At 43.7% G+C, this 71,783-nt stretch overlaps 3 protein-coding genes, 1 long non-coding RNA gene and 1 pseudogene across 5 annotated transcripts; 3 read left to right on the top strand and 2 right to left on the bottom strand.

The window, feature by feature from the left end:
• Window positions 1-11,755: 11,755 nt before the first annotated feature.
• On the bottom strand, window positions 11,756-24,509 carry LOC127316144 (uncharacterized; annotated as a pseudogene).
• A 5,200-nt stretch (window positions 24,510-29,709) lies between these two features.
• Window positions 29,710-39,413, top strand: LOC127317865 (uncharacterized). 2 transcript variants are annotated; one of them, XM_051348466.2, is made up of 10 exons: window positions 29,710-29,913; window positions 31,491-31,535; window positions 31,612-32,368; window positions 32,458-32,550; window positions 32,672-32,767; window positions 32,862-33,029; window positions 33,165-33,230; window positions 38,163-38,228; window positions 38,332-38,400; window positions 38,878-39,413. In XM_051348466.2, exons 3-10 carry the CDS (start codon window positions 31,721-31,723, stop codon window positions 39,079-39,081), a joined length of 1,410 nt encoding a protein of 469 aa, XP_051204426.1. In that variant the 5' UTR covers window positions 29,710-29,913; window positions 31,491-31,535; window positions 31,612-31,720; the 3' UTR covers window positions 39,082-39,413. The 2 variants fall into 2 exon arrangements, with proteins under 2 accessions (XP_051204426.1, XP_051204425.1); XM_051348465.2 differs by having other exon boundaries at window positions 31,491-32,368.
• Window positions 39,414-43,334: 3,921 nt separating this feature from the next.
• LOC127317868 (uncharacterized) lies at window positions 43,335-44,363 on the top strand. The gene is made up of 3 exons (XM_051348468.2): window positions 43,335-43,614; window positions 43,735-43,859; window positions 44,010-44,363. Exons 1-3 carry the CDS (start codon window positions 43,438-43,440, stop codon window positions 44,122-44,124), a joined length of 417 nt encoding a protein of 138 aa, XP_051204428.1. The 5' UTR covers window positions 43,335-43,437; the 3' UTR covers window positions 44,125-44,363.
• Window positions 44,364-44,884: 521 nt separating this feature from the next.
• On the bottom strand, window positions 44,885-48,961 carry LOC127317866 (pectinesterase). The gene is made up of 2 exons (XM_051348467.1): window positions 47,871-48,961; window positions 44,885-45,724 (listed from the first exon to the last, which is right to left on the bottom strand). Exons 1-2 carry the CDS (start codon window positions 48,922-48,924, stop codon window positions 45,030-45,032), a joined length of 1,749 nt encoding a protein of 582 aa, XP_051204427.1. The 5' UTR covers window positions 48,925-48,961; the 3' UTR covers window positions 44,885-45,029.
• Window positions 48,962-50,410: 1,449 nt separating this feature from the next.
• LOC127313487 (uncharacterized) lies at window positions 50,411-51,452 on the top strand. Its single transcript, XR_007859026.2, has 3 exons — window positions 50,411-51,000; window positions 51,096-51,179; window positions 51,338-51,452. It is a non-coding gene; the product is annotated as an uncharacterized lncRNA (long non-coding RNA).
• Window positions 51,453-71,783: the final 20,331 nt, after the last annotated feature.

The following is a 71,783-nucleotide window of genomic DNA, read 5'->3' as shown; positions in this document are numbered from 1 at the left end:
CTTGGAACAAACCAAGGGGATGCCAATACCGATGATGAATTACTCCTGCGGAGATGGTGGTGATGAACTCCCGTCATCAGACTTCCAAGGAAGAGGCTCTCCATCAAGAAACGACATCTTGGTCTCTGGAATCCTGAAACTAGCAGCACGGCTTATGTATTTAAACCTGTTTTCATACTCACAGTTCTGATTCTGAACGTCATAGAGTTGTGCTTGGAGCTTGTTGGTGGTGTCATGAAGTGAGAGGATGTCGCTCCAAAGCTTTCCAGTTTCCTTCTCATGTTCAGCAATAAGTTCGGACACAATCCTGTGGAAGATATCCACCTCACGCTCAGCCATCTTCTTGTATTTGAAAACCTCTTGTTCTAGCTTCTCCATCCTGTCTTCCAAGCTCCCTTCTCCTTTAGGACCCTGGACATCCTTGACCTGCAGTTCTCCTTCAACGAGCAGCAACTCCTTGGGGTGCATCCTCAGCTCCTCCATGTACAGGTTACCAACATCCTTGCTGGAGTTGTCCTTCGGAGTTTCCGACGAAGACATGATGGCTTTAGATCCGAAACAAATCCTGGCAGAAACAGCTCGAAACAAAACACGTCGAGAAAACGATATACGGACCTCCAGGGGTCCGGGGGATTATATAGCAAAATTTTTCACGCCAAACGGAAAGTACCAGATTGAACCAGAGTCGGAAAGGGGCGACGGGGCGGCCAAACCATAGGTCGGCGCGGGCCCAGGCTTGGCCGCGCCGGCCTATGGTGCCACGCCCTCGTGCGTCCTTTCCACTCCGTTTCGAACTCGTAATTTTTCATATTTTCCAAAAACAGCAAAAATATTGTTCGGAAAGTAAATTGCGTACTTTTCATTACCAGTACTGTTACCTATTCAAAGTCGAGTTCTGGCGGACTGTCAATTTGCCCTTTGATGAAAGCTTCCGGTGTTTCCACTTGAATAATATCAATATCAACATTATAGGAATCACCTGAGATATAATGCTTGAGTCTTTGTCCATTCACCACTTGCGTAGCATTGCCTTGGAGAGAGCTAATTTTGATTGCTCCTGAACGGTACACCTCCTCGACAACATACGGTCCTTCCCATTTTGAGAGTAATTTCCCTGCAAAGAATCTGAGACGAGACCGATACAATAGGACTTTATCCCCAATATTAAATTCTCTTTTGATAATCCTTTTATCATGCCATTTTTTAACTTTCTCTTTAAAGAGTTTAGCATTTTCATAAGCTTCACTTCTCCATTCATCTAGAGAACTTAATTGCAACAACCTCTTATCACCGGCAAGTTTAGGATCTTTATTTAATTCTCTAACAGCCCAATAAGCTTTGTGCTCTAGTTCTAAAGGTAAATGACAAGCTTTCCCATAAACCATTTTATAAGGTGACATTCCCATGGGATTTTTATAAGCAGTTCTATAAGCCCAAAGTGCATCCTTCAATTTACTAGCCCAATTCTTTCTAGTTTTATTAACGGTCTTTCCCAAAATAGATTTAATCTCTCTATTTGATAATTCTACTTGACCACTAGTTTGAGGATGATAAGCGGAAGCAATTCTATGATTAATACCATACTTAGCAAGAGTTTTTCTAAAACCTCCATGAATAAAATGAGAACCTCCATCAGTCATAATATATCTAGGTACTCCAAATCTAGGAAAAATAAAATCTAAAAGCATTCTTAAAGAGGTCTCACCATCAGCACTTTTTGTAGGTATAGCTTCCACCCATTTAGTAACATAATCAACAGCAACAAGTATGTGAGTGTTACCTTCTGAAGACGGAAAAGGTCCCATGAAGTCAAATCCCCAACAATCAAACGGTTCAATAACAAGAGTATAATTCATGGGCATTTCATTGCGTCTGGAGATATTACCAACCCTTTGGCATTCATCACAAGATAAAATAAACTTTCTCGCATCCTTGAAGAGAGTTGGCCAATAAAAACCTGATTGTAGAACCTTTTGCGCGGTTCTTTCTCCGGCGTGATGTCCTCCATAAGCACTACCATGACATTTACTCAATATCTCCTGTTGTTCATATTCGGGAACACATCTTCGCATAATACCATCCACTCCTTCTTTATATAAGTGTGGGTCATCCCAGAAATAATGCCTCAAATCATAAAAGAATTTCCTCCTTTGCTGAGCTGAAAAGGTCGGAGGCAAGTACTTGGAAACAATAAAGTTAGCATAATCAGCATACCAAGGACTGTCTCGCGAGTTCACCTTTATTACAGCCAATTGTTCATTTGGAAAACTATCATTAACAGGAACAGGATCATAAGCAATATTTTCCAATCTAGACAAATTATCAGCAACAGGATTATCAGCACCTTTCCTATCTACAATATGTAAATCAAATTCTTGCAAAAGAAGTACCCATCTAATAAGCCTTGGCTTAGCATCTTTCTTTGTCATAAGGTATCTAATTGCAGCATGATCAGTATGAATAGTAACTTTTGAATCAACAATATAAGATCTAAATTTATCGCAAGCAAAGACTACAGCTAATAATTCTTTTTCAGTTGTAGCATAATTTCTTTGAGCAGCATCAAGAGTTTTACTAGCATAATGAATAACATTCAGTTTTTTATCTACTGTTTGTCCAAGAACAGCGCCTACAGCAAAATCACTAGCATCACACATAATTTCAAATGGTAAGTTCCAATCAGGAGGTTCAACTATAGGAGCAGTTGTTAAGGCTTTCTTAAGAGTTTCAAAAGCTTCCTTACAATCATCATCAAAAACAAATGGCACATCTTTTTGAAGAAGATTAGTAAGAGGCTTTGAAATCTTGGAGAAATCTTTAATAAATCTCCTATAAAACCCAGCATGACCAAGAACACTACGAATACCTTTAACGTCCCTCGGATAGGGCATCTTCTCAATTGCTTCAACTTTAGCTCTATCAACTTCAATACCTCTCTCAGAAATTTTATGTCCCAACACAATTCCTTCATTAACCATAAAGTGGCATTTCTCCCAATTAAGAACGAGGTTAGTTTCTTCACATCTCTGCAAAACTTTATCAAGGTTTCGCAAGCAACTATCAAAAGAATTCCCATAGACGGAAAAATCATCCATGAATACCTCTACAATACTTTCACAAAAACCATGAAAAATAGCAGACATGCATCTTTGAAAAGTAGCAGGAGCATTACATAAACCAAAAGGCATACGCCTATAAGCATAAGTTCCATAGGGACAGGTAAAGGTGGTTTTCTCTTGATCTTTAGCTTTAACAGCAATTTGTGAAAACCCAGAATAACCATCAAGAAAGCAAAAATGAGTATTTTTAGACAATCTTTCTAGCATTTGATCAATAAATGGTAAAGGGTAATGATCTTTCTTAGTAACTTTATTAACTTTTCAAAAATCAATGCACATTCTATACCCTACAACTACTCTTTGAGGAATGAGCTCATCATTATCATTAGGCACAACAGTCATTCCTCCTTTCTTGGGAACGCAATGCACAGGACTAACCCATCTACTATCAGCAATATGATATATAATACCAGCTTCAAGAAGTCGTAATACCTCATTCCTTACCACTTCCTTCATCTTCGGAATTAGACGACGCTGATGTTCAACAACAGGCTTTGCATCATCTTCCATATTAATAGCATGTTGGCAAATAGAAGGAGAAATCCCTTTCAAATCATCAAGAGTATAGCCAATAGCTCCTCGGTGCTTCTTCAATATTTCCAATAACCTTTCTTCCTCAATCTCTGAAAGCTTAGAACTAATAATAACAGGATATATTTTCTTATCATCAATATGAGCATATTTAAGATTATCAGGCAAAGGCTTTAAATCAAAAATAGGATCTTCCTTAGGTGGCGGTGTTGTACCCAAATCTTCCACCGGTAAATCATGCTTGAGAATAGGTTGGCGAAGAAAAATTTCCTCAAGCTCATCTCTTTCTTTCCTAAAAACTTCACTCTCGCTATCCTCCAAATGTTGCTGCAAAGGATTGTTAGGAACAAGAACAATAGATGCACACTGCTCCATTTTAAAATCATTACTAGGCAAATCAGCTTTATAAGGAGTTTTGGTAAATTTAGAGAAGTTAAACTCATAAGATTCACCAGCAAATTTAGTCAAAATTTTCTCTTTCTTGCAATCTATAATAGCTCCACAAGTATTTAGAAAAGGTCTACCAAAAATAATAGGACAATAATCGCTAGCAGCAGAACCAAGTACCAAAAAGTCAGCAGGATATTTAATCTTACCGCATAAAACTTCCACATCTCGAACAATACCAATTGGAGAAATAGTTTCTCTATTAGCCAGCTGAATAACCACATCAATATCTTCAAGTTCACAAGAATCAATTTCGTGCATAATCTCCGTGTAAAGCTCATATGGAATAGCACTAACGCTTGCACCAATATCACATAATCCATAATAGCAATGATCACCAATTCTAACAGATAGCATAGGAACACTAGCTTGTTTGGGTTTATTAGGATGTGAAACAATATTAGAAGCATCTTCACAGAAAATAATATGACCATCCTCCACATTTTCAGTCACAAGATCTTTAATTATTGCAACAGCAGGTTCAACTTTTATTTGTTCTTCAGGTTCTACAGGTTTCTTTTCACTTTTATGAACCGCACTATTTATAACAGAGTACTCCTTCATTTTAGCAGGGAAAGGAGTTCTTTCAATATAAGCTTCAGGAATAATATGATCAGCAGTTTCAACTACAACGCATTTATTAATAGATGAATCAATTTTATCTTTATACGGTTCATGATACTTATCAAAATTCTTCTTTGGCAATTCATAATGAGAGGCAAAAGCTTTATAAAGATTTACAGCAACTTGAGAATCAAGACCATATGTAGCACTCATATTACGAAATTTATCAGTATCCATAAAAGCTTCAATGCATTTATAATCATAAATTATACCTGATTCTCTATCCTTGTCGTTCTCCCAACCTTCAGTATTTTCTTGGATCCGATCAAGAAGGTCCCTTTTAAACTCTTCTTTGTTGCGTGTAAATGATCCAGAACAAGAAGTATCCAGCAAAGTCTTGTCTTGAAAAGAAAGTCTTGCATAGAAATTATCAATAATAACATTACCAGGAAGCTCATGAATGGGGCATTTGAGCATTAAAGACTTCAATCTCCCCCAAGCTTGGGCAATACTCTCTCCATCATGAGGCCAAAAATTATATATGCGATTCCGATCCTTATGAATTTCACTTGGAGGATAGAACTTAGAATAAAACCGGGGCACAATATCATTCCATTCAAGAGAATCCCCATTATCCAGTAATTTATACCAATGCGCCGCCTTACCGGACAGCGATAAAGAGAATAGTTTCTTCCTCACTTCATCCATAGCAATACCTGCACACTTGAATAAACCGCATAATTCATGCAAAAACAGTAAATGATCACCGGGATGGACAGTTCCATCCCCTTCATAGCGGTTATCCATAACACGTTCAATAATTTTCATAGGTATTTTATATGGTATTACTTCCTCACCTGGCGCCTCATCCACTACCGTTGCAGTAGTAGTAGATTTCCCAAATAAAAATTGAAGAGAAGATCTCTCCATAATGACTTATAGCAGCAGTGTAAATAAAATCAGCACAAACAGTAAAGGTTTTCCTTACCAATTCCACTTACCAATAGCGCTTCACTCCCCGGCAACGGCGCCAGAAAATAGTCTTGATGACCCACAAGTATAGGGGGTGTATCGTAGTATCTTCGATAAGTAAGAATGTCGATCCCAACGAGGAGCAGAAGGTGTTGACAAGCAGTTTCGATGAAGGATTCACTGTAAATGCTCACAGACAAGTATTCAGGGGGTTTTGATGTAACAGTTGAATAAAGTACGAGTAAGTAAAATGCGAGAATAACAATTGCAGCGAGTGGCCCAATCCTTTTTAGCACAAAGGACAAGCCGGTTTGTTTACTTATAATTACCAAACGTTCTCGAGGACACACGGGATTTTAGTCTAGTGCTTTCGCTACATACGGCTAAATAATCTTCATTGTTATGATAAGTGTTGTGTGGGTGAACCTATGCTAATGTACCGCCCTTCCTAGGACTAATACATACTTGTGATTATACCCCTTGCAAGCATCCGCAACTACAAGAAAGTAATTAAGAATAAATCTAACCACAGCCTTAAACTACGAGATCCTGCGATCCCTCCTGCATCGATATACCAACGGGGGTTTAGGTTTCTGTCACTCCGGCAAACCCGCAATTGGCAAACGAATACAAGATGCATTCCCCTAGGCCCATAAATGGTGAAGTGTCATGTAGTCGACGTTCACATGACACCACTAGAAGAATAACACCACAACTTAAATATCACACCATTGAATATTACTCAACCATAGTTCACTACTAACATTTAGACTTCACCCATGTCCTCAAGAACTAAACGAACTACTCACGAGACATCATATGGAACATGATCAGAGGTGATATGATGATGAATAACAATCTGAACATAAACTTGGTTCAATGGTTTCACTCAAAAGCATCAACAACAAGTAGAGATCGATACCGGGAGAGTTTCCCCTATCAAACAATCAAGATCAAACCCAAATTGCTACGGCGATGACGATGTCCAGCGGTGGAGACGGCGGTGATGATGGTGGAGATGATGATGATGGTGATGGAGATGATGTCCAGCTCGATGACGGTGACGATGGCGTCGATTTCCCCCTCCCGGAGGGGATTTCCCCGGCGGATTCCTGCCCGCTGGAGAGCTCGTTTCTCTCTGGTGTTCTCCGCCCCGCAGAGGCGGCTGTAACTCTTCGCCAGGTACCCCCTGTGGCTTAGGTTTTCGGGACGAAGGATTTCGTGAAGAAAAGGAGGCGAAAGGGGTCGTGGGCCCCCCAGACCACATGGCGGCGCGGCCAGGGCATGGGCCGCGCCGCCCTAGGGTGTGGGCCCACCCTGGGTCCTCCCGGCCCCTCCTTCTGGCTTCCTTCGTCATCTTGAAAAATAGGATTTTTGGTATAATTTTCTCCCACAGTTGATCTTCCGAAATATTGCGTTCTGACGGTGCTTTTTCCAGCAGAATCCTGGCTCCGGTGCTTGATCCTCCAATAATGATGAAACATGCAAAATAGATGAAATAACATAAGTATTGTGTCCCAATATGAAATATATCAATGAATAACAGCAAATTATGATATAAAATAGTGATGCAAATTGGACGTATCAATAGCATAAGAAGAAATAAACCTCAAATCAATCATGTTACCTTGTATTGTATTGATATGGATCCAATCACAAGAGTTTGATATTCTTCTTTAGGCTCATATATAGGACAATCAATAGTTCCCACTTTGATAGTTCTCACATTAGAAATTGTATTAACTCCACATGCTTTCTCAATCCTCTTGGGAAAATAAACGGTATGCTCATTGTCATCAACATTGAAAGTAATTTTTCCTTTATTGCAATCAATAACAGCCCCTGCGGTGTTAAGAAAAGGTCTCCCAAGAATAATAGACATATTATCATCTTCAGGCATTTCCAAGACAACAAAATCAGTTAATATCAAGCAGTTATTAGTAACTTGAATTGGAACATCCTCACATATACCAACAGGAATAGCAGTAGATTTATCAGCCATTTGCAAAGATATATCAGTTGGTATCAAATTATCTAAATAGAGTCTCTTATAAAGAGAAAAAGGCATAACACTAACACCCGCTCCCAAATCACATAGAGCAGTTCTAACATAATTATTCTTAATAGAACAAGGAATAGTCGGTATACCTGGGTCGCCAAGCTTCTTTGGAACCTTACCATTGAAAGAATAATTAGCAAGCATAGTGGAAATCTCCTCATTAGGAATTTTCCTTTTGTTAGAGACAATATCTTTCATATACTTTGAATAAGGAGGCAATTTAATAGCATCAGTCAAAGGTATTTGCAGGAATAAAGGTTTCATCCAATCACAGAATTTGTTATAGTGTTCTTCTTCCTTTGATTTTAGTTTCTTAGCAGGAAAAGGCATTTGCTTTTGAACCCAAGGTTCCCTTTCACTACCATGTTTCTTAGCAATAAAATCTTCTTTAGTGTACTTTTTATTTTTAGCATGCTTTTCAGGTTCTTCTTCAACCTCTTCTTTATCAGAAGCATCATTCTTATCGTTATCTTTATCATGTTCATTACCACTTTCAGTTTCAGCATCAGAAATAGAAATACTATTAGGATCATTAACAGGCTCAGAGGATTCTACAATAGTTTTATGTTTCTTTTTCTTATTCTTAGAAGGAGCACTAGTTTCAGTTCGTTGAGAATCTTGTTCAACTCTTTTGGGATGCCCTTCAGTATATAGAGGATCCTGGGTAGAAACACCGCCTCTAGTTGTTACTTCATAAGCATGCTTTTCTTTAGAATTATCTTTTAACAAGTCATTTTGCACATAAGTGAGTTGATCAATTTGAGTTTGAACCATTTGAAAATGTTTAACAAGCATCTTAACATCGTTGGAGGTTCTCTCCACAGTACCATGCAATTCACCAATAGCTCGAGAATTTTCCATTAAATGATTCTCTACTCTCATATTGAAATTATTTTGCTTAACAATATAATTATCAAACTCATCTAAGCATTGAGCAGGAGGTTTTGAATACGGAATATCTTCTCTAGTAAAGCGTTCAAGAGAGTGTACCTCAATCATGGATGAAGGGGGAGTGATCTTACATGAATCTTCTATGGGAGGTAAATTCTTCACGTCTTCGGATTTAATACCTTTCTCTTTAAGAGATTTCTTGGCTTCCCTCATATCTTCATCATTTAATTTAATCATACCCCTCTTCTTCAATATCGGTGTCGGGGTTGGTTCAGGTGTAGACCAATCATCATGATTCCGGCCTATTCTAGCCAATAATTCTTCAGCGTCGTCTGGAGTTCTTTTCCTGAAAACACAACCAGCACAACTATCCAGGTATGCCCTAGACTCAATGGTTAGTCCACTATAAAATATATCAAGTAAATCATGCTTTTCCAAATCATGGTCAGGCCGAGCTCTAATAAGAGAGCAAAATCTAGCCCAAGCCTCAGGCAATTTCTCTCCATCTTCCTTATCAAAATTATAAATTTTCTACAAAGCAATATGTTGAGCACTAGCAGGAAAGTATTTCCGGAAGAAAACATCAAGCAATTCTTTTGGACTATTAATAGAATCAGGTGGCAAACTATTATACCAAGTTTTAGCGTCATCCTTTAATGAGAATGGAAAAAAATTAGCAACAAAGTAAGTACGCTTCTTAACATCATCAGAAAACAAGCTACTCAAAGTAGATAGCTCAATCATGTGTTCTACAGCACTTTCTTTTTCAGTACCACAAAAAGGTGTTTTCTCAACGATAGATATATGAGATAGATCAAGAGAAAAATCATAATCCTTGTCCTTAATATTTATAGGAGATGTGGCAAATTTAGGATCAGGAGACAGTTTATATCTAACAGTATGTTGTGCAAGCAACTTTTTAATTTTTCTTGCATCAGTAGTAGCATTGCATTTATCAATAAAATCATCATCAAGTTCCACATAATCTTCATCAGGATCATCACTAGAGTATTCAACAGACTCAGGTGAATTAACAGGTGTAGCAGCATTTTCATTAGGAGTTTCAGTATTTTCAATTTGTCTAGACCTAGCAATTGTAGCATCTAGAAAAGATCCTAACGAACCATCATTATCAAGTACAGCAGAAGCATCATCAAAATTATAAGAGGAACTTTCAGATCTAGCAGAAGTACCAGCATGTGAAGCTTGTGGTGGTGAAATAAGTTTATCTATCACAGATGGTGAATCAAGAGCAGCAGAGGTACTCAGAGCTGTACCTTTTCTTGTAGTGGATGGTAATATGGCGACCTTAGTATCGCGAGGTTTACCCATGATGGAGAATTTGCAACGAATAATATCAATCCAAGTGAACTTCCAAATAAAGCTATGCTCCCCGACAACGGCGCCAGAAAATAGTCTTGATAACCCACAAGTATAGGGGATCGCAACAGTCTTCACGGGAAGTAAAACCCAATTTATTGATTCGACACAAGGGGAGACAAAGAATACTTGAAAGCCTTAACAGCGGAGTTGTCAATTCAGTTGCACCTGGAAACAGACTTGCTCGCAAGAGTTTATCAGTAGTAACAGTTTTATAGCAGTAGCAGTAGTGAAATAACGACGACGAGTAACAAAGACAGCAGTAGTGATTTTAGTAAACAGCAGGATTAAAATACTGTAGGCACAGGGATGGATGAACGGGCGTTGCATGGATGAGAGAAACTCATGTAACAATCAAGGCAGGGCATTTGCAGATAATAATAAAACGGTATCCAAGTACTAATCAATCAATAGGCATGTGTTCCATATATAGTCGTACGTGCTCGCAATGAGAAACTTGCACAACATCTTTTGTCCTACCAGCCGGTGGCAGCCGGGCCTCTAGGGAAACTACTGGAAATTAAGGTACTCCTTTTAATAGAGTACCGGAGCAAAGCATTAACACTCCGTGAACACATGTGATCCTCACATCACCGCCTTCCCCTCCGGTTGTCCCAATTTCTGTCACTTTGGGGCCTCGGGTTCCGGACAGCAACATGTGTATACAACTTGCAGGTAAGATCATAAACAACGAATATCTTCATGAATCAATAACATGTTCAGATCTGAGATCATGGCACTCGGGCCCTAGTGACAAACATTAAGCATAACAAGTTGCAACAATATCATAAAAGCATCTTCAACGGATACTAGGCACTATGTCCTAACAATCTTATGACTATTACATGACCAATCTCATCCAATCCCTACCATCCCCTTCAGCCTACAGCGGGGGAATTACTCACACATGGATGGGGGAAACATGGCTGGTCGATGGAGAGGCATCGGTGATGATGATGGCGATGATCTCCTCCAATTCCCCGTCCCGACGAGGTGCCAGAACGGAGTTTCTGGTCCCGAGACGGAGTTTCGCGATGGTGGCGGCGTACTGGATGGTTTCTGGCGATTTCGACTAACTCCCGTGCGTTTTTAGGTCGAAGGCAATAAGTAGTCCGAAGGAGGGCGTCGGGGGCCAGCCGAGGCCGCCACACACTAGGGCCGCACGCCCCCCTCCTGGGCCGCGCCAGCCTAGTGTGTGGGGCCCTCGGGCCCCCACCTAGCTTGCCCTTCTGGCTCCGTCAGTATTCTGGGAAAATAGGACCTTTCGCATAAATTCCGAGGATTTTCCTGAAAGTTGGATTTCTGCACAAAAACGAGACACCAGAGCAGTTCTGCTGAAAACAGCGTTAGTCCGTGTTAGTTGCATCCAAAATACACAAATTAGAGGCAAAACAATAGCAAAAGTGTTCGGGAAAGTAGATACGTTTTGGACGTATCAGTTCTCCATGGAGTAATCCAATTCAAAGTTTCAAACCCAAGCAACGGGAAAGTCTAAAAGTGAAATGCAACAACCAACTTTTGTCCTCAAACACAAGAAAGCAAATTATGCTTCTTATTCAAGTTGAAACATATTACATGTAAAACAAGAGCTATCGCAAAAAATGCAGGAACAAACCAAGGTTGCATATGTAAGCCAACAACTTAAGTGAACGGTCAAGACAACAAGTAAAAGTAGAGCTTATTGTTTTAAATAGCCTATACTAAACAATTATAGTTCACATTGAAGATATGCCGTACTATCCTACAGAACCCAATATAATTTCTCCCTTAATGATCTTAGAAACTCCCAGTTTTAACAAGTCTAGATAATACCACAACAGTCAGTACAACGCTATAACTTATAAGTAATAGTTCCATTAACATACCTGCATGTTGCTAATAGTGAACAACTCCTCATTTTGATTCATCACAACATGATCGACTGTGCCGTACTTCACCCCAGTTTCTTGGTCATGTAGAACCAAATGTCATTGGCTAAACATCGTGTCCACTCAGCCTAGCATGGTTGCCTTCAACTATGGGTGTTGTGAATGCAACGGCTTCAGCCACAGCCCAATCAATACCTTCACCACTTTCACTCATTGCAGTGTGTGTATTCACTGCTATGTGGGGCTTGAAGCCTCCACGTAGAGCTGTAATTGCTTGACCAGCTAGCACCTTTCAGTATCTCAAGCTTAAACCTGCAAAGCAAGCATTTCAATGATGATGGATGATATATTTGTTGAAGACATAAGTTAAAACATAATCAACACAGCTGATGTCGTTACCTGGTGTTGCGGACAGGTGAAATTTTCTTAGGTGACTTAAAGGTAGTACAGCCGTCAGCCAATCCTTCATGTTGCGAACATAATTTGCGCTTTTAGTGAGTTCTTCATTGAGGATTTGGTTCACTTTGTCGTGGATCCTTTGAACATCTTCTCCATTGACTTTGCATGTTCCAAGCATTTTCTCATCATAAAGCTTCAATAAATTGGGATTGATCTTAGTGACCTGCCAAAGAATAATTTTCATTAGAAATACACACCAGGCCAGAATTGCAAAGCATAAATATCAGCAAAAAAACACAAGTATGATACAAAAAAGAATTGAACACAAAACATGAACACAGTAGAAAGGGTAATTAGGAGCAGCTAAAAAAGACATGAGCGTCAAGCTGTATACCACACTGGGTACCAAACTTTGCAAGCATGATCTATAATGTGTGTAGAGTAATCAGAATCTGTAGCATGGGGATTATTACTTGGTACATCTTTAACCGTGTGAAGAATGGCTCATCAATTTCATTGTGTGACTTGTGTGATGAATCGGCGGTAGAAGATCAGATGGGCCACCCCATCAGAATGGAAAGTCTGGCGCCACTCAGCTGCAAGTTCACATACACGTACAACTGCCTTCAGGTCGTCACCATTAACATGGAATATAAGGACGTTTACACCTTTCGCAACATAAGTACTGTGCTGTGAAGACCTGCCGGCTCTTGGATCGGTTGTGAATGCAACTTGATTGTTGACAAACAATGTTAATGGTTACTCCTGGTATCTAGTTTGGGAGGCCACCTAGATGGAGCATCTCGTAGACAATGCCCTTCCCAGCAAAGCTACCATCTCCATGGATCAGAATGCCCAAATTTTGTTCTATAATCATCGGAGTGAAACTGCTTTTGCCCATGTCTCGCGCATGACAACAGGATCGACAACCTCGAGATGACTGGGATTGGCGACCAAAGTCAAGTGGATCCTCTTGCCAGCTCGTATAAGGTACCCACATGGTACTTAAGATAGCCATATCCGTTGTAGAGTTCATCTTCACCTTCGACAGGCCTTGTCCCATCAGCAAACTTGATGCATATCTGAGAAAGGGGCTTGCGGACAACACTGAGCATCCCCCTGTGTGGCATCCCACTGACAAGTTTCTCATCTTTGAGGTCAGCAAACTATCAAAACGCAGAGGTATGGAACCCCCAGATCGGGTGGCGGCGGTGTCTGCCGTGCCGCGGGCAATAAGGGTCCACATCAAGCTCCCTCGTCGCCTTCGTCTTCTGTTTCCTCCCCACCATCCATTATTCCAAATCCACCGATGTGATCGAATCTAATCGGATTCGTGTTCCAAAAATGGAGGCTTATTGAACGATTTGAAAGGGAGAGTCACCAATTGGACAACCAAATAAAAATAATCTGGCTGGGCTAGGGTTTATACCTTAGATTTTGAAGAAGGCCACCAAAACTTCGGCCCTGAACGTGTTGTTCAGTGGCCCAGCATTCTTGCCCCTGATATCAGACGCAGGAGAGCATTTGGGATTGGGGATTCATTGCATCTGTGCTTGGGGATTCATTGCACCATCTGAAGGTGGGTGGAGGCTCTGGTGGCCGGAGATCGAGGGTGGCGGCGTATCCAACTGGCAGTGTTCTATTCGGGAGGAGGGTTGTGGTTCGATCCTCGTCGCTTCAGAATGAAGGGGTACGCAGGACGACCCGAAGTGTACATAGTGGAAGAAAATGGAACGAGGTGTTATTTGTTGTGCAGTGTCATTTTGTGTAAAATACTATGAAGTGTGACATCATGTAAAGTGTGACATCACAGATTTCACTTTAATAGTAAAGATATACTGAACAATTATAGTCCACATTGAAGATAGGCCGAACTATCCTACATAACCCAATATAATTTCTCCCTTAATGATCTTAGAAACTCCCAGTTTTAACAAGTCTAGATATATAATACCAAAGCAGTCAGTACAATGCATGATATAACTTATAAGTAATAGTTCCATTAACATACTTGCCTGTTGCTAATAGTGAACAACTCCTCATTTTGATTTATCACAACATGATCGACTGGGCCGTACTTCACCCCAGTTTCTTAGTCATTTAGAACCAAATGTCATTGGCTAAAAGATCCCTTTTCCACATCCTATCCACTCAGCCTAACATGGTTGCCTTCAACTATGGGTGCTGCGAAGGCAAGGGCTTCATCCACATGCCAATCAATACCTTCACCACTTTCACTCATTGCAGTGTGTTGCTCAAAAATCTTATTCACTGTTATGTGTGGCTTGAAGCCTCCACGTAGAGCTGTAATTGCTTGACCAGCTAGCACCTTTCAGAATCACAAGCTTAAACATGCAAACCAAGCATTTCAATGATGATGGATGGTATATTTCTTGAAGACGTAAGTTAAAGCATAATCAACACAGCTGATTTCGTTACCCGGTGTTGCGGACATGTGAAATTTTCTTAGGTGACTTAAAGGTAGTACAGTAAGCTGTGAGCCAATCTTTCATGTTGCGAACATAATTTGCGCTTTTAGTGAGTTCTTCATTGAGGATTTGGTTCACTTTGTCGTGGATCCTGTGAACATCTTCTCTGTTGACTTCGCATGTTCCAAGCATTTTCTCCTCATAAAGAATAATTTTCATTATAAGTACACACTAGGACAGAATTGCAAAGCATAAATATCAGCAAAAAAACACAAGTATGATACAAAAAGGAATTGAACACAAAACATAAACACAATAGAAAGAGTAATTATAAGCAGCTAAAAAAGACATGAGCGTCAAGCTGTATACCACACTGGGTACCAAACTTTGCAGACATGATCTGTAATGTGTGTAGAGTAATCAGAATCTGTAGCATGGGGATTATTGCTTGCTACATCTTTAAATGTGTGAAGGACGGCTCATCAATTTCATTGTATGACTTGTGTCCGAATCGGCGGTAGCAGATCAGATGGACCACCCCATCAGAATGGAAAGTCGGGCTCCACTCAGCAGCAAGTTCACATACACGTTCAACCGCCTTCAGGTCTTCACCATTAACATGGAATATAAGGACGTTTACACCTTTGGCAACATGAATACAGTGATGTGAAGACCTGTTGGCTCCTGGATCGGTTGTGAATGCAACTTGATTGTTGACAAACAATGTTAATGGTTACTCCTGGTATCTAGTTTGGGAGGGCACCTAGATGGAGTGTCTCGTAGACAAGGCCCTGCCCAGCAAAGCTACCATCTCCATGGATCAGAATTCCCAGACTTTGTTCTATAATCATCGGAGTGAAACTGGTTTTGCCCATGTCTCGCGCACGAAAACAGGATCGACAACCTTGAGATGACTGGGATTGGCGACCAAAGACAAGTGGATCCTCTTGCCAGCTCGTATAAGGTACCCACATGGTACTTAAGATAGCCAGAACCGGTGTAGAGTTCACCTTCACCTTCGATAGGCCTTGTCCCATCAGCAAACTTGCTGCATATCTGAGACAGGGGCTTGCGGACAACACTGAGCATCCCCCTGTGTGGCATCCCACTGACAAGTTTCTCAACTCCAAGGTCAGCAGACTATCAAAATGTTGGAGATATGCCCAAGAGGCAATAATAAATTAGTTATTGTTATATCTTAGTGTTCATGATAAATGTTTACATCCCATGCTATAATTGTATTAACCGAAACATTGATACATGTGTGTTATGTAAACAACAAGGAGTCCCTAGTAAGCCTCTTGTATAACTAGCTTGTTGATTAATGGATGATCATGGTTTCGTGATCATGAACATTGGATGTTATTAATAACAAGGTTATGACATTAGGTGAATGATATAATGGACATACACCCAAATGAGCGTAGCATACGATCAAGTCATTAAGTTCAATTTGCTATAAGCTTTCGATACATAGTTGCCTAAGTCCTTCGACCATGAGATCATGTAAATCACTTACACCGGAAGGGTACTTTGATTACATCAAATGTCATTGCGTAAATGGGTAGTAATAAAGATGGGATTAAGTATTCGGAAAGTGTGAGTTGAGGCATATGGATCAATAGTGGGATTTGTCCATCCTAATGACGGATAGATATACTCTGGGCCCTCTTGGTGGAATGTCATCTGATTAGCTTGCAAGCATATGATTGGATCATAAGAGATGACATAGCACGGTACGAGTAAAGAGTACTTGTCGGTAACGAGGTTGAACAAGGTATGGAGATACCGATGATCGAACCTCGGACAAGTAAAATATCGTGTGACAAAGGGAATTGGCATCGTATGTAAATGGTTCAATCGATCACTAAAGTCATCGTTGAATATGTGGGAGCCATTATGGATCTCCAGATCCCGCTATTGGTTATTGCTCGGAGAGGAGTCTCGACCATGTCTCCATAGTTCGCGAACCGTAGGGTGATGCGCTTAAGGTTCGATGTCGCATAAGTAGATTCGGAATATGAGATGGAGTCCGAAGTTTTTGTTCGGAGTCTCGGATGGGATCCAGGACATCACGAGGAGGTCCGGAATGGTCCGGAGAATAAGATTCATATAAGGGAAGTCATTTTCCGGGGTTCGGGAAAAAGTCCGGTGTTTTGACTGGAGCTTCTAGAAGGTTCTAGAGGGCCACCAGTGGGCCCACCACCCCGGGAGAGGCCACATAGGTGCCACATGGCATGGTGGGGCCTGCCCACCATGACATGTGGGCCCTGGCCGGCCTACCCCTTAGAGATAAGGTCTATCTCTTAATTTAAATGGTTTAAATCTAGAGATAAGATCTATCTCTAAAGGAAAGTGTTTAAACGAAGAGATAAGGGGAAGGCTTGAGGGGGAAGAAAAGTCTCCCCCCCCCCCGATGCGCCGGCCAAGGGGTAGGTAGGGCCCAAGGGGAACCCTAGGCCGACCCCTCCCTCTATATAAAGAGGGGAGCGGGTGGCCGGCCACTACCCCAATCCAGAAACCCTGGCCGCCCCCCTCTCTTCCTCCTCCATATGTTGCGCAGGCTTAGGCGAAGCCCTGCAGCAATTCTTCTCCACCACCACCACCACGCCATCGTGCTGCTGGGATTCCGTGGAGATCTACCACACCTCCGCTGCCCGCTGGAACGGGGAGAGGAAGGGGCTTCATCGACACGTTACGCGCGACCGAGTACGGAAGTGCTGCCGGATTGCAGCATTGGGGATGATCGTCTACACCAACAACGAGATCTAATCTCGTAGGTTTTGGAAATCTTTGAGGGTTAGTCTCATATCAATCTCGTTGCTCCGATCTTGTAGATTAGATCTTGGGTGTTCCATAGATTAGATCTTGGATTTATTCGTCTTTGCGGTAGGAAATTTTTTTGTTTTCTATGCAACGAACCCCATTAGTGGTATCAGAGCCATGTCTATGCATAGATCTGTTGCACGAGTAGAACACAATGGTTTTGTGGGCGTTGACGCTTTCGTTGCTTTAGTTTGTGTACTTTGCATCTTGCGGGATGGTGGGATGAAGCGGCCCGGGCTAACTTTACATGACCGCGTCTCATGAGACTTGCTCCACGCTTGACATGCAACTTGTATTGCATAAGTGGCTTTGCGGGTGTCTGTCTCCCCCACCATAGTGAAGATTCCAATTTGCACTTTCTATTGTCAACACTAGTATCACCGTTGTGGTTCATGTTCGTAGGTAGATTGGATCTTACTCGAAAACCCTAAACCACGTAAAATATGCAAACCAAATTAGAGGCGTCTAACTTGTTTTTGCAGGGTTTGGTGATGTGATATGGCCATGATGTGATGATGATTATATTTGATGTATGAGATGTTCATTATTGTATTATGGCAACCGGCAGGAGCCTAATGGTTGTCTTTAAATTTGTTAAGACCTGCGTGTCTATTCATCATGTAATAGCTTTATTTCAAGTAGTTGTTATAGTAGCTATAAGTGATGGACAACCATGAAGCGGCGCCATGGACCTTGGTGCAATGCTGGTGATGATGGAGATCATGCTCATGTGCTTTGGAGATGGAGATCAAAAGCACAAGAAGAAATGTCATATCATATCACATATTATGAATTGCATGTGATGTTAATCCTTTATGCATCTTATCTTGCTTAGATCGCGACGGTAGCATTATAATATGATCCCTCACATTAATATCAAGATAATAAAGTGTTCTCCCCTTGTATGCACCGTTGCTATAGTTCGTCGTCTCGAAGCATCTCGTGATGATCGGATGTGATAGATTCTACGTCCACATACAACGGGTGTAAGCCATGTTGCACACGCGGAATACTTGGGTTTGCTTGGCGAGCCTAGCATGTACAGACATGGCCTCGGGACACAGGAAACCGAAAGGTTGAACACGAGTCATATGGATGATATGATCAACATGTTGATGTTCACCATTGAAGCTACATCATCTCACGTGATGATCGGTTTTGGTGTAGTGGATTTGGATCGTGTACCACTTAACAACTATGAGGGATGTTGTATTAAGTGGGAGTTCATTAGTAATTAGATTAAAACATGAACTAATTATCATGAACATAGTCTAAATAGTATTTTGGATTAAGTTTGTAGAATTGGCATCCGTTTTTCTACCATGTGCTAGTCTTGTAATTGAGATAGAAATACTGTTAAGTCTGACAAGAAACTTTACGGTTTGGTACCGTATTGTTAAAGAATCAAGAAATGATTAAGTCCTATTGCAAACTTTTAGTAAACCTCACATCGCTGATTCAAAGAACAATGGTTTCAATTAGTACCTAGAATCATCTTGTCTCCGTGAAACTTGAAGTTCAAATCTGTTTGAAAAGTAAGGAGCTGAAAATTTTGTTTTTAGAAATAAGCGAGGTATGAGATATATGTGATATCTAAAACCTTATTGCAAGATGATAGAATATAATCTAGTGAGACTACATAAACTCATAAGTTTTATGGGAATGTACGAAGGTTGAAGACGCCAGGCGTCCCAATCCTCCAACTAAGTTGGGCACTAACGATATTCGCATATCCATGAAGTGATCGTCCTTAGTATGCAACGTTGCTAAGACTCGTCGTTTCGAAGCATCACGTGATGATCGGGTGTGATAGATTCTACGTGTGCATACAACGGGTGCAAGTCAGATTTGCACATGCGAATACTGAGGTTAAACTTTACGAGCCTAGCATGTACAGACATGGTCTCGGAAAGTCGTCATGATATGATGGATAAAATTATGAGTGAAATTGTTCATCATATTACAAAAATTACTAATAGTGAAATCTGGAACACTTGTCATATGATGATCAACTTTAAAATAAGAACCTCAAGGTTATTGGTATTTGACCAATGTACCTAGAAGTTATTAAAGGTGAAGTGTTTTCTGAGAATGAGGAAAGCTAAAAGAGAGACTACAAAAGATATTTTGGCCGAAAGAAAGAAAAGACTAGAAAGTCTAGCTCAGGTGTATATAAATGATATACATGTTATGGATGTATTCCTTGTTTGGTCACATAATGAAATTCTTGGGTATTTGTACCAGATTGGTTGGTATGAGATGTCATACAGTACAACGCAATATAAGAATACGATGGCCTAAGTGACTGATAAGGAATATGGTAATAATGCACGTCTGAAACATAATAAAGTGTTATTATGTTTGTTGTTGGCATTCTACCTAGCCCTTAGAATTTATAATAAAGAACTTAATAATTATTATTTTGCTCTGGTCAAATGAAAATAATGAGTTGTTCAAATTATGACATTAATCCATGTACGATGGATAAGTTATTATAAATCTTAATGGTGAAATACACATACATAACACTGACGCTAAAATGCCATAAGGCAAATGATTTGAATTCCACTTATTTGTGGAACCGCCATTTAGGTCATGTTAGAAAGGAACGCATGAAGGAACTCCATGCAAATGAATTTTTGGAGTCATTTGATTTTTGAATCGTTTGGCACTTGCAAATCTTTTCTAAAGAGAATGACTGGAATACCGTTCATAGGCCAAGAGTTGAACGGGCAACTAACTTAGTGGAAACATACATGATGATGTATGTGGTTCACTGGGCATAGTTGTGTGCGGGAGATTCTTCTACTTCATGAAAACTTCCAACAATGAATTGAGTATATGTATGTGGATATATTCGATAAGGAAGAAGTTTGAAACATATGAATGGATTCAAATAAATTTCTGCATGAAGTGGAAATCATTGTAATAGAAAAGTCAAATATCTATGATTGGATCATGGTGGAAATATTTGAATTACGAGTTTTAGCAAACATCTAAGAGAGTTATGAAATTGTTCTACAACTCACGTGTCATGGAGTATCATAGTGATGATGGAGTATCCGAGAGACGTATCCAAACCTTGTTGGATTAATGATGAGATAAAATAAAATGAAGCCATTGTATTTTTGTGTATTATGCTTTAGAGACCACCGCTTTTACACTGAATAGAGCATCATCATGATCCGTTGAAATGACATCATACGAGTTGTGGCATGGGTATAAACCCTAATAGTCCTTTCTTGAAAATTTGGTATAAGTAAATAAGTTTACAACCAAAATCGGATGAATGTCTTTGTTGTTATCCCAGAATTGGGAATTCTTTCCACTATGAAGTAAAAGACAAAAGTGTTTGTTAATGTTACTTGCTTATTTCCAATAAATTGTTTTCTAGCGAACTATTTGAGTGGGAGGACAATGGAACTTTATAAGGTTCATGAACCTGAGCATGATGATCAGAGTAGCACAGCATCGGAAATGGTTCCGGAAGCAGCTACGAAGATCATGGCTCCCATGTCTACAAAGTGTTATAGTTATGGAGATCAAAGTACTTATTGAACCTTGTAGATGTGGTTTATTTTGTGATCAAATAAATGATTTATGGACAAAGGATTGTTTTTGAACAATGATAAACCAACTACATACAAAGAAGTTATGATGGGCCCTGACTCCGTAAAAATGGTTGTGCGCCATGAAATCCAAGATAGGTGAATATTTTTTGAAAGTAAATGGATCTATAAAATAGATGGACTTGGATGGAATATCCTTAAAGAAGCTTGACTTATCGAAAAGTTGTTTACGACAAAGTTCAAAGAGTTGACTACGATAAGATTAGATCTTCCGTGGCAATGCTTATAGTCTATGTGGATTATTCTAGTAATTGCTACATATTTCTTTTATGAGATATGCTAGTAGGATTGCAAAATACATTACTTAACAGAAGTGTGTATTAAAGGTGTATACAAGATACAACCAAGAGTTTTGCTAGTCCGTGGAATACTAGATAGGTATACGAACTTCAAATGAATGAAGTAAGTATCACAGAGTTGGAATCTTCACCGGATGAAATAGTCAAAGAGTTTTTGATTTCATCAGAAACGATGAAGATGCTTGCATTTGCAAGAAATTAAGTGGGAGCGCTGAGACATATTTATAATACTTTATGTAGATGACATATAGTTGGTTATAAATGATGTAATTATATACTTGATTAAAATGTTTCATTGAGAATTAACTTCAATGAAAGGATATGGACTGAAACATATTTAGTGTCAAGATCTATGAAGATAGATTGAAACACATAATAAGTTTAAGTCAAAGTACATAGAATGAATATTGAAGTAGTTCAATATAAATATATTAAGAAGTGTTCTTTTCCATGTGAAGGTTTAACAAGACTTGAGTGTATTTGACACTCGATGAGTAAAAACACATGAGTGATTTTAGATCACGAATAATATGTACAAAGTCAGATGTCCTGTGCTCTAAAGTGTTACGAGCATAAACCAGAATGATTCATGTAATGATCATTGGACAACAGTAAGAATATCCCTGAGTGCTTTAGAAGAACCAAGGATATATATATAGTTTTATATGGGCAATGATAAACAAATCGTTGTAAAGTGTTGCACCGATATTAGTTTGATCACATATAAAAATAAAATTTCAATCTCAATTAGGCTAAGTGTTGTTTAAAAGGTAGCACAATGAGCTAGAAGAAATCTATGCTAGATTTAGATCAGTTCTAAATATTGTGACGGATTCTACAAACAAAGGCAGAGTATGTCATTGTTTTGACAATGACTGAGGATGTTAAGTCGAGGAGTTCTTTGAGAACTTGGTGTAGTTCTGATAGTGTCAGAACTTTGAAGCTATATTGTGTGTGACAATATTAGTGACTTATTTCAGACCGCGGAATTAAGGTTCCACCAGAGGACTAAGCATATATAATTAATGCTGACTCATTTGGAAAATGAGTGATGCGTTGAGACGCAAATGAATTGTAAAATACATACGTTTCTGAGCGTGTCAGATCCGTTGACTAAAACCTCTCCCGTGAGCAAAACATGATAAGCACCAAAAGGCCAAGGTGTTATATCTTTACAAATGTAAATTAGATTATTGACTCTACTGCAAGTGGGAGACTGTTGGAGATATGCCCAAGAGGCAATAATAAATTAGTTATTGTTATATCTTAGTGTTCATGATAAATGTTTACATCCCATGCTATAATTGTATTAACCGAAACATTGATACATGTGTGTTATGTCAACAACAAGGAGTCCCTAGTAAGCCTCTTGTATAACTAGCTTGTTGATTAATGGATGATCATGGTTTCGTGATCATGAACATTGGATGTTATTAATAACAAGGTTATGTCATTAGGTGAATGATATAATGGACATACACCCAAATGAGCGTAGCATAAGATCAAGTCATTAAGTTCAATTTGCTATAAGCTTTCGATACATAGTTGTCTAAGTCCTTCGACCATGAGATCATGTAAATCACTTACACCGGAAGGGTACTTTGATTACATCAAACGCCATTGCGTAAATGGGTGGTTATAAAGATGGGATTAAGTATTCGGAAAGTGTGAGTTGGGGCATATGGATCAATAGTGGGATTTGTCCATCCTAATGACGGATAGATATACTCTGGGCCCTCTCTGTGGAATGTCGTCTGATTAGCTTGCAAGCATATGATTGGATCATAAGAGATGACATACCACGGTACGAGTAAAGAGTACTTGTCGGTAACGAGGTTGAACAAGGTATGGAGATACCGATGATCGAACCTCGGATAAGTAAAATATCGTGTGACAAAGGGAATTGGCATCGTATGTAAATGGTTCAATCGATCACTAAAGTCATCGTTGAATATGTGGGAGCCATTATGGATCTCCAGATCCCGCTATTGGTTATTGCTCGAGGAGTCTCGACCATGTCTGCATAGTTCGCGAATCGTAGGGTGACGCGCTTAAGGTTCGATGTCGCATAAGTAGATTCGGAATATGAGATGGAGTCCGAAGTTTTTGTTCGGAGTCTCGGATGGGATCCAGGACATCACGAGGAGGTCCGGAGAATAAGATTCATATAAGGGAAGTCATTTTCCGGGGTTCGGGAAAAAGTCCGGTGTTTTGACTAGAGCTTCTAGAAGGTTCTAGAGGGCCACCAGTGGGCCCACCACCCCGGGAGAGGCCACGTAGGCGCCACATGGCATGGTGGGGCCTGCCCACCATGACATGTGGGCCCTGGCCGGCCTACCTCTTAGAGATAAGGTCTATCTCTTAATTTAAATGGTTTAAATCTAGAGATAAGATCTATCTCTAAAGGAAAGTGTTTAAACGAAGAGATAAGGGGAAGGCTTGAGGGGGAAGAAAAGTCTCCCCCCATGCGCTGGCCAAGGGGTAGGTGGGGCCTAAGGGGAACCCTAGGCCGACCCCTCCCTCTATATAAAGAGGGGAGGGGGTGGCCGGCCACTACCCCAATCCAGAAACCCTGGCCGCCCCCCTCTCTTCCTCCTCCATATGCTGCGCAGGCTTAGGCGAAGCCCTGCAGCAATTCTTCTCCACCACCACCACCACGCCGTCGTGCTGCTGGGATTCCGTGGAGATCTACCACACCTCCGCTGCCCGCTGGAACGGGGAGAGGAAGGGGCTTCATCGACACCGTACGCGCGACCGAGTACGGAAGTGCTGCCGGATTGCAGCACTGGGGATGATCGTCTACACCAACAACGAGATCTAATCTCGTAGGCTTTGGAAATCTTCGAGGGTTAGTCTCATATCAATCTCGTTGCTCCGATCTTGTAGATTAGATCTTGGGTGTTCCATAGATTAGATCTTGGATTTATTCGTCTTTGCGGTAGGAAATTTTTTGTTTTCTATGCAACGAACCCCATCACAAAACGCAGAGGTATGGAACCCCCAGATCGGGTGGCGGCGGTGTCTACCGTGCCGCGGGCAATAAGGGTCCGCATACAGCTCCCCTGTCGCCTCCATCTTCTGTTTCCTCCCCACCATCCCCTGTTCCAAATCCACCGATGTGATCGAATCTAGTCGGATTCATGTTCCTAAAATGGAGGCTTATTGAACGATTTGAAAGGGAGAATCACCAATTGGACAACCAAATAAAAATAATCTGGCTGGGCTAGGGTTTATACCTCGGATTTTGAAGAAGACCACCAAAACTTCGGCCGTGAACGTCATATTCAGTGGCCCAACATCCTTGCCCCTGAGATCAGACGCAGGAGGGCATTTGGGATTGGGGATTCATTGCATCTGGGATTGGGGATTCATTGCATCTGGGATTGGGGATTCATTGCACCATCTGAAGGTGGCCGGAGATCAAGGGGTGGCTGCGTGTCCAATTGGCAGTGTTCTGTTCGGGAGGAGGGTTGTGGTTCGATCCTCCTCGCTTCAGAACGAAGGGGTACGCAGGACGACCCGAAGTGTAAATAGTGGAAGAAAACGGAACGAGGTGTTATTTGATGTTCGGTGGCATTTTGTGTAAATACTATGAAGTGTGACATCATGTAAAGTGTAACATCACAGGTTTCACTTTAATAATAAAGATGTATATTTTTTCTTTGTCAAAAAAGAGTATTTGTAAGGTGTGATATGGTAGGGGAGTTCTTATCCCTGCCATGTTTTATCATGGCACCAAGCCACTACATGATAGATAAACTACATCACGACGGGCATTGTAAACTTAGGTACCATTCTGAGTCAATGTTCATTTTCCCCCGTATTTAATTTCATGGTAGTTGCAACACATCAAAGAAACACACTTGGGCTGCTCTCCATATAAACCAAGGAGAGGCAGAGAGAGAATGCCATGTTAGCTGCCTTATGGTAGTACATTGACGATCCAAATATGTGTGAATGAAAAATGGTTTATTTTACACTGCCACAAACCTTGGAGCCATTATCTTCTAGATCACGTAGTGGGACTAAGAGTAGGAGGCATCGGAGAGTACAAGACTACATTTGTGGAGGGGGGATCCTCTAAAATTTCCATGTGGCAAAGTCGGCCAAAACATCAACAGAATCAATATCAGGGGAGATCCGGTGGTCAAAAGCAATGGCATAGATACAAGGCTGTACATGCTCATGATGTTGGGATGGCTCGTGCTGCAGTGGATCATTTCACTATTCCTAATGGGTTCCTCATCTCGTTAGCACATCATATAATCTGTGTGGCTGCTTCATTCTGTATCAATGCTTATACCATCGGGCCGACGTCAGATGACTAAGCAGCGCAACTCTTTCTTTTATCAATCCATATGTGCTTATACCATCGGACCAATGGAAGATGTAAGTTAATGTTATTGAGAGTAGCATGTTGGAAGATGTTGTGAACATCACGTGTTCGCTTTTCTAGTTTCTTACTTCAAATATGCGTGTACCACACTATATACTGCATGGCCAATTGTAGTATGTACACAGTAAATGAAGTGAAGGACGTAGCTAATTTCTGGTCGATCTAGAATTAAGTTAATTTTGGAGATACCATCATTCAATTTCATGTGTAATGTTTGTGCAACTTGAAAATTTTGCATGGCCAATGGTTTTAGCACGATGACTTTTCGTCTGTCTACTACAACAAGCTCTACTACTACAAGATTTGCCCATCTTCGGCGATGGAGGGGCAGTGCGCCTTCGGCTCACGCTAGTGTTTGTAGTCGCGCTAGATGGTTCAATAACCTATTTGTAATTTTTACTTTTAGACCTCTTTGTACTACTGTTGATTATTATTAATCGATCGGTGGAATTTTGGCTAAAAAAAGATAATGTGTTTTACATCATCTAAGTTTTGAGAACAAACAAATAAAAAAAAAATATGGAAAGAATAAAAAATAGGTGATCTATAATACGTCATATGATGTAAATTATAAATCATCCGCTAGACATGCTCTAAGCCAAACACACTGATGAATGCTCGGATGAAAAGAGTATGCTTTGCGTATAACTGTAAGCGTCGTGACTGAATGCTTATTTTTTGTTGGAAATCGCGGCTGACTACTCGAAATCCCCTGCATGATTTGTTGAGCTACTCCAATAAAACGATCACAATGGAGCATGTCAGGTTTGGTGACGAAGAGTGAGTCGACCAAACCACGATAACCATTTTTTGCGCAACGCATTGCGGACTCGCGGATGATTAGGCAGGAGGCTTAGTCAAAAGGGGTTAGCGCTGGCAGCGGCAGTTGCAGTCCGAGTACGACTGCGAGCTGATCCCGTGCCACGATTCACGGCCACGGAACGAACCGCGCGTTTCCTGCGCCCACCCCGAGTTTACCGTTTCAGTTCAACATCTCGCGTTCGAAAAATATTATCTGTACCCGTTGCAGAGTCTGCCCGTTCAGTTGATAGCAGCAAGTGTACTGTGTTCCACGGGCAATGCAAATGACAAATTACCTCTCAACTTGTACTCAGTTTATGAGCAGTCTACATCTGTTATGTGTTTGAAAAAGAAAAATGGCAGCATGCATAATAATCAGATTACTTCCCAGCTTGTATGGACTACCTACATGATTCCCTCACGCTTCTTCCGGGAAATTTGTTCAGTCTCCCATCGCTAAAAGCGGGATTAAAGTTCGATGATGCAGCTCGCATTTGGTAGCAGTACACCGTGCCTTTTGTTTTGTTTTCTTTTGTTTTGCCAAAAAGTCAATCATCATCATCGTATCGAATCCTGGCCGGGTCACAACATCCTTCTCCCCAGGTGCTGCCAAATGTGGGTCCCCCGGACAACCAAATAAAATAATACTAATAAGGGCCCACCTAACAGCGACGTCACAGCCCAAGCCTGGTCACACAACTTATGTTGTTGTTTTATCCACTCCACAGCGTTGCTGCTGTCTCTCTTTCGCCCTCCGCGTTCCGCAAAATTAGTTTTTACCCCCAAGTGTGATGGTTGTTGTGTTTTATATATGTTGATTGCGGGCACAGGATCTTAACAATGGGTATTCATTCATGCTTTAAGAACGTGTAAAGCATGACCCTCGGCTCAATCAATGGAGTGGTACTCAATTGCTCGGATTCACCCAGCCAGTACATGGTGTACGTAGCAGGTCAGAACGGCCGCGACTAGTTTGGGCTATGAGTAGATATGTTGTGTGAGCTGCTAGTTAGGCTGAATACATAAAAAATACTTTCATATATATTCATATCGCTCAACATATACAATACATATGGAATTAATATTAGTACAAAAGAAATGGGTATTCAGCTGAATACCCATAAAATAGCTTTGTACCTGCCCATGTTGATGGCTTAACCACTATAGTATTCTAAATTGCAAAGTCTTGTGTTCCTACAAACCCTCAAATGCCAAAAGTAGCCCGAGCTCATAGTTGTAAATGTGATGAAAAAAAACTTAAATACGACTTTTCAACAACACGGAGTACATAAAAAAAGTAAAGCGGAAATACAAGTAGTTCCAAACACCTGATGTAGAATTTGTTGTCGTGGTGCCGAAAAAATAGCGCATCGAACGTGTCTTTTCGCGTGATGCTATGGCTATGCTTCCCTTGCCGTGTCTGTTGTCCGTTGCAAGGTCAAACGTCCAATACGCCAAAGTTTTCTATCTATATGACACCGTGAGCTACCCTTTTGAAGATAGCGCAATGTTTTATATGCACGTATATTAGCTTGTGTTCATTCAGTTGTATAAAAAATAAAATTGCAATTGGACGACCTTGGCAACACGGGAATCAGCGGTGGATCTATGGGTGGACCTGGTCCATGGATCACCCTAATATTTCTATGTAACCTATATATGCCATAGAAAAATCTATGAACAATTTCGATGTTGGACCACCCTACCAAATTGAGAAGCCCATCAGGCCCGGTCACACGCAAGCCTCTGCTCTAGAGGTAGTATATGGAAAGTTTATTTATTATGAGAACTGGCGGGGCGACTCTCGAAGGAAGATCACCGCTTTTCAACAGCGCGGAGTAAACACACAAAAAAGTGAAGTGGCAATACGAGTGGTTCCAGACACCTGATGTAGCGTTCGTTGTCGTGGCGCCGAAAAAATAGCGCATCGAACATGTCTTTTTGCGTGATGTCCATAGCTATGCTTGCGTTGCCGTGTTTGCTGTCCGTTGCAAGGTCAGACCTCCAATGCGCCAAAGTTTTCTATCTATATGACATCGTGAGATACCCTTTCGAAGATTTTCCATAGAAAAAAGTCTATGAAAAATTTCGTTGTTGAACAACCCTACCGAATTGAGCATCCCCTCGGGCCTGATTTCATATTTTTCAAAAGGGAAGATAGCACCAATCACCAAACTCAAATTTTTCTCAAGAACATCGTTGTAAATATGACGCAAAAATAAGTCTTAAAATCACCCTAGAGGTATTATATGGAAGTGTATTGATGAGAATTTGAAGAGAGATCACCGCCTGTTACCAGCATGAAATACAAAAACAATAGTGAAGCGCAAATACGAGTAGTTCTAGAAACCTGGTGTAGCGTTCGTTGTCACGGCGTCGAAAAAATAGCACATAGAACATGTCTTTTTGCGCGATGCTATGGCTATGCTTGCGTTGCCGTGTCTGTTGTCCATTGCAAGGTCAGACCTCTAATGCGCCAAAGTTTTCTATCTGCCTGACACTGTGAGCTGCCCTTTTAGAGATAGTCTCGTAGTGCTTTAATTGCACATGTATTATTAGCATATAATCACAAAGTATTTGGCTGTATAAAAAATGCAATTGTAATTTGGAACGACTTAGCACCATGGGAAGGAGTCGCAGATCTAGGGGTGGAGAGGGTGTTCCATGGATCACACTGATATCGCCAGTCATAAAAAGTATTTCTATGAACAACAATTTCACTGTTGACCATCCTAATTGAGGTGATTCATCACTCAAGTCCGATTTCATATTTTTGAAAAGGAAGATAGCCAATAAGCAAACTCAAAATTTCCTACCTCGTCAAGTCTATTTACCATAAACGCCTCAACAGTACCAATTTACCATAAAAAAACTTAGACTATGTCAGGTCTATTTTCTACAAGAAGAAAGAGAGATGCTGAAAAAGAAAAATCAAAGTAGAAAACATGTGTTCTGTTCCACCGAATCCACCCCATCTAATCCAAAAACCAAAAGGGACTTTGCAGAAATAAACAAAAAGGGTGTGTGCTAAAACACAAAAGGTGCGGCCCCAACAGCTGTGCCACAGCCCACAGCGTCAGCCTCATCAGTCCAACTCCAACGCGTCTTCAGTCTTCTTCACCCGACCCGCAGCAAAGCCAAAGCCTCCTCCTTTTCCGCCCAAACCGTCCCCTCCCCTCCCGTCCCCTTCACCTCCGCTCTCTCCTGCTCCGGCACCGGCAGTATCCGTCCGCCACAAGCTTCGACTACGCGCGCCCGACCGCTCTCCGTCGCCTCCGTGCCAGGTCTTCGTTCTCCGCTGCGGTGAGTGCCCGGAATTTTGGTTCACCCCCTGTACTTAGGCTTCTACCTTTCGTTACAACCCTGGTGCATGCGTCGCTTCTGCGGTGTGTTAGCTTTCGACGGGATAGGTTTCCATCCCCGCGCACCTTGGGACGGTATAGTGATCTTGATTCCGCTTGATTTCACCTCCGCCACGGTTGTGCCGTGTTCTGGCTGGCTTTTCTTGGCGGGGTTTCTGCTACGAGGAACGGGGAGGGAGCGCGTGTAATGTCAGAGATGGGTGGCCGCGCGGATGCGATTGGATGTTCGTGCATGTTTCCAAAAAAAAAAGATCTTTGCCTATCGCTCCTGATTATTCTCGGTTTTGATGTCTGTTTCTATTGTTTCATGTAAACAAAATCCCAGTGGGGAAAATGCCCACTTTATCGGTCACTTAGCAAGGCTTTTACATGATGCTTCTAACTTCTAAGTACGATGGCGTGAGAATCCGGACGGGTGATATTTATGTACATGTACAGAACGCGTATATGATCCAAGCGCCTATTTCTGTTAGTAACCCGTTTATTGGCTTAACCCGTTTTAATATTCTCGCTCCTCACAAATGCGTGCAAGCGAGCTTTATGCCTTTCCATTTGCTTTTATTTGTTCCTGACACCTTAGTTCTGAGTTTGGCCATGGGGAATTTCATTTTAGAATCCTCATGTCCTGCTGTGGTGTTAGAGCTACCATGACAGTGAAAGGTAGACTTGATGCGCATTTACTGCTAGTAGTAATTATCATATGGGCATTACTCTTCTTGTAACTGCCTACACAATGAACAGAGCCGCCTATAATAAGTAGTGGTATAGTATGCCTGCCAGCAACTGGAGGAAGCATATGTTGACGAATGGCATTCGCTCTCTAACTTTAGCGAGAGCGAAATATCGAGCTCCTTGTTTCGTGGATGCGTAACAATTTCAGTCACCTGCATGGGGAAAATGGAAGATACTGTGTTGTCTGTCGTGTTTTATCATGTCTGAATCAGTTTCCACATTTTTCCAAGAGAAACAGTTGCCATAATTGACCGTACAATAAAGAAGGCAAGTCGTGCTCATTTGAAAGAATGATCAAAGGGGAATCATATACTTCCGTCCATGCATTCCGTCCATGCATGCCCCTCTGCTTTTCTCAAGTGTATCGTATATAGTATAAAGTAAACGCTTAATTCAACTGTTTGACAAAGCTTTGCTGTCTAGCTGTCTGTAAGAGGACAGACTGCAACAGGTTGTAAAAGTTCACCTATCCTTGCTGTAGAAAATGTCTTGCTGAATCAAATGAACATGACAACGATCTTTTTCAGCTCAGGAGATTTTGTCAACCGTATATTGTACACAAAGAATATATAATTCTACTTAATAGTGGCTTTCTTAAGTGGTTAACGCGTGTTGTGAAAAATATGGCACTTCAAGATCCTTAGCTTTGTAACGAGATCTTATACGTAGTATTATGTATTATGTTTCTTATTTAATTATATCTTTATGCTTTTTGGTTCATGTGGGCATTTTATTCACATTAATGCAATTTCTGAATATTTGACAACTGTTTACTTTGCTGTGCAGGGTTTTGTTCTAAAAATTGTTTCTGAACTTCATTCAGCATCGAGGGTACAGCTTTCTACAATAAGAACACCCAGCTCATCAAAAACTGCATTTTAAGAATCAAGTTAGATTCTCTTTTCAGGGAAGAATGACAGGATCATCAGTTGTGGGTTCTTTCAGTGCCTAGAAGACGCTTCTTCCATAATATTTTTTTATCAGAGGCTGTGAAGTCAGTTTGTAAGGGTGTAAAGATGGACTACCCTGCTGGTTCCTTCTTTTCATCATGGCCTACCAATTCTGCTTCTGAGAATTATAATTTTGTTGATGGCTCTGTGGAACCATATGCAGAAGAAGGAACTATGCCACCTACAGGATATTTCAGAGCTAGATCAGATCAAAATTTAAAGTTTGATGAGCATGAAAAGAACACTGCTGTCTTTACAAATGGATGTTTGCAGTACAGCACTCAGGCTGATCTATTACCTGTCGAGAATCTATCAGAGGATAAGCCTGCGAACAGCCTCGTGGAGCTTCAGCAACATCAGAACAATGGCAGTCTGCAAAGCAATTTAATCCCTCAAGGGATTCTTCAGTGCAATTCAACACCTGGAATATTTGACCCGCAGTTGGATACCCCTGGCCTTCTCGAACTACCTCATGCCTTGTCTAGTTCAATTGAAAGCAATGAGAGTGAAATTTCAGCTTTTCTTGCTGATGTACAAGCTGTTTCTTCAGCCTCAACTCTCTGTTCCACATACCAAAATGTTTCTTCCTACATGGAACCAGTAAACCTAGAAGCTTTCAGTTATCAAGGGGCACAAAATGCTGCTATGTTCAATACAGGCTATTCAAATGGGAACCTTCCAGTATCTGATAAGGCTACCATGGCATCACTACATGTAATCCTCATGATAAAGATATAACTATAACCATATTGGTGATACTGTATATATTTCATTAATGAAATATTCTTCTTGTGGCAATACAGGATAGCAAAGGATTCACCAATGGTAGCATCTCATCTTTGGCTACGGCCCAGCAATCACAACTAGCTACTGGTGGTTTGAAGGCTGAACAACAGGTTTTAATTTTAGAACTCGGCCACTAAACAGCAATTTCTATAATACTATAACTGCAAGAGTGCAACTTATCGTTCACCCAAAACTGTATCAGTAAATTAACCTCAGTTATTCATATTGCAGGAGCAATATACAATGTGCAATATTCCTGTCCCTTCTTTCGTTTCTGGTAGTCCGACAGAAGTTACTGAACTACAAGGGGCACTGATTCCTTCAAAGGTTTTCTTTAACATTTGCTATCATATTAAGTGTTCTTATTGTTTTTCCTTGGACAAATATCTAATTGAGTTGGACTCTGTTTGCAAATATTCAGATAACATCTATGATCCATAGCAATAAAAGTGAATACCCTGTACCTATCAGCCGTTCTTCTGATGCGCAACACCAAGCAAATTCAGCTCATGGAAACGTTGTCAGCGCAAAGCCACGTGCAAGGGCTCGTCGTGGACAGGCAACAGACCCTCATAGTATTGCTGAACGGGTGAGTCTTCTTAGACATGCACATTAGACAAGTAAAAACGTTGCAGAATTTATTTAAATTGGATTATTATTTTGTCTGCATATGTGGGTCGCATGCCCTACGATAGTCTTGACTGGAATTTTCCTTACGCTGCAGCTTCGCAGAGAGAAAATTTCAGAGAGGATGAAAAATCTCCAAGATCTTGTGCCAAACTCCAATAAGGTAACCTTTTTTGTGTGTATGTATGGTATTACAAACGTGCAAAATATTTCTTCTCCCCCTATTCAACATGCAGTTGCTATCATCATAACAATTCACAGTAACTGAATTGGTTGTCAATGAAAATATCTTTAATAAAACACTGGAAGCTTTAATCTTTAAAACTTGAATATAATGAAACCAAAAGTGACTGAGATATATGGTAATAAGTGATAAGACATCAGGGGAACATACCTACTGAAGTACTGTTTTAAATTGGCCCACTGAAACAACTGAAGCAAGCAAATTATTTGGATCTTAAGATTTGAACAGTGCAACTAACATTGGTCCCAAATATTAATCAGTTAGGGTTCGCGTATTATGTCATTGGTTCAGTTCTTGTTGGTTGTGCTTAAAATTCCGGGCATGTTTGGTTCGTAAACAACACTTCGCCAAACTAGAATTTTCCAAATTTGAACTTTTCTAGCAGTACCAGCAATGCACCATGATCACATGTCATCTGCGAAATTCGCATATCTTGTGGTGGGCTGGCTGCCGATTTGGGAGTTCTTATGTTTCTTAGTGGTAGGGGCTAGGGTTCTACCGGGTCTAGGGCGGAGGTTGTAAGGGTGGAAGTGAGGGCGGAGAGGCTGGAGAGCTCGGCGCCGGCGGCTGGGCGCCGTCGCGGAGGGAGGAGGCGGCGGCTAGGGTTGGTGCGGCGGGGCGCAGGGGTCTCCCGTCTCCCTTCAGGAGACGAGACACTAATGATACTGAATATTGTCTCCTTAATCTCGAAGGGGTACAAGTGTTTATATAGGAGGACGGCCTCCTCTAAACCCTAGTTTACTTGGGCTATGCCCCTAATTTACTTGGGCTAAGCCCACAACTAGCCACTAGTGGGCTTCCTGCGTGTATAGGTCAGACCGACCATAACATCTCTCCCCGCCTTCTCAAACAGCTCGTCCTCGAGCTGAACTTCTGGAAACTGCTGGCGGAGATCTTCAAGCTTCTCCCAAGTCGCCTCGTCCTCTGGCACGCCTGTCCAATGCACCAAGACGTGCCAAACACCACGGCGCTGCTGGGCCTTCAACACGCGAGCCACACTCGCCGGAGCAGGCTCGAGACGCCCATCCGAAGTAGGTGGAAGAGCTGGTGGTGCAGAAGGAGGGTCGCCCCGGTAGGCCTTCAGGAGGCCGACGTTGAAGACGTCGTGGAGGCGCGAGCCCGCAGGCAGCTCAAGGCGGTAGGCGAGCTTGCCGATGCGCTCCAGCACACGGAAGGGACCGGCGTAACGAGGTCCCAACTTGCGCCTGGAGCGCGGGTCCAAGGACTGGGTCGTCCGGTGAAGAAGGCGTAGCCAGACCCAGTCGCCCACCGCAAACTCCGCCTCGCGATGGTGTGCATCATAGTACCTCCTGGCCAGCTGCTGAGCCTGAAGAAGTCGCTGGCGCGCCTCAGCCAGTATCTCGTCGCGGGTACGCAGCAGGTCATCCACCGTCTCAGTACGGGCCGTGCCAGACGCATAGGGAAGCATCGCCGGTGGTGGCCTCCCGTAGACCACCTCAAAGGGAGTAGCGTGCAGCGCGGAGTGGTAGGACGTGTTGTAGCAGTACTCGGCCCACGCCAGCCAGTCCACCCAAGCTCGTGGATGATCCCCGGTGATGCAGCGCAGGTACATGGCGATGATCTTGTTGACGACCTCGGACTGGCCGTCCGTCTGAGGATGAAACGCCGTGCTCATGCGGAGCTTCACGCCCGCCAACCCAAAGAGGTCCCTCCAGACGTGACCCGTGAACACAGGATCACGATCACTGACGATGGAGGACGGAAACCCGTGGAGGCGAACGATGCCGTCGAAGAAGGCGCGTGCCACGGACGCCGCCGTATAGGGATGGCCGAGGGCGATGAAGTGCGTGTACTTGGAGAAGCGGTCAACCACCGTGAGGATGACGGACTTTCCGCCAACTTTCGGCAGCCCCTCGATGAAGTCCATGGAGATGTCCGCCCACACCTGGGACGGCACGTCCAGCGGCTGCAGCAAGCCCGCCGGACGGAGCGTCTCCGTCTTGTTCCGCTGGCATGTGACACACGCCCGCACCCAGTCTCGCACCAGGGCGCCATCCCCTGGAATGTAAAAATCAGCGCGAAGACGGTGCAGGGTCTTCTGGACGCCCTCGTGACCTGCATAATGCGCCAAGGACAAGGCCTGGTGGCGCAGGTCTCCATGATCCGGCACGAAGATGCGGCGTCCATGGAGGAGTAGTCCCTCGTCCAGGCGCCATGGCGCGGCCAGTTCGCCATCGGCCAGGCGCTGGCGCAGCTGCTGCGCATCCGCAGCCGTGGCAGTAGCGCGGCGAACCTCGTCGATGAAGGCGAAAGATGGCCCGGAGTGGATGCAGAGGGCTGCACCGACTGTGGGCGCGTCCGCAGTGTCATCAACGTCTCGGCGGGACAGGGCGTCGGCGACTGTGTTGAGGCGGCCGGGGCGGTACTCGACGGTGAAGTCGAAGCCGAAGAGCTTGCTGATCCACTGGTGTTGCGGCACGGTGGAGAGGCGCTGATCCAGCAAGAACTTTAGGCTGTAGTGGTCTGTGCGCACACGGAATGTCCGGCCCCAAAGATACGCCCGCCAGTGGCGCACCGCCTGGACCAGCCCGATCAGCTCGCGCTCATATGCGGCGAGCTTGTGGTGGCGCGTGGCGAAGGGGCGACTGAAGAAGGCGAGTGGACCCTCGCCCTGGTAAAGGACGGCGCCGAAGCCAGTGCTGCCCACGCCCGTCCAGTGAACACGGCGGCCGCCCTCGCGCCAGAAGATGAGGGACAGCACGTCGAGGTCCCACAGGATGGGGCCTAAGGTGCTCAGGAAGTCGAGGCCGAGGATGAAGTCGTAGCAGCCTAAGTCGATGCCGACGCAGTCGATGGAGAACGGCTCGTCGCCCACGAGCACGGGAACCTGTCGTGCCATGCCCTGGCACGTAAGACGATCCCCGTTGGCGACGGTGACGCTGTACTTCTCTGATCCCGCCAGCTGGAGAGCGAGGTGGCGCATGGCGGTGTTGGAGAGGAAGTTGTGCGTGGAGCCCGTGTCCACCATCGCAGTGAGACGCTCCTCATTGATCGTCACCGGGAGCAGCATCGTCTTTGCCATCTTGATGCCCGCCATAGCATGAAGAGAGACGACGAAGGCGGACGCGTCGACTGGCGCGTAGGTCGTGACACCGGCCTCAGTGACGGTGGCGGCCGCGAGCTCGGCGGTGAGGGCCTCAACGTCGGCGTCGTCGACGGTCTCCAGGTAGAAGAGGCTGGCGCACGTGTGGCCCGGTGCGTACTTCTCGTCGCAGTTGAAGCACAGCCCCTGGCGGCGCCGCTCAAGCTGCTCCGCAGCCGTCAGCCGCTTGAAGGGGCGAGTCGGCGCAGGAGGGCCTGCGGGCGCAGCGGCCGGCGCGGGGCGCGGCGGGCGCGGGCGTCGGGCGGGTCGGGCGCGGGACGAGCGCTGCCATGTTGCGCGTAGACCTGCTTCATGGCGAGGGCGCGCTGCTCGTAGGCTCGTGCATAGTACATGGCCATCTGCAGGTCCGCCGGCTCGCGCATCTCGACGTCGACGCGGATGTAGTCGGGGAGGCCGCCGACGAAGAGATCGGCGCGCTGCCGCGCCGAGACGCCCGGGGCATGGCACGCGAGCGCCTGAAAGCGGTCGGCGAAGTCCTGGACCGTGGTGGTGAAGGCGAGGCGGCTGCCGCGGAGGGTCAGCGCAAACCGCTGGAGGCACAGGTCGCGGAAACGCTCCCAGGGCGGCATCCCGCCCTCGTCCTGCTCGAGGGCGTAGTACCAAGTCTGCGCGGCGCCCCGTAGGTGATAGGAGGCGATCCACGTGCGGTCGGCGCTGAGCGTCCGCTGCCCCCGAAAAAACTGCTCACACTTGTTCAGCCGATTCGGGGGTCGGTGGCGCCGTCGTAGGTGGCGAACTCCGGCTTGGTGAAGCGGGCGGCTGCTGCTGCAGGCGGGACCTCGGGGGCGCCCTCCTGGCGGCCCGGGTTGAAGGACGTGCTCGCGGCGAAGGGGGCCGCAAACCCGCCAGGACCGCCAAAGGGGTGGGCGGGCTGCTGAACCGTCGTCCGCGCCGCAGTCTGAGTGTAGACGGGCGACGCGTCGGTCCATGTGGGAATTGGCGAGGGCGATGGCGGCCACCACGCGGGGCGGCCCTTGCTGGCAGCGGAGGCGGGCGGTGTCGGGGTGGCGGACGGAACCGGAGCGGCGGCCGGTGGGGGCGGCGGGTGCTGGCCGGCTTTGATCTCCGCTAGCTCGAAGCGGATGGCGCGGAGGCGTCGGCGAGGTCCGCCAAGGTAGCGGGCAGGAGGTCGAGGCCCGTGGGGGTGGCGGCGGCCTGGTCTCCGTTGGCGGCGGCGGCGGCCCCCTGCAGCGCGTGGGCGCCTGTCATGGCGGCGGAGGTGGCGGGGATGGTGTTGGTGGCGGCGGCGGACGTGGCGGCGATGGGGTCGACGGGGGGGGCTGTTAGGAGCCCATGAGACCTAGGCAATCTGATACCAAAGTGGTAGGGGCTAGGGTTCTACCGGGTCTAGGGCGGAGGTTGTAAGGGTGGAAGTGAGGGCGGAGAGGCTGGAGAGCTCGGCGCCGGCGGCTGGGCGCCGTCGCGGAGGGAGGAGGCGGCGGCTAGGGTTGGTGCGGCGGGGCGCAGGGGTCTCCCGTCTCCCTTCAGGAGACGAGACAGTAATGATACTGAATATTGTCTGCTTAATCTCGAAGGGGTACAAGTGTTTATATAGGAGGACGGCCTCCTCTAAACCCTAATTTACTTGGGCTATGCCTCTAATTTACTTGGGCTAAGCCCACAACTAGCCACTAGTGGGCTTCCTGCCTGTATAGGTCAGACCGACCATAACACTTAGTCAGCTCGATATAAAATTCTTAATCAATACCATCTCTTGCTTTTAACAGGCAGATAAGTCATCAATGCTTGATGAAATAATTGATTATGTGAAATTTCTTCAGCTTCAAGTGAAGGTACGGCACAAACAATTTTATGAGTAGTAACTTTCCCTGATTGTTGTTATTCTTCCACATTTTCTTTCCTTTGTAACAAATCGTCCTGGTTTCTTCGTTACAGGTCTTGAGCATGAGTAGGCTAGGAGCTCCTGGGGCAGTTCTTCCCCTCCTCGCGGATTCTCAAAATGAGGTACCAAACTTATTTGCAGAAAGTTGATAGTTTATTGTTGCGACTCCTGGCGTCAAGAACATCGGATAGACAATGACATACTTTTTGCACCCCCAATGTTGAGATCATTACTGCTATGGCGATTCTCAGTTTTTCGTCAAAATATATGGAGATTATGATTAGATCAAAATAATAACTGTCTGAAACTGTTATCTTTGTTCCTCCTCGTGTTACTTTTTTTTCTTCAGTAGCATATCAACACATCTAATTCCAATGCCTCAAACCACAGCTATGACATGATGGCTTGTTTTAGGAATCTTAGACCTCCACTTGCACTGTAGTTACAATTTATATTGTACTCCATCTCTCTCTTTAGTTATGTGTAGCAAAATCCAAATTAGTTGTACTCACGCTGATGTATCAACACTTCGTGGAAGTTCTTGCTTTTCTCTAGAATGCCCATGTGCTCAATTTATTACACTGCCATGCTTTCCCCAGGGCCGTAGGAATCTACTGGACATAGCAGACCCGGAAGATAGCTTGGTATTTGAGCAAGAAGTTATAAAGCTGATGGAAACAAGCATCACCAAAGCAATGCAGTACCTTCAGAACAAGGGCCTCTGCCTGATGCCTATCGCCCTTGCTTCAGCCATATCCACCCAGAAAGGCACGTCAGCTGCTGCAATTCCTCCCGAGAGGTGAAAACCCAGAACACATCGTGCTCCTCCCATCGCCATAACCATCACCATCGCCAAGTGGAGGAATGTGCAAGGTAGGAAGTTATGAGAGAACTAAAACTCCGGGACATGAAATATAGGAGGTCTCTGACTAAGCCAAAATTATGGCCTAATCTACCAGTAGTTTACCTTTTTCTTTGCTGCACATCAGTTGCTGTGTATTCTTTTGTTTTTTGGGTCGCGTCAGCTTGCTAACTGGGTGCAAGTGTTCTGTCACCTTGGATGGTTGTACATGGATGGATCATGCGGTTTGGTCCTAATGTGCATACAGAGCACAACAAATATACCGATTCAGTCTGTGCTGTGTGCTATCCACAGTGCTGCTGCTAGCTAATGCTTGTGCTCATGCACCAGCTCCAGCATCCGCATGAAGCCAATCATGGAACAGGTTAGGTGGACTGGACTGCAACCAGTTGGTGATTGAAGTGACGCTAATCGTTCCCTTCTCGCCGTTGATTGGTCTGCTGTCAGTGTAAGATGTAACCATCTGCGAGCTGCTTTTAGTCATTTAATTATCCCATTCATTCTGTTGGTGAGTGCTGCAATGATAATAATATGTGATGCTTGAAATCTGGCTTAAGCAATCGAGGGCCAGGCTCAAACCCAACCGCTGAAAACTCGGTTGTTCGGTCGTCCTACTGACTAACACCTAGGTCAGGCTAAGCTGAACTTTTTTAAAAAAAACAGAGGTAAAAGTTTTGCCTCATCTAATAATTAAGAAGAGTGCTCAATTTTTAGGAGAAAACTGAGCAAAAACCTACAACACGACACTCCAACGCCGCGTTAGTATAGACATGCTATAACATTGGGGGCATCCATCAATCAACCACGGATCCAGAATAGGCAGCAGCTGGCGAGGAAATCGCAGACCTCTCGAGCGACGACAGCGCCTTGCACTGTTGCTAGACCTGACTTAGCAACCCTATCATAGATCGGAGAGAGTGGTAGAAAAGAGAACGGCTACGAGGTTTGTTAGGTAGATGGATAAAACTTCAATCCATGGAATTACCACGTGGAGCCTTTGGCAATCTGGCTCAGTTTGCAAGTCTTTCTCTCAAGTCTCAGCCATTGTTCTTCAGATGCGCCACCCATCAATCTGTTGCTGCAGACGGACACGTAGAGGGCTTTGGTGAAAACTCTGGAATTTCACCGCTAAACAAGATACGGAGGTTTCGTCGGCAGGAAGCAATCTAGTTAATCCAATCATTCATGCGGTGCAAGATTTGAAGTGAGCTGACACGGCAAACAAGCGTGATGTGATACGTACGTGACTCGTCACCCAACATTTCCCATCGATCCCTTTGCTCCCTCTCAAATCGCTCTCGGTGCCATGGCTACTTATAGCATCCTAGCCGGTGGCATCACAACGACTGCAAGTACATGATTGGTAGCAACGATGAAGACACACCTGACCTAAGCACAGCTACATTTCAAAATTCGTTTGCCAGGCCCCCAAAAGACTTGTGAGTTGTGACCAGTTAGCAGGCTTGACAGTAACTTGTGTAGTAACACCACATGATCAAATTTATGCACACTATTTTGGACATTATTCATTCATTTGATTCAAAGAAATGTAACATAGAAAAAATGGAGGGATTCTATAATCCACTCAAACCTCCCTTTTGCATTCGTAGGCACGAAGAACAAGGCAAAGGCTATGAGTTACATTGTAATAACCTGATCTTGCCTGTGCATTTGTTTTGACCTTGTTTTATGATGCATTTTAGGTTTCCGGTGTTCTTCCTATTCATGCGAGTGAAACAACAATTTTAACAGAATTCATGTGCTCTCCCAATCCTATGTTTTATACATGAAACCCTATCATATTTATATGTTTTTCCTATTCCTATATTTTGGAGATTATGCCAATCCAAGAGGCCCCAATAGTGGGTCGCAAGATTACATCGTTGTACTCGAGGTTGCCATAGGTACTGAAGATATGGAATGGTGCTTCCTTAGAAGTTGTCTACCACTGTTTCTCGTAAATGGGTGGTAAAGGTTCCTTCTGATGATGTTTGTCATAAAGAATGTTTCAGGGCATGCTCAACCAGTGTGGGATATGCCCCTCCATACAACGAGAAATGTAGTTAGAGGACTTTTTAGTGATCAGATCCAAAGGTGGATGGCCATGTTAGAGTTAAATGGCTAACCGTGTTGGTCAGATATCCAAATCAAGGATTACATTTACTAGTGTTCTTGGGTTTAACCAATATCGTGAAGCAAATAGACATGCATAGATTCATTTGATGTCATCTTTTTGCGTATAGTTTGGAGTTGGCAAGTCATGGTAGGAACCAAACTCTACGGATAGATGTGATCATTTGTATTCCGTACAAAAAAATGCAAGATATAAACGAATTTCACTTGTCTATTATCCTCACATGGTACAGTTAGCCATAATCTTTTTTATTAGCTTTTGCATATTATCATTTCAGAATATCTTATATTCAGGAATCTCTTGTTTTTTTTAAGCTAGAAATACATAATCACTGAGATAGTTTAGGATTCAGATTAAGCAGTTTCAGGTTTTTTAATAGATAGATTTGTAGTCGAAATCAAATGAATACACATATTTTTTCCTGCTGTATAATTTCCTTTAGCGTTTGCTAGTTTGTTTTTCTTACAAAATGACGGTTGTGGGCATTGGTCTACTTTGTCCTTTATGTTGGTACTTGGTCGGTGTGTTGTTCTTGTGCATTCTTGATGATTTGCCATCATATTGTGAATGAGGCTGAGTTTGTTCATTTGTATCAGCTTGACACAATAGAACTGCCCATAAGAAAGTTGATGGAGGTTAAATTGTCAGCACCAGTGTGCCATCTTCCAGCAATCATCTTCCATTAGAAAGCACCAAACAAAACGGAAGGAGCAAGAAGTTTTGCACTCTAAATCAAAATGGATTTTGCACGCTAAAAGTGTCATTCCTTGCTCTGTTCTAACTGCAAATCCTTTTACCCCCCAAAAAACATCTCTTGCTCTATTCATCTGTGTCACTCCATACAGAACAAAAAATATGAACACGTTAATATTTCTCGTATGTTGGCTTTTCATTGCTATAAGAAAAATAATGTTTGACATGATATAAGCCTATAACAATCCCTTCCTTGTTATTTTAAGATCATGAGCTAAAGGACAAAGTGGCTACCCCTTCCATGTTATTTTAAGATCATTGCCCCGTTGATAATGAGACGGTCAGTGGCAAGGTATATTAGCTTAGTACCACTTCTTTGCACACATCACCGGATAAGCCTAGCTGTGGCTATCAAGCAGATTAGGGATTTATTTATTATGAATCTGATTGAGGAATATTATTAACAACCATGATGATAACGTTGGTGAGGTAATGGCGCGGGCCCACTCGACCCAACTGGAAACGACTGTGCCGCGGCGACTAAACCATGAGCTGTGTATAGTTGTTATTTTTCTCCCGTCGATGGAAACGCTAACTCATAGGCGCTGGGAATAAATTCCCAGCCGTTCTGGCAGTTTGCATGCCATTCCCGGCTAATTTGTAGGCATCGACGTAAGTAGAGGAGCCCGGCGCTCGCAAAACGCGTACAAAAAGATAGCTCCTAACACTGACGCTTGTTTATGATCAGGATCTCAATTTTTAAGGGCTTCTGCTACATGCTCTCAGTGTACCAAAGATGGCTGATTAGTTCAGATTGAAAAGGATGGCTGATTAATTCAGATTGAAAAGGATGGCTGATTTTGTTTTTCCTTGTCTTGTATGATGCAAGCTGTCGACAGTTACAGTGAAACAAAACGAGAATTTTTTGTAAGCATTTTTTCTTGTTCTGCATATTCATGAATCCTAAGTGATCTTACAAACAATCTATCACGGTATCACCTAAGGTCATCACAGTTTCACAATATGCATTATTAATACACACAGTGCATAACAGATATCTTATATGTTTTCTGTCGAGAAATGCCTGGATTTTTCTCCGAGGCCAGAGTGTATGTATGATGCAATGTATGCATAGGAACATGTCTTAAAAAATGCAACTAACATGCAAATAGTCCAACAAATTATATTAATCAGACACCCTACAATGGAAGGCTGAGTGTAAGCTGCAAATTGCAATAAGAAAACAGATAGATATTGCAAACCTTGCTGCTCCCTCCTTCCTTCCTTCGGATGATTGGTATCCCGACCACTACCCTAGCAACCATACACTAAAAACAAGTACCAAGACCTTTAAAAGTGCCATGACTCTGTCACCAGCCCCATTCCCTTCCCTCCCCTTCCCAAGAAAGTCATTCAGTAGGAAGTAGCCAACAAGTCCCGCTGCTGAACCAAAGGACTCCTCACCTGAAAATGGCGTTCAGAAGCTCCAGCTGTCCTCCTCACCCAGCTTCTTCCCCCATGTCCAGCGTCGGCCCAAGATTCGGCGCAAGGAAGCCAGCGGCAGGCTTGAGCTTCAGAACCTCTGCAGCCCATGACTGCAACCCATCATCATCACGCCTGTCCTTCGCTGCAGAAACCAGCAACAAGGTACTACTCCATCTTTGTGCTTGATTGATCATTACACCATCCATGTTTGTGCTTGATCCAAGATGAAGACGGTACATATTATGGCAACTATTTAAGTTGGTGATTTGATCTGATGGGTAGGTGTTCGAGGACCAGGTGAGAGGGATCGTGTGCTACAGGGATGACAAGGGGGAGCTCGTCTGCGAGGGTTACGATGAAGGCCCGAGGCTCGGAATGCGGCTGCCGGAGAAGGCATGCTTCCCATGGTGAGTTCAACAGATCATCTGAACATTTCATTGTTTCTCCTGTGTGTGGTACCGCTGAGCAATTAGGGGAAAGAAGGTTGTTGCCTGATGGGATATTCTTATGTCCGATGAAAACTGAAGATTCCGCCTCCTTTTGTGTTGTGAGAACAGGCCTGTGGGGGTTCAGGTCACCGATTTCATCCACCTCGCGACGCTCCGGGTGTTTGAAGACGGCGCCGACGATGACGTTCTTAGGCCCAAGAATGGCAAGAACTGGCAGCTCTGAATCGATCAAGGGATCACTGATCAAGTAAGATCAATAAGTGGAAAAAACTAATAACTAGAGCACGGAGCATGTGTGAAACTTTAAAATGTCCGGCGTAGCTACCACAGTACTACTGTATTCTGCAAATAGACAAATTACTTTTGTTTTCGTTGTAGCACTGTGCTAGAATCACTTGTAAGACGACGAGGATGATGATATTGTTATGTTATATAGAAATGGTTCAGAAGGGATTCTGAAAAGGGTGGCATACTAGTCAACTTGCGTCGATGAAAAAAGAGATAAGGCGATCTAAATTTCTGATCCTTCCACTAGCTCATTGCAATATGTGACCTGTGACCCTGTGAGCTATAATCCTCTGCTCTCATTGGGCTAGGAAGTAAAGGCCTTTAAAGCATGTTCATAAACAAAACTCCAGCAGCTTTTTCAGTTGGCAAGGTTTTGTCGCTCATGAAAATAAACAGAGAAAATAATGAGCCCATTTCTGCCGAACGAATCAATAATCAACAGGTTAGCTCCGACAGGTGATAAATAACTGAACTTATAGAACTCTCCGGAGAGAAGTGTTGTTGTGGATCTGAAGCTGGAGGTTGTGTGCAAGTCGCCATCATTGTCGACACTCCAGACATTGGTGTCTCCTTAACCTCTTCTGCTCGCCGCGTCATCGCCAATTATCGGCTTCAGCGACAAGACTCGTTTGGGCTTCAACTCAGAAAAGTGGAATGTCTGGCCTTATTAGATCTCAAATACGGATGAAAATCTCAGGAAAATTCAAGCATTACTGACTGATCGTCTTTAGACCCTGACACAAGACGAACCCTGGTGAACAGCTCGCCGGAATCAACTCAGTAACAACACAAATTAACAGCTTACGGCCTGAGATTTACACGTAGTTTGTTGGAGCAAATTCAGATTCCGTCGTCGTAGGGGAAGGAGGTGGCGCCGAGCCAGTCGTCGCCGTAGATGAACTTGTCGACGGCAAACTGGGCCGCCTCGTCGTACTCCATCTCGTGGAACCCGGCCCAGCCCACGCGGCCGTCCGTGCCAGCGCCTGGCCCATCGTTCCCGTACTCCCCGAAGTACACGGTCTCGCTGCGGCCCACCTCCGCGCCAGGCCAGCCCGTCCACCCGGCCCGGTCCACGAGCGGGCCGAGGTGGGACTCGATCACCACGGACCGCGCGTACGCGCCCCACGGCCGGCCGAGGAAGGTGCGCGTGCTGACGCCGCTGCCGAGCAGCTCCGGCGAGGCCTCCACGGTGCAGCTGTGCACGGCGAACCCCGTGTCCTGCGCCGGGTCGCTCCTGGAGTGCGCCGTCAACACGTTGGACTGGCCCGGGACCGGGGCGCCGGCGACGAGCGCGCACGCCTGGAGCACCGCGGCGGCGTTGCCGAAGACCACGTCCACGGTGCCGGAGACGGCGCACTCGCGGTAGAACTGCCGGAACGAGTGCGCGTAGAGCGAGTCCTGGTGGCCCTCCACGGCGCACCGGTACACGGCCGCCATGTCCGCGTTCACGCGCAGCGCCACCGCCTGGCCCCTCGCCGCGCCGGCCGTGTTGCGGAACGCGATGTCACGCGCCAGGAACCCCTCGCCGGATACCCCTGCAATTGCATTGCATGCACGCAAGGATTGATGCAAGTTAACGAATGTCTGATTAGTTCAACCCACAAAAAGAAAGCTCCACAAAGAGAAGATCATTTAGCCTGGTAATACATTGATCGCAAGAACGGTATTCACCTTCTCGATCAGCGCGATATAGCATGCATGCCTCGCCTTCTCTCTCCTCTTTTATATAGTTGTGTCATGTTTTATTCTCTCTCTTCTCTTACTTTAGATGGATATGTAGTTATAAAACTTATACCTTCAGTTATAAGTTCATTTTGATAGCTGTTTGAATATTGAAAAATACTAACTTCAAAGTAAGACCAATACGGAATACGTTTTAAAAATGTTTGAAGATCTACTTTCGAAACTTGGTGAAACATTAAAAACTTAATGAAACCTAGGTAGAATATATTTTGAAACATTTTATTTCACTATGTTTCAAACTTGGTTTATGCCACCTAAATGTAATTCTCAATTGACTTAGAGCACATTGAGTCCATTGTTTCAAACTTGTTGTTATTTCATTGGATTTCATTAAGTCAAAAGTCCATCATAAAGTATCATTGTGTTTTGAAGTTCAAGTTTCAAATTTTGTCAAAACAAAACCTGTTTTATAATTGTATAAAATATATCTTCTTCAATAAATACACGTGTTCAAATCGACTGTTAGTTAAATTTGTATTCTAAAATATACAACTATTTCAAATTTAGAATTTGAATTGCAAATGAACTACATGTACTAATAGATGGGAGATAGAAGGGCTAGTGATCTCTTGCATGCAGAGTGACATAAAATTGTCACAACAAGAGTAAGTTGAGCATCTGTTTATTAGATGTCCTTTTGCTAAACTCATTTGGAGGGTAATCTACTTTACTTCTAATATATCCGTGCGAGCTAATATCAAAAACATGTTTGGTAATTGGCCGAATGGCATTGATAAGAAAATTAAAGCTGGAATTCGTGCATAAGTGTGTGCTTTACTTTGGCCAATTTAGAATTATCGAGATGATGTGATTTTTAACAAAGCTAGAGCCTAGAGCTACTCAATTTCCCATGTTATCAACATGGCTACATACTGAATCCACATGTGGCCATTTCTATTCCCACGAATCAGAGGGAGCATATGAACTATGGGTGCACACGTTGAATGTCGGTCGTTCGTGTTGTCTTCAGTCACGTTGGTTGGTAGTGTGCTAACAGGATACAAGATGCATACTCCCTCCGTCCACAAATAAGTGGACGCGCGGGGTTTCCAAGAGACCTTAAACTTTTTATAAAAAAATTCCTCATTCCTTCAATCAATCTACTCATTAATCAAAAAGATGCTTTGATTTAGGCGCTCATAAATGTTGTGCATGCTAGTAACCAATAAAACAACATTGAGAAACCAAAAATAATTAATGGGGGCTGAAATCAAGGCATGCACTAGGGGTCTAAACGTAAAAAATATACCAAGAAGTCTAGATGTACACTTATTTATGTATTTCTTAAAAGGCTAGATGTACACTTATTTGTGGACGGAGGGAGTAAGTGTTTGTTGTATTCTCATTTCCGTTGGCTTATTCGTGTGAATTGTATTTCTGAATTTTTAAGATGATGCAATAAATAAAGTTGTGTGCATCGTTTGGATGGGTGACCCCCATTTCGAAAAATGAAAAAAAAAGATACTCCATGTATACACTAATTTCAAAGCAATCATAAAAGCATGCATGCACGATCAGAGAACCCATTTGATCGTTCGGTCCTACTCATCATGGCGACAGGAATGGTGTTTTGCCGGTGGCTCGTTGTAAAGAAGACCAGCCAGACATTCTGACAGGTGACACGCACGCAGGTCCATGGTAATGTTTCGGATTTTAGCTAACACCTGCACATGCACGTGAATGCAGGATGGGTCAAGTAGGCGAAATATCCGAGTCATGCACCTCTGGACCTCGGAACCTGGACCCATCACCCGGCATTTTTCCAAAAACGTAAATTAGATAGATCTGCACAGACCAAGATTCCTAATCGTCTAAGGTGATGCATTCTACGTGCAGACAATGCCCTGCATCGGCAGCACCCGGCAATGGCCGGCGGCTTGACACTGTCCAAGTCGAGTTAACATGTTACTGTACGAGGTAAGGATAGCTTGTGATTACCGAAGGTGGCGGTGCGGAAGGTGGTCCAGCCGTCAGCGGCGCTGCGGCTGCCGGTGATGACGGTCACGTCGCGGCCCTCTCCGGCAAGAGCGATGTTGGTCTTGTCCGCGGGCACCTCCACGTTCTCCTCGTACGTCCCGGCCTTCACCTTGATCACCGTCCTCGCGTCGCTCCTGCTCGGCGCCGCCGCCACCGCCTCCCCCACCGTCCGGAAGTTCCCACTCCCGTCCTTCGCCACCGTGATCACCGTTTCGCCGTTCTCATCTCCGTTGCCGTTCTGGTCTTTGTCGTTGCCGCTGTTGTCGTCGTCCCCGCCGCCACTATTGTCATCGTCGTCCTCCTCCTCCTCGTCCTGGAGCAGGCGGCGGTTGTGATGGATGATCTTGGCCACCGTGGCCTGGAAACTGCTGGACGCCGGGCCGCCGGCGCCGCGGCGGGCGACGAGGGAGAGCGAGTTGGAGACGTGCTCGTAGGCGTCGTCGAGGGAGGAGAGGAGGTCGTCCATCCTTGGGCCCGACGCACCGGCCAGGCCGTCGAGGCAGGTGGCCTTGTTGGTGAGCGCGGCCGACAGGTGCGCGCGCACGGCGGGGAGGCTCTCGCCGGGGCTTGTTAGCAGCGAGGTCGAGCGCGAGAGAGACTCCAGCGTGGCGGCGTGGAGCTCAAGGCAGTCCTGCGCCGCACCGCGCCGGAGTGGCGTCGAGGACGGCGACGGGGGCGCCGAGAGCGTGGAGGAGAGGACTGGGGAGAGGGAGGACACGGCGGTGAGCGCGCCGCGGAGGGACGCCAGCAAGACGGAGAGGATGTTCGCGGGGAGGAGGGTGACGGCGACGGACGACGCCGCGATATGGGCGGCGTCGAGGTGCACGGCTGCCGACGCGAGGCAGGATGCCGGGTTCGGGGTGGTGTGGCAGATGGCGCGGACGGTAGCCGGCGGCGCCAAGGCTGCCTTGGCGGCGTGGCCGTGGTGTTTGTCAGCGTAGCATTGGGTTGTGGCAGCTGTTGCTAGGAGAACGGCCAGGATGGGGACGAGGAGAGGTGGAGAGAAAGCCGCCATTGCTGCAGAGAAGAGCCTCCGTGGGAGCGCGAGACAGACATATCTCTACTAGTTAAAAAGACTAAAGTGGTTCCTTATTCTGCCATCCACAATACGTCAAACTCTTCGTCGTCCGTCCGAATGATCAATTTACCCTCCCACCAAAATACATACTATTGCAAGTGCCATCTCACCGTTTCACCTCTTTTCGTCTCCACGCTCGACTGAACATCCCACCTGCTCCCTCCCCTTCCTCCCACCGCCGCCGCCCAGACCTTACCTTCGCCCACGTCCCTGCCAACAGAGATTCCTCCCCGACCAACAGCACCCTTCGTCCCCTTCACGGCCTCCACAACACCGACCAAAATCCAACATCTTATACTGAATCGAGAGCTAGGGTTCCCATTCGAGAATTCCTAGAAAAATCAACCGATGCACGAACTCGGCCAGCGCCGGTGGCACCTTCCTCCAACGCCGAATCCTCCTCCATAGAGACTCCTCCCCCGCGACCTGGCACCGGCTCCTCACCCATCCCCTCTCATCCCCTCGGGAAACTTCAGGAAAGTTGGCCGCCTCCGATTGGATGGAGGAGGTGCCGTGGCTGACGCCGGCCGCGGTTGTGGCGATGAGGAAGCTCACCGTTGGGTCGGCGACGTACAAGCTGGTGTTACAGGTGGCGAAGAGCGCGGACCCGGTGGCGGGGGCAGTAGGCGGAGCAGTTCCGCGTGCTTCTCTCCAACGGCGTCCCCTCATGATGCTCTCAGAGTCCCAGCAGTCCATGCTCCCCACCGCCATCAACCACCTCATCAGCGACGCGACCCTCCACTTTGGCTTTGTCGTCCACCTCTAGGACGTCACCTGCAAGAACAACAACATCCAGCACCGCAGGTTCGTCAACCGACCAGGATATATTAGCAGATGTTGGTCCTGATCTCCTTGGATGCTTTGCTCCGCTTAGCAAGAATTCGTTTGTGTGCCTTAGGAGCTAGCGATTTCAGCAAAAATTGTATGCTGCGATAGTTTTTAAGATGCAGGCAGGTGCAGATACTGGGGTGTTCACGCAACTTGGGGGTTTCGACTTGTGTTTATTTGAAGTTAATGATATCCTGCCGTAGATTCATTGTTGGTTTCCACAAATAGGCCAATTGACAGTGAAACTCGAATTTTGTGTTGGATTAGTGGGTATTAACAATCCTCAAAAAATTTGTTGTTCAACTTATAAGCAATTAAGCATTAAAATTTTGTGAATTAATTGGTAATTTAATTTTCTAAGATGTGCCTTTTCTCTATATGTCTGATAGACTCGAATTTAGGATCACTAGATGAGATTTCATTATAAAAAAAATGAATTAGTGCTAGGAGGAACTAGACACTAAATGATATAGTAGAAGCGGGACCTCGGCGTGAGAATTCCAGAAATTCGTTCCTGACAGGATTCGAACTCTGGTCGTTGGGATGCGCCACTGCGACCCCAACCACTGGGCTATGCCCACGTCCTCGAGATTTCATTATAGTTAATGAACAAATTTCAGTGGTGGAATTTAGCACCAGTAGATGAAGAATTTCAGTTCACTTCATGAAGAAATTCCAGTGGCGTAAACAGCTAGGAATTCATTCGAGTGGTTTTCTTTTTTTTTTTACTTGTTGCACAAACTGTGCTCTTTTTCAACGAGCTAGCATGGCATCCGTTCACGCATCTGTTCTCATGAAACTATTTGTCTAGCTCTGAAATCCATTAAATTCACTAAAAAAATCTTTTGTGTAAATGAATTTTGTGTTTCTTATTGTGAAAGTAATATCCAGGCATGTCTGAACTTGGAGCATAAGAGCTAACATCACCCCTGTAGTCCTAGAGAAGTCCCGCTCTTCAGAAATCAGTTTTAACTTGCTTTTCTATTGGTGATCTTTTTTTACTATTGGACCTTCAGTGAAATTGTGATGTGAAATTTCTCTATGTTCTAATCATCCGAAAGTAACATGGCATGTGTCCACATAGTTGTTCTCATGACACTATTTGTCTGGCTCTGACATCCATTATATTCACCTCTCGATACCGAGATGATCATGTAGAAGACGGACGAGTAGATAAAGAAAGAGGTACACAATTCTATGTGTTAATCATGTTCAACTGATGTTTGGCAGTAGGTCAATGTTCTGTTGTGATTTCTCCTGCGGTGCTTTATTTTCTACAGCCAGAGTTTAAGGCTATAGCCAGGAAGGCATACATAATCGCAGTGTCTTGCTTGGACAAGCAAAATGTACCGCTGCCAGTTGTGGTATGAGAATCTTGACTCCCTGAAATCTAAATAAGTCCAGATCTGCTCAATTAATAGGCCATCATATTAAATTATCTTTCTCATATAGCTTGCTTCTTTAGTAGTACGAGTTAAAATTTTGGTCTTGACAAAGTTTGCATGAATATGAGGATTCTCAGATGCAGCTCTTGGATATGGACGAGATACTGGAAATAATACATGTTGATCCACTATTTCTTTTACTTTTTTTCTTGACCTCTAAGGACATCTTTTCATAATTGCCTAGATTGATTTTTTATGGGCTTATCTAGATTGTTATTATTCGCTCAGATTAATATGGTTGAGGTGTTGGCTTTTCACCACCTTGGTTCTCATGTGTAAGTTTGGTGGCACCAATCAATTCATAGTTGTAGTACAATTTCTCATTCATGGTCTTGTTTTTTAGCCAGAATGAAATGTTAGAGTATAAAATTAGTTCAGTAATTGAAGTGGATATCTTTAGACATGGTTTATTACTGTACATATATTATTGCGATAAGCACCTTTTGAGGCAGATAGAACATATCATTACTTGTTTAGAAACTTTATACTTTATACTTTCAACATGAAACCTTACATTATCAATTCTTACTCCTAATGGCTTGTCATTTACTTGCTCAATCAGAGTTCATATGTTTTGATCTTGTACGCTCCTTTTGTTCATGCATAAAGATTCAGATGGGTTGTAGGTTACTTTCAATAAATTTGCGCAACGATGATACTATTATGACTTCTTGCGCGAGTTGTTAATCTTCTTTTTCTTTGACAGGTATAGAGAGAGATACTAATCTGATCATTACTTGTACAGATGTATTAATCCATGGCCAAAGAAAGCAGATCGACAGTTATATTCCCTTGTAGTTGTTATCATTGGGTGTGAGTACTTCTCCTGGTTACCCATTGCTCCTAATTTTTTTATTCAAACCTTATTAGCAACCATGTTTTCACCCAACACATAAAAGGAAGTATATTATGCTTGACAAATGATTCCATCTATATGTGCTATATGTACTTTAGATACAGTTGAGTGAACATCTGTTTCATCCTACACATGAGAGTTGCGGGCAGTATAGCACATATTAGGCAAGATGAAAATATTTTATATTTTTCACCTCAAAATTGCATGTAACATAACCATCCTTACAGCTACACTGACAACTTTGCAAATTGCTTACAGTTTTTGATACCTTTGGAGATGCACAACCAATCAAGACGGTTACAACTCAGCATACTTTTCTTTTTTAATGCAGAAGGAGCATTTAGCCATAAAAAAAAATGGATAGCAGATGATGCTTCCATGTCGGACAGAGAAAAAATGGACAAAACTGGATATGGCGCCCAATCATCCGTGGGAACTGATCCGAACGCTCATAATCTTTCAGCATGGCCTGCCACTTCTGAATCATCAGCGTAGCAATGGGGTATCTTATTACTTCATGTTTTACTATTTTATGCATTACTTTGTGAACCAATTTGGATAATGGAGGTGAAATTTTAGAAAAGCAAAAACAGGGAGAAAGAGTTAAGGCTGTTGGGTACTCCTGCAAAGAAATATGCTTGGCTAGCTCTGTTTTATGTTCGGAGAATTTGGGATTGACCCCTTGCGGAGGAAAACATCCTTTGTTCAGATCACGTGCTGCTGTGCATTGCTGTACGGGCTAGAGTTCTTTTATTTTTTTGCAAAGGTAGTGACGTGTTGGAGTAAACAGTAGTGCAGCAGCTAGCTATATTAGTTACGGCCTTGCTTTTTCATTCCTGGAGTGGAAGCTCCACGTATTGATTCGTGATGCTTTCTCTTGAATCTTTTTATGTTTTACAAAGCCGTTTTAGATGCGAAACTTAGAATTTATTTTCCTATTATTTTTATGTGCAATCTGTTCATCAATGAGCTTGCATGGCCGATGTGTTTTCCTCATTATTGATTTAGATTCATGTTTAAGATACTCATGTTGTAGTTCTCCTGCTAACGTGATAATCCTATAGTAATGGAGAAATTATTAGCAAAATATTCTCAGTATGGTTTGTTTTTTTGTTCATAAACAAGATGTGAGCATATTAGATTCTGAGAACCAAACTCTGGTTGGAGGTCAGGAGGGCAGCTGTATCTCCAACTTATTAGGGATCAAACCTTATTTTTTACGATTTGATAACTCAGAAAGGTAGAATATTTTGCGATGTTCTCATCGATAGCGACGCGCTAGCGTTAATTTCAATAATCTGAAGATCCGCCGGCTCAGTCCCTCTATAGTGTTCATAAGGGTATGGTGTGTGTGCGTAAGTCCATTGGGGTGAATACATAGGGGTGAGTATACGTACGTATTTGTAAGCATTCACATTTAGAAAAAGAACATATCACATTATATACATGTTTGATTTTTTAGTTTTTTAAACTAACTGATCTAGGCATAAATATTGTGGGCATGATTTGCCAAAGATTATCTTGTGAATACAAAACGGTAAGTTATATTTTTCAATATAAATTGAATAAAAATAATCCCGTAGCAACGCACGGGCAAATGTCCTAGTATGGACATAAATATACGCAAGCACTACCAACCAGTACGTAGGGTTTTGCTGCAACTAAGTTTGTGCTTAGTCAAGTTCTAGATCACTGGAATTACTTCGTGATTCGTGCTAGTTATCAGTTGCAACTCATTTGATGACATCATATGACCTGAGAAATAGCCACACCAATATATGTATGGCCCATGTAGGTTTTGAACTTGTGATGCGGTTTTAGCTGCGGGTGTAGGAATTTTCCTAGAAGTACTATTTTGTTGCTGAAGTCGTTTGATCTATGTGATGAATTCAGCGTCATGTCAGTTTCAACTGGGTTGCAACTAAGTTTTTATCTCTTTTAGAAACTTTAAGGCTAGTTTGTGTCCGTTGAGCAAAGTGTGAAGTGATGATAGGGTTTCGAAAATATCAACACAATGAAGAGAAATGGAACGAGTGGAACATTTTCTGATTCAAGGGAGCAAAATATTCTCTAACAGTGCCTAGAGAAGAAAAAAAGGTTCCAGGATCTCAAGGAAGAATCTGTACAGGTCTCGGAGCCTAATGCCAAATTGAACAGAACAACATTAATGCAACAACCCTAATCAAAGATTCAACAGCCATAGATCCCTCGCCGTTACATGCAGAAGCAAATGCTCTTCATCTTGCGGCTCAAGTAGCAGAAGAGCTCCATATAACATGTCACTTTTTTTAAGGACGATCTCACACTTGCCAAAGCTGCAGCTGCTCAAAAGATTTCGGATGCATAGGTGCTTGGGGGCAATATAGAAGAGCATCGAGGAATCTACAATCAAGCATCTTCCATGTCAAGAGAGAAATAAACGGTGTAGCTAACTGTGCACATTACGCAATCTCAGTCTTTTCCTATCTTTAGTTGTTCAAATTCAGTTGATGCATTAGCAATTTGTCTCTTTGCTTTAGCTTTTCAAAACCTTGATCTTCAAGGGACTACAATCCATGTTTGTAAACTGTTTGTAAAATGGGTGTGAGCTGAATGAAAGTTGATCTTCAAGGGACTTCAATGGGTGAGAAATTTACAATAAACGGGCAGGGTATTGATATACCCGCGGGTACGAAGCTATACTCGTGCCCTGCCCATGATTTAACGTGTAGTATATGGGTACTACTCATGGGCATAAAAGTGTACACATACCCTGCCCATGTAGGTACGGTATCCGTGGGTACCCATACTCGTGGGTAAAATTTCCATCGTTACTCATATCTAACAAAAACAAGAAAAATGCTATGCTAAGGTAAAAACGTGTTTAAAGTCTTCTAGATGGGATATATCAGTAGATCTTCCAGTAAATGGGGTAATATATGTTAATAATGCACAACTACGTGGTCAAGTTTTTCCTAGTTGCAAGTGCTTGCAAACTAAGCAAAAAAAAAATCGACTATTTGATTTCCACTGTTAGTCGTGTTAGTCGTGAGTTGTAAGTGTGTCACAACTAACCATGAATCGAGCTATATCTTGATCAGCGAGAAGTAGTCATTCCTGTTTTCCCTTTTCTTTAAAACATAAACCATAACCATCGTCAAATTTTGTTACGAACCTTGCTTGTGTAGAAATGTTCAAGAGGCGGAGCCACAAGACGAAAACATGCCATATGCAAGAAATCAAACATGTGATGGGAAAGGCAAACCAATACGTTCAACCCCGTAGATACAACGAGGTGTTGGTGATGGTGAAGACGATCCTAGGTTTGATGTTTATTAGCTACCAAGGATGGAGGGAAGACTATGATTGTGCTTGCAAGGGTTGAAGCATTACAGACCTCGGTGAGGAGATTGATGAAGACGGTTTCTGGTCCACGAGGAAGTGGATAGTTTGAGAGAGACACACATCTATCTCCACGCTCTTACACACAAAAAAACCTGAAATGGATAAACAAAATTACAATAAGGCTCCTAGTCCCGGGACCTCACTCGCCGCTGGAGTGACCATCGTAGGAAGATGAGACGATTCTTGCATACCTGAGTTTGGAAAGAATTTTTTTATCCTTTGTGAAACATCGGCTGAGGTCAAGCCCCGAACCTATCGATGGACAACAAACCTGTTGCCACCGCTCGAGACTGTTGCGTGAGAGAAGCAAATCCATTGCACTTCTTCCCTATACACATCTTCTCCATCCTCGCTTAGAAAACCTAGCTTCCGAATCTATTGACCGACTAAATCGTCTATATCTAAAAAGATAGCCCCCAAACACACATATTTCTATGCACATGTGTGCCTCCACATCACCTCAACTATTGATAGCCGTCCCAGCCAAATTGCATGACCATGAAGTCAGAAATGTACTCATAAATTAGTTCTTTGGAATTAACCAATAAATAAAAACCATGCCACCTTATCGAGTCATGCATGTCTTCTTATCGGGATAATCAAGTCATGCATGCCAATCACATGCTAAAAAAAATCATTAATTTTTGTGGTCGGTGGTATATGTGTTGGGAGTTTGGAGGAAAAATACATAGTTCATGCTTCACATTTTCTTTTATATCACGGTAAGGCAATTCAGAAGTTTTTTTATATTACCTCCTTCATTCTAAAAATATAAAGTGCCCTTAATTTTCGTTGGTCAACACATTATAACTTTAACTGTGATATATACTTATAATATATCAACAACATTTGTATAAATATATAGAAAATTAGAGAGATTTGGAAGACGAATGCAGTGATGATATTTATACATTCTGAAATCATATAATTGTTTATATATTAGTGATCAAAGTTATGCATCAAACACCATACGAAAAAGCATGTCTTATATTTTAGGATGGAGGGAGTATTTTATAACATGATTACATGTTTCATTATTTTCAAAATCTAAACCAAAAACACTCTTGAATTTGTTCCTCAATTAGTTTTATTTTTTTATAAGGACCTACTTATGCACTTGCCTTAACATGTTTTCGGCAGGGACATTGTCTTGTATCGTAAGCTAATAAGTATCCAGCGGCGGGTCTGGTGACCCCTTTCATACCGATGAGCAGAAGGGTCACAATTGAGAGACTCGCCAGAGCCGATGCCGGGAAATGTTTCTTCGCTACTATGGTCTCCCTTTCTATAGAGGGGAAAGAGAGCGAGGAAAGACATTAGAGTGGGAATCCATGACCCTTAGGTCTCCCATCAACCGTTCGCCCATGACTGTTTGTTATTTACACAAGCATCGACATTGGATGCAACTAGATTGGATGCTACCTTGGAAACATATCGACAAGGTTTGGGTCAGTTGATATGAAACAAAATGTTCATCTTGCTTCGGGAATAAGTTCCAAGTCATTAGTGGAGAAGTATCTCGGGCTCCCAACAACACTAGGAAGATCTACAGATTCACAATTTGAACATATTCTGGCTAAGATCAAAAAGTTGGCCAGAGGGTGGACTCTTAGAACCCTCATCAGTCTAGGAAGGGAAGTGCTAGTTAACGCTATCTACCAAGCAATCCTGTAAGAGCAAGATCTATAACCCTTGTTTTGTGTGTTTGATAACAACACTCGAACAATTCTAACCGTGCACAAAGATTATCTTTGATGAATTTGCAGGTGTACAGTGCCCTCGCTGAACACACCATGATCGAAAGACTGAAGCGTAGATCTTAGGTTTTCTGGTTTTGTGTGTGTGTCGTGAGGTAACATAGTAGGAGAGGAAAAGAGGAAAAAGCTATTTTAGCCCTTGCGGTACTACCGGTACCAGGAGCGGTAGTACCGCTACCCCTGCTGGTACCGCCCGAGATACCGCTCTGAGGGTTACACATGGAATTGCCCCACAGAACACGTTATGGTACCTTTACGGTACCATGAGCGGTAGTACCGCTTGAGAGCGGTAGTACCGCTCACGGTACCGCTCAAGTACCGTAACGCGTTACGGTCGTACCGCTGTGATACCGCTTCGGTACCGCTTCGAGTCCAGTAAGCTCTGGACCCTATTGCGGTACCTCGAGCGGTACCGCATGCGGTACTACCGCAATGTGTCCACGTGGACAAGTTCAGTGGGGATTCGATCTCAGAGCGGTAGTACCGCTTCCAGAAGCGGTAGTACCGCTTAGGCAAAAACAGCATGTAACGGTTGGATTTGGAGGGACCTATATAAAGGCCCCTTCTTCTCCAGCCAGCCTCAGTTCTTCTCTCTCTCTCCTCCATTGTTGCTGAGCTCAAAATTGAGGGGATCTCCTCATCCACCCAACCAATCTTGCTCATACTTTGAGAGGTGGTGGAGGAGACCCCGATCTATCATTCTACCGAGAGAAAGTTCACCAATTCGTGGTAGTCCTTAGTGGATCTTGTTGTTAGGGTTCCTTGGTGGAAGAGCTTCTTGGTGGAGCACTGGAGAGCTTCTTGGTGGAGCACTGGAAGAGCTTCTTGGTGGAGCACTGGAAGAGCTTCTTGGTGGAGTATTGGAAGGGTTCCTTTGGTGGAGCATTGCAGATGGGTTCCTATGGTGGAGCATTGGAGATGTGTAGCTATGGAGTCTAGCTTGGTGATGTACTAGCTCCATAGGGTGTTGGGAGCATCCTTGTGTGTGGAGCTCGCCCCAACCTTGTGAAGGAATCACCGCCTCGACCGGTGCCTTAGTGGAAGAGGGAGAGCACCTCCGTGGGGCTCTCTCGAGGAAGAAGGTGAGGCCTTCCTTCGTGGTGTGGCCGTCTAGTCTCTTGTGTGAGACTAGCACCTCCTCAACGTAGACGTACTTCCTGTTGTGGAAGGAACTGCGGTAAACAAACCTCGCCTCGCCTCCGCGCCCTCCGGTTGTCTCGCTCCTTACTCTTACTATCTTGTTGATTCCTTTACTTGCTGCACATGTCCTAGCATCATTGTAAGAACACCGCTATTGCTAAAGTTATCACCTTTACCTTCCGTTGCGCTAAAATTGAAAAAGGTTAAAACTTGCCGTAGCGCCATTCACCCCCTCCCCCCCTCTTGTTCGCTACGATCCATTCAAGTGGTATCAGAGCGAGGTTTTCTTGCTCGGGCTTAACCGCCTAAGAAATGGCCGAACAAGAGGTGGTTGTGAATGGAGTCCTTCCCCGTGAGCAATCATCTCCATCATCAAGTGCCGATATTACTCCGGCTACTTTGCATGACCTCAAGAAATTGGAGTCACCCATTGTATCTCAATTGAAGGCAATGATGATGGAGTTGATTACTCCAAAAACCAACCCCATCATAGATACCAATAGAGGTGTCAATGTTTCATCATCACAAGTCGACACTTTTCCTTGTGTTGAGATTGTTGAGCAATCAACAAATTCACATCGGGAAAATGATCTTGAGGATGTTGACACCTCATCAAAGGGGAAGGATGTTTCTCCATCAAGTGATTATGACTTAGATGTTCCTTTGCTCTTGCCTTGCATCTCAACTCATGGTCCGCCAACAGTACTTGAATCTAATAGCTTTGGTGATTGGAAACTCTTAATGCATTCTTATGTGCGCAGCAGCTCTACCGAGCTTTGGCGTATCATCGAAGAAGGATATTCACCACAAGACCCAATGAACTTGACAAGAAGGGAAGTGGTGGACCACCAACTCAACGCCATCGCCATCGACATGATCCACTTGGCCGTTGCTCCCAAGGATCGCGCTCTTATCCGCTCGCTCAAGACCGCCAAGGAAGCTTGGAACGAACTTGACAAGCTCTACTCCCTTGGAAATGGAAGTATCCAATGCTCTCATTTTAGTGAAGCGATGGCCAACGACTTTTTCATGATAGAGGGAGAATTGCCCGAAGAGATGTATCAACGCCTTATTGCCCTCGCCATCCAAATGCAAGATCTTGGAGCGACTTTTGTGGATGACCGTTGGATCGAGAAAAAGTTCTACAATGCTCTACTTCCTTGGAGTAGAAGCAAGAAACCAAACTCAAAATCAAGGGACTCTTGCTTCAATTGTCGCAACAAAAGTCACTTCGTTGCGGATTGTCTCTACAAGCCAAGGGATTTATATGGTGGATACCTCATTCGTAAGAGCAAGTTTAGACCCCTTTCCAAACGCCTCTCCAAGCTACTCCCCGACAATCATGTCACCGAGATTTTCTCCGCCGTGAAGCCTAGAACTAACATGGTGGAAAATGAAGGACTTGGAAAGAAGAAGGAATTGGAGCTTATCTCTCTCACTCAAGCTTATGAGGATCAAGATTATGCGCTCGGTTGGTTGGACAAGCTCAAGACAAAGAAGGATTATCTTGAAGAAGATCATGAATGGTCAATTGAGGATGTTGCAACCTTTTCAAGAAGAAAGAAGATAAAGGTCCTAATTCATGTTGTGACAAGCTCCTTGACGAAGTATACTTCTTGAGAAAACACAATGCAAAGTTCTTGGATGTCATCTCAACTCAAGAGGAGGCTCTAGATGAATACTATCGCTTGAGTAAAGAGAAGGTTCAATGTTGTGATCATGAAGAAGAGATTGCCACCCTAAAGAAACACAAGGCCAAGCTAGTCGAAGTGAACGAGAGGCAAAATGAGTCCTTGTTGGAGTGGATCCGTTTGAGCAAAGAAGAGGTCACTTGTTGTAACCATGAGGATGAAATTGCTTATCTTAAGAGAAGCAAGGACAAACTTATGGTGATCAAGCTTATGCAAGACGAAGCCATGAAAGAATACAATCGCTCAAGCAAGGATTACATTTGCCGTAATCATGAGGACGACATTGCCACCTTGGAGAGACACAAGCATTCACTCTTGAGAAGGAATTCTCTTCTTGAGGAAGCTCTAGTGGACCGAGAAGATGAAGCTAATGACTTGAGATCCGAGATTGAGAATCTCCAAATTCAAGTCCAATTCTTGGAAGGAGTCATTGAAGCCCACGAGGATTTATGCAATGAAGGAGAATTGGTAATTATGCCAAAGAAGATTGAGAGAGAAGGAAGGATCAACAAAGCTAAGAATATGAAGGGAGGGCCCATTGAAAAGTGGGCTACAATTTCCAACTCTTGATCCATGAAGGGCCTTGCTTTCGGAGATGCTTATTGGGTGGTTATCTTGAAGCCACAAGTCTTATGTCCGGAAGCAAGGAATTTGTTGTCGTCATCAAGTCTGTATATCTATCTTCCACATGACGACGACACAAGCAAGCTTAAAGGTATGGGAGCCTTGACAAGGTGGTTCCTACCTTGTCAAGACTCTTACATATATACTCATTGTTCATTGCTCTACACTCTTGGGTCCTTGTACCTACTATTATGAACATGTAGTGGTCCTCTTGTGGAGCTAGTCTCTTCAAGAGGCCACGGTCTAGGACTAATGGAATTTGCTTCGTTGTGTAGAGATTGTGTTTTGTAGGAATTGTGTTGAAAGGAAATGAATCATGATGAAGTTTCTCAAACAATTTCGATACAAGTTCTATGACATAATCCTTGCAAGAAGAAGCAACAATGGAATGGAGTTTGTTGTCAAGATCTTGGATTTCTTCATTGGCAAAGAAGGAGTCCACCTTTTGCTCCTAGCCATACTCTTACCCTAACCTCATAGGGTTGCCGGAAGTGAGAGACAAACCTAAGAAGACACTCGAGCATAATGATGGAGTATGAGTCTTTTGGGAGGTTTGTGGTATTGAGTGATGAGACAATTCGATGAAAATAGTTCTTTGGAGAAGGCGAAGTGCTTCTTGTGAGAAAGGAGATGCAATTCCCCCGATTACCATAGGAAGGATGAGTGTTGGCACACGCCGATCTCAAAAGCTACCCTCTATGAGTACCGGGGAAGGACGAAGTTCCACCTATGTGGAGCCATCTACACCACAAGGCCAAGTCTTTTTCATTGGACAACCAAGTGATAGGTCACCTATTCCACAACCTCAAGTTCGGCATCAACATCTCTGAGGTCAAGGCGAGGACCCAAATCATAATGAAGATCAAGGAATGTCACAAGAACCTACCCTCTTGATCAATTCTCGCCGGGATGCTAAAGCGTCAAGACTCACTCATAATTCAAGCAAAGAACAAGACATAGTCACGAGCAAGATATGATGGGATTCAACGGTATAGCAATCCCAAGTATTAATTCTTCCCTAATGCGCCCAACAAGACAATGGACTCTCTCTATCGATTATTGTCAAGGTTTGCCTCTCCACCTTGTGCTTCTCACCCGGACATTGTGTCATAAGTGGATACCTATACCACTCTTGTGCCATATGTCTAGGTGTAGAGCACGCATGAACATAGGGGGAGTGTGGTTTAAATTATTGAGCTATCCCTCCCCCCATAATGCACAAAGAAACCCAAAAGCATATGCCATTCGTCAATCAAGTGACTATGAGCTTCATGTTGAGTTGTAGTCGTGAGTCCTAGGTCTCTATGCGACCTCACACTACCAAACTCTTACACGGTGGCTTCGGCCACCAAACCTCCTCCTCGAGGAGTTTGTGTTCTCTTTGTTTTCTTTGTTTTTCTTTTCTTTTCGTGTTTTTGTTTGTCGTTTCTTCTTTTCCCTTTGTATCTTCACGGGAGATTCACCCAAGCTTGGCTTTTCTTACGTTGATTCTTGCAAGCTTGGTTGGGTAGTACCTTAACAGTTCCGTAATCTAATCCCAAGCCATCACCTATCTCTTGAGCCAACTCAGTCTAAAAGCACAAGTCTACACCAAAATCTGATGTTTCTGAATTTGGAGGACGGTACTACCGCTTCTTGGGGCGGTACTACCGCTCTGGGGCAGTTCTCTGACGAAACTGAACAATTATCCCCAGAACGGTACTACCGCTCTAAGTACCGGGCCAGTACCGGTAAGCGCTACTACCGCTTTTAGGAGCGGTACTACCGCTTGCACCCTTTGACAAGAGGTAACGGTTGGGGTCGGGTTTACCCCAAACCACCACAAATCCTCTTCCTCCTCAAGTCAAAGGTGCCTCCAACCTCAAGAACTCGAGGAGATCGGCCCCGATCTCCTTTTCCAGCCGCCACCGGCCAAATCTCCTCCGTGGAGAAGCTTCCCCAACCTCTTCTCCGCCATGTCCTCCGGTATGAGCCCTGATTTCTCTCTCTAGGGTGTGTTGAACTCCCTAGTGTTAGAGTATATCATGTCTAGGCTATATTAGGTAGTTTAAGATTGTACTCCAATTCTATCTCTACTAGACTTCTTAGTCCCCAAGTCTTCTACTACTATATAAACAGCCCAAGAGGCTCAATGTAATCACCAATTACCACATATCAATACAATCATATTCTGCAGTCTATCATGGTATCAGAGCGGTTCTTCCTGCGACCTAGGGTTTAGCCACCCACCGTTTCCGCCGCCCCCGGGGAGATCGATCTCCATGATCTCCGCCGGGGGCATCAGATCTCGTAGCTAGTTTTACTTCCGGTCTAGCTCATAGTTTTAGCAATTTTCGTTTTCTGCTTCCTTTTTTTTTCCCAATTAGATCTGTCTAGTTTCTTAGCCACCAATCCTTTGTCGGTCCAATCTTCGTGATTCGGATGAACGGGGCACCTGGCACCCCACGCGCACGCTGTAAACCTGGTACCAGGCCGGCCTTCGTCTAACTTGAGTTGCACCAATGGCTGCCTTCAGCTGTGCACGTGCTCGACATCAGGTGGATCAAGTGCGCTGCACATCTACTACGACAACAAGAGCTGGCTCATGTCGCATGCATATTCATGTGCGTATGAACCAGCTCTACTCAAGCCAAGCTGCCTCCAACTACTGCACGTCTACATCGCCGAACTACTCCACGCCAAGCTGCATCAAGCTGTACATCTACGTCGCCACGTGGTTATCATCGCCAACAACCATCTACACCAACAACTCCGCCACACGTACTGTATCATCACCGTCATCACCAATCAAGGTCTTCGTCAACGCCAACGGGTTCTGCGTCGCCGCGCTCCTGCATGTAGATGAATAAAACGGGTTCGATCCCCGACATCTACTACTGCTACAGTTCAATCGCCATCGACAACCACCTCGCCATCTTCGTCCACAATGAGCATACCGCCAGAGTTGCAGTCTAAATTTTTTGTTTGCACCGCATGTGCTCAATTTTCTTCTTGCAACCACTTCGTCTACTCCGGCGCATACGGCGCGCAACCGACCGTACTGATGCGTGTAGTTGACACGTCCGTTGGGAACCCCAAGAGGAAGGTGTGATGCGCACAGCGGCAAGTTTCCCTCAGTAAGAAACCAAGGTTTAATCGAACAAGTAGGAGTCAAGAAGCACGTTGAAGGTTGATGGCGGCGGGATGTAGTGCGGCGCAACACCAGGGATTCCGGCGCCAACGTGGAACCTGCACAACACAACCAAAGTACTTTGCCCCAACGAAACAGCGAGGTTGTCAATCTCACCGGCTTGCTGTAACAAAGGATTAGATGTATAGTGTGGATGATGATTGTTTGCGAAACAAAGAAAACAATTGCAGTAGATTGTATTTCAGTATAGAGAATTGGACCGGGGTCCACAGTTCACTAGAGGTGTCTCTCCCATAAGATAAACAGCATGTTGGGTGAACAAATTACAGTTGGGCAATTGACAAATAAAGAGGGCATGACCATGCACATACATATTATGATGAGTATAGTGAGATTTAATTGGGCATTACGACAAAGTACATAGACCGCTATCCAGCATGCATCTATGCCTAAAAAGTCCACCTTCAGGTTATCATCCGAACCCCCTCTAGTATTAAGTTGCTAACAACAGACAATTGCATTAAGTATTGCGCATAATGTAATCAGTAGCTACATCCTCGAACATAGCACCAATGTTTTATCCCTAGTGGCAACAGCACATCCATAATCTTAGAGATTTCTGTCACTTCCCCAGATTCACGGAGACATGAACCCACTATCGAGCATAAATACTCCCTCTTGGAGTTACAAGCATCTACTTGGCCAGAGCATCTACTAGTAACGGAGAGCATGCAAGATCATAAACAACACATAGATATAAATTGATAATCAACATAACAAGTATTCTCTATTCATCGGATCCCAACAAACGCAACATATAGAATTACAGATAGATGATCTTGATCATGTTCGGCAGCTCATAAGACCCGATAATTAAGCACAATGGGGAGAAGACAACCATCTAGCTACTGCTATGGACCCATAGTCCAGGGGTAGACTACTCACACATCACTCCGGAGGCGACCATGGCGGCGTAGAGTCCTCCGGGAGATGATTCCCCTCTCCGGCAGGGTGCCGGAGGCGATCTCCTGAATCCCCCGAGATGGGATTGGCGGCGGCGGCGTCTCTGGAAGGTTTTCCGTATCGTGGCTCTCGGTACTGGGGGTTTCGCGACGGAGGCTTTAAGTAGGCGGAAGGGCAGGTCAGGGGGCCACACGAGGGCCCCACACTACAGGTCGGCGCGGCCAAGGGCCAGGCCGCGCCGCCCTAGGGTGTGGCCACCTCGTGGCCCCACTTCGTCTCCTCTTCGGTCTTCTGGAAGCTTCGTGGCAAAATAGGACCCTGGGCGTTGATTTCGTCCAATTCCGAGAATATTTCCTTACTAGGATTTCTGAAACCAAAAACAGCAGAAAACAGCAACTGGCACTTCGGCATCTTGTTAATAGGTTAGTTCCAGAAAATGCACGAATATGACATAAAGTGTGCATAAAACATGTAGATATCATCAATAATGTGGCATGGAACACAAGAAATTATCGATACGTCGGAGACGTATCAGCATCCCCAAGCTTAGTTCTGCTCGTCCCGAGCAGGTAAAACGATAACAAAGATAATTTCTGGAGTGACATGCCATCATAACCTTGATCATACTATTTGTAAAGCATATGTAGTGAATGCAGCGATCAAAACAATGTATATGACATGAGTAAACAAGTGAATCATAAAGCAAAGACTTTTCATGAATAGTACTTCAAGACAAGCATCAATAAGTCTTGCATAAGAGTTAACTCATAAAGCAATAATTCATAGTAGAGGCATTGAAGCAACACAAAGGAAGATTAAGTTTCAGTGGTTGCTTTCAACTTATAACATGTATATCTCATGGATATTGTCAACATAGAGTAATATAATAAGTGCAATATGCAAGTATGTAGGAATCAATGCACAGTTCACACAAGTGTTTGCTTCTTGAGGTGGAGAGAAATAGGTGAACCGACTCAACAATGAAAGTAAAAGAATGGTCCTCCATAGAGGAAAAGCATCGATTGCTATATTTGTGCTAGAGCTTTTATTTTGAAAACATGAAACAATTTTGTCAACGGTAGTAATAAAGCATATGTATCATGTAAATTATATCTTACAAGTTGCAAGCCTCGTGCATAGTATGCTAATAGTGCCCGCACCTTGTCCTAATTAGCTTGGACTACCGGGATCATCGCAATGCACATGTTTTAACCAAGTGTCACAAAGGGGTACCTCTATGCCGCCTGTACAAAGGTCTAAGGAGAAAGCTCGCATTTTGGATTTCTCGCTATTGATTATTCTCAACTTAGACATCCATACCGGGACAACATAGACAACAGATAATGGATGTCAACACCCGGATTTTTAAGTCCAGATGCCTATTATGCCATTCATCGCAATCCCAGGAATATTGTTTTTGCGAGACATAATAGATTAATATCACAACACATCATTTATTACAACGCATAATTGTCTTACAACACGGGATCACATGATCCAGTCTTATTACAATACTAGTTGATCTATTGATCAATTACAAAACACATAGCGGAAGCGAAGTAGCGTAGTAGTAGTCCATCTATTTCACAGGCAACTGTTGACGTCAGGAGTGGTCCTAGTTGTCGTAGACGTCCTGCTGTCCTTCTTCCGGGTTCTGGTACTCCTCTTCATAGTCTGGCCATTTGAATAGCCAGGGACAAAGCCATGAGTACTTTAAAGTACTCGCAAACTAATACTAAGGTAAGTACTATCAACTATAGTAAGGGGTTCTAAGCTCTAGTTTCATTTGCATAAAGCCAGTTTTGTTTCATAAACACTTTAATGATCAAAAACCTTCATTTGCTCAACTAACTCAAGTGGGAACATTAGTGTCATTCCCAAAACTCAGTTGTGATTCAAAGTCAAAGTCACCTTTCAATTCAAAATCACAAGTCACCCTTCACATGTCACTTTTTTGAAAAAAAAGTCTGATGACGGAACAGTATGGCCTTTCCAACCGTCCATAACCGTGGACGCGGCTATTCGAATAGATCTACACTCTGCAGAGGTCGTACACTTGTGCCACAACATTTGCAATAATCCGTCAGGGTTAACTGGCCCTGATTTACCACACTCCGTGTGCGGACTACCAACCATAACCTTTCACTTACATATCCTAGTATAGGCATCTCTCCCCATGAGCTTGGCCTCCCGGTGAAAACCAACTGTTAACCCGGGAACTGCACAGGGCTTGGGCCGGACATTCACCTCATTTCACGTCATTTCAATATCACTTCACTTTTGTAGAGGCAGCCTCCAGCATAACCCCGATGACGCTTGTTTAGAGGGAACCCATACTAAGATATATAAACTTCTAGTTAAGCCCTACCCATATCAGGTATTGTGGGGGTACTGGCAAAATTGGAATGGTATCGCATCCGAACCCAACCATCAGTTTTGGTAAAATTCACCAAGTCATTCACCAGTCATATTCACCTTCAAAATCTTTCAATAGAATGACTCATCATTCCAAGGTTTTCAAAGTCACTTCCAAATCACAAGTTCCCAACTAGAGTAGTCACTTTTAAAATTGAGCACTAGCCACTAGTTATGAGAGGTGCTAAGTATCTTGGAGCTTGCTAGGCTAAGTTTGATACTCTTGTAGTATTCTATCTCTAGACCAAAGTTAACTATAAAAGCAAGTTATAAATAACCAAAACCAAAAGCTTATAAGAGTAAAACTGGGAATTAGGCTCATAAGCATAAAGTAAAAAGTGGTGGTGCCTTGCTCTTGTAGAGCTTTGCACTTTGCCAGGGTAATATCTTGCAAGAAGATTAGCTTGCAAGGGTGTTAGCTTGCATTGGTAAAAGCATGCAAGAAATACTAGCTTGCCTTGGTTGGTGTATTGATCAAAGTGGTCTTCTTCTCCTTGAAAGTAGACTTCCTCCTCCTCTTGATACTCCTCGGTACTAGCGTCTAAAATACGAATACGAGGATACAATCACCAAACAATTTATTGGCTATTCCAAACATCACATATATTCACACAAACTATTCTATTCACACAATTAATACAATTTGGTGCATTGGTGGTTTTGCTTTGAGGAAGAAAAATTTCCTCTCATTTTATATGTAAAAGAAAGTTTCCATATAGTTCTTGAGGAATAATTTCCTCTCATTGAATCTTCTTTAAGATTTAATTTCTCAATTCATCACACATGAATTTAGGTTGACCTAAGTCAACCATTCATCATCATTATTTGAGAAAATGATTTAAATGAGGTAGGGATACCTCATTCTATTTAATAGTGCCTATTATGATTTAAAATCTCCAAGTATTTCATGTGAGAGCATTTGACCAGGGGTTCAAACTTCATATGAAAATACTTGGGACAAGATTTAAATGAAGTGAAACACTTCATAGAATTTACACAAGTAAACTAGCATCACTCATTACTATTAAGTGGGTAAGTGTGTTGTTTTCGTATTTAGGAAAAATAATTTCCTCTCATTATCTTATTAAGATTTAATTTCTCTTATGCATAATATGTGACCTAGGTTGACCAAAGTCAACCTCTTCACACTTATCATTCAAGAAAATGATTTAAATGAGGTTCCATACCTCATGCTATTTAATCCCTATTAATAACCTCAAGGGAGCATATATGAGACCAAACCATAAGGGTCATCACATTACTTTAGGCCACTTGGGTAAGATGATTTAGATGAGGTGCTATACCTCATAGATTTGAATCCTAATTTTGAACATACTTTGAATGAGGTGGTGCACCTCATGCACTTTTAATAACACAAGTAAATAATTAATATCATCAACTAATTTAGTATGAGATCTAACTAACCATGGTATCTACCTCATGTTGAATTAGTTGGGTCAAGATTTAAATGAGAGGGAAACTCTCATACATTTTAAATGACCTATCTTGCCCAAATTAAAAGATCTAGAACTAGCCATAGGGCCAATCTTTAAACTAGGCCATGATCATACACAGAACCTATATCATATTTTTACATAAACAAATAGGAGTATTTAAAATGTGAATTTTGAGAGGTGGAATCACTTCAAAATTCAAAAGGGTTGATTTTTAATAATTATTCTAAGGCAGAAAAGTCCCTGTTTTGTTTATTTTCTCACTTTAATTCTATAACAGATCTAAGTTTGAATCCAGTGGCATTGGATAGAGTTTTTGATGAGCTTTCCAAAAATATAAAATTTGTTGAAATTGGCTCAGTAGATTTGGATCTATTAAATTTTGAATCTAGCATCAGATTGTAAAATAAAAGAAAAAGATTTAAACTATTTTGAATTTAAACTGGGGCGGGAAACTAAATTGGGCCGGCCCAGCTAAGCTGGCGATGCTCGCGGGCCGCCTGACAGTGGGGTCCACTGTCAGTTTCCTTTAAAACACCGAACCGGTATGCCGTGTTGTGGACCGTGGGATTTAAGGAGATCGGACGGTTGCGGTTTGTCCTCATCGTCGACGAGCTCCGGCGAGGGCTAACCCTACCGGCGGCCAGGAGGGTGGCGATGGGCGGCTTACCGACGTCCAGCGAGGTCGGCGAGGCGGGCAAACGAACTGGTCGACGACGGCGAGTCGAGGGAGGGTCGCGGCGGCTTCAGGGGTGCTCGGCAACGTCGGCTTCGTTGAGCTGCTGCAGCGGCGGGCTCCGGCCAAATTCCGGCGAGGTGGGGTGTAATCGGAGAGGGGAAGAGGTCGAGGAGGTTCAGGAGGGAGAGGAGAACTCGTTGGTGTGCAGAAATCGTCCGAGGAGCATCGGCTTTTATAGCGGGCGAGGAAGGGCAGCGCGGCATGGGTTGGTTGATCATGGCGACGACGGCACAGTGGCGGAGAGGAGTGGGCGGTGATGCTGCTCTCTTCCTTACGTCACGGGGATCACGACGCGCTTGAAGGTACTGAAAACGGTGGTCTGTAGCGAGCAGGAGCGTGACGCGCGCGTGCGGTACCGTGGCGGACAGTCGTCGTCCGTGACGACGGCGACGGGGCGTGCGAGGTCAGGGGAGCGTGTCCACTTGGTTCCTGACGTCGAGGGGAAGCTGTAGGTGAAAGGAGGGGTCGAGGGAAGCGCTGAGTCGACGGGGCGAGGTGAGGCTCTGGCGCGTTCCGGGGCGTCACCATGCGCGTCCTGTCGCGCATGGGCGTTTCTGGGCGCGTCTGGGCACGCGGCTGCTGGTCAATGCCGACGTCGTCTTGGTCAAGGGCATGCATGGTCAGCTTCAGGAGGGTCAGGGGGAGTCAGTTGACATGGTGAGGGAGATGGATGTGAGAGGAGAAGAGGTGAGCATGTGGGTGTCAATGGTGGCCGGCATGGGTTGGGTTTTGGTCATGGTGACCAAGAGAGAGGGTGCAGTGGCCTGTACCGGTGTCCAGAGGTGTGGTGAGTCTCCGTGAGCAGCAGGCAAGGGCCGGGGTTGGACCAAGTCCAACCAAAATTGCAGCATGGGCACAAATCTAAGTGCTGCCCACAAGGTGTTTGTTGATATGGCCGAAAGAGAAAAAGTTTCAAATTTTGGAAAAACCTTTGGTGGGTCTCAATCATATATTCATAGAGATGGAAATGGTGGTGGTGGGGTTCAATTTGGAAAAGAATTGCAAAGTTTCAAAAAGTGGATCATCTCCTCTTTAATTCAAGGTCTCCTCTTGTCAAATTATTTCTGGTCAACCTGGTCAACTTCAGCAGGGATGGTCAACAAGGAAGTTGTTGACCTTGACATGGTCTTGGATGACATGGTCATAGTTGACCAAGTTTGGTTTAGGAAAAGTCCAAACCAGGGGTGCAAAGTGGTGAAGATAAAATAAAAGTGACATATGACCATTATCATATGTGAGATGGTTTTGAGATTTCCTTTGATTTGATTCTTGTTTCTTTGATGCAATTGTGTTTGTTTATCAAATATAAGTATTCTACAAGCAAGAGATCAAGCAATGGTGGCCTTGGTTGAAGATTTGCAAAGTTTGGCTCTATGTGTATTTGAGTAAAAATGGGATTTTCTCACTATGTGATTTCTCTCCATTTGTTTTGACTTTTGTTGACTCTAAAGTGATTCCTAATAGTTTAGAAACATTTTCAAACCATTGAATCCATTTCAAAAGGTCTTGATCAAAGATTTGCAAAATTGGCCATAACACATAAGAGGTGAGGTTCAAATTTTATTATTTTTGTAAATTGTTCCCCTTGCTTCACTTGGGCATGGGTTAGGGTCAATTTAGGGTTATAATAGGTTGAGAGATGGTTTCCCATCATTTGATCAAGGTAGAAGTGCATAGGTCAAGATTTGGGGCAAAATGGCTATGTGTCACATATGCCTCTATGCATATGTGGCATTTGATTTTTGATTTGAGTGTTCTTGGCCCAGTTGATATTGTTGAGTGTTGAAATGGTATATGGAAGTGATCCATCCATTCACCACAAGTCCTAGGGTCAAGAATCTTAAATTCACAAATTTGCATTTTTCTCTCATATGCCTCTATGGCATTTTTAGTTTCTTTTTATTTTCTTGGGAAAACACTTGGATTTGGTTTAGTAGGTACTAGGTAAGGTGTATGAAGATTTTCCAAACCTCTAAGCAAAGTATAAGGCTTAGGGTAAAGTTTTATAAATATAGCCATAGGCACATATGCCTCTTTCTTATTTAACTAGTAGGGGTGAAAAGAGGGGTGAGGTTTAGGGTTTTGTGGGGTTCACAATGGTTCACCACCATTTAGCATAATTAATAAAGGTAGGGTTCAAGATTTACCTATTAGGGCTAGATGCCCACATATGCCTTTTATTTTATTTTGGGTTTCTCAAAATAGATCCAGAAGGATTTCTGGAGAAGATTAGGGTTTAAGGTTTTTCTTATTTGATTTCTTTCTCTTGTATTTTATTTGATTGGTGATCTTCACTTGATCACTTTGGGGTTTTAGGGTTTAGCACATAAGCATAATAACACTCATCATGGCAAACACAAGATTTGAACA

Source organism: Lolium perenne, chromosome 7, assembly GCF_019359855.2.
Source record: "Lolium perenne isolate Kyuss_39 chromosome 7, Kyuss_2.0, whole genome shotgun sequence".
In the NCBI taxonomy this organism is placed as follows: Eukaryota; Viridiplantae; Streptophyta; class Magnoliopsida; order Poales; family Poaceae; genus Lolium; species Lolium perenne.
This window is presented reverse-complemented; position numbering and strand designations above follow the sequence as displayed.

Excerpts from the sequence above, each read along its gene's own strand:
- LOC127317868 (XM_051348468.2), top strand. The coding sequence starts at position 43,438 with ATGGCGTTCAGAAGCTCCAGCTGTCCTCCTCACCCAGCTTCTTCCCCC. Across the intron at positions 43,615-43,734 it reads CTGCAGAAACCAGCAACAAG|GTGTTCGAGGACCAGGTGAG; the intron begins GTACTACTCCAT and ends TCTGATGGGTAG. Across the intron at positions 43,860-44,009 it reads GAGAAGGCATGCTTCCCATG|GCCTGTGGGGGTTCAGGTCA; the intron begins GTGAGTTCAACA and ends TTGTGAGAACAG.
- LOC127317866 (XM_051348467.1), bottom strand. The coding sequence starts at position 48,924 with ATGGCGGCTTTCTCTCCACCTCTCCTCGTCCCCATCCTGGCCGTTCTC. Across the intron at positions 45,725-47,870 it reads CTTCCGCACCGCCACCTTCG|GGGTATCCGGCGAGGGGTTC; the intron begins GTAATCACAAGC and ends ATGCAATTGCAG.
- LOC127317865 (XM_051348466.2), top strand. The coding sequence starts at position 31,721 with ATGGACTACCCTGCTGGTTCCTTCTTTTCATCATGGCCTACCAATTCT. Across the intron at positions 32,369-32,457 it reads CTACCATGGCATCACTACAT|GATAGCAAAGGATTCACCAA; the intron begins GTAATCCTCATG and ends GTGGCAATACAG. Across the intron at positions 32,551-32,671 it reads GTTTGAAGGCTGAACAACAG|GAGCAATATACAATGTGCAA; the intron begins GTTTTAATTTTA and ends TTCATATTGCAG.